Source organism: Bos indicus, chromosome 1, assembly GCF_029378745.1.
Source record: "Bos indicus isolate NIAB-ARS_2022 breed Sahiwal x Tharparkar chromosome 1, NIAB-ARS_B.indTharparkar_mat_pri_1.0, whole genome shotgun sequence".
Taxonomy (NCBI): Eukaryota; Metazoa; Chordata; class Mammalia; order Artiodactyla; family Bovidae; genus Bos; species Bos indicus.
The window spans coordinates 80,487,863-80,559,951 of record NC_091760.1 but is presented as its reverse complement, the minus strand read 5'-3'; the positions used below and the strand labels follow the sequence as shown (position 1 = coordinate 80,559,951).

The window sequence follows — 72,089 nt, the reverse complement described above, 5'->3', positions numbered from 1 at the left end:
AAAATGGCAGTAGGAAAAAATATCAGATTGGGGAAGATAAATATGTAAGAAAAATACTCATATTTGATGAATTCAGTAAATCTCATTTTTAAGTATAAATCAAGTTTCTTACAATAGAATACTGCAATAAATGTTTAAACAACTCAGAGTAAAAATTCCAATCGTCTTAACAGGCAGAAAGAGGATAGAATGAAAGAAAGCATTCTAAGGGTCTCTTCTTGAGGGACTATGAGCATATACAATGTACAAAAATCAAATGTATCCAGTTAAAACATGAAATTCTAAAAGTGTATCATTTATAAGGACATAACAATATGAAATATCTAGGATAAAATCTAACAAAGCTGTTCAAACCTCTCTGCAGGTAAGCATAAATTTGCTGAAACATTAAGGAAGACCAAACTAAATGGAGAGATACAATATACTCAAGGACTGAAGACCTACTGTAACATAACATTTCTTCCAAATTGATCTAAATATGTAATACAATCCCAATCAAAATCTTCAAGTGTTATGATCATGTCTGTGATAATCTCAAAGCTTATCTTTATAAGTTGATTATAAAATTTATATGGAAATATGAAGAGTCAAGCATAGCCAGGATACTTTTGAAAAAAAAAACCAAGGCAGGAAGACATGTTGTAAAAATATGAAGACTTACTGTAAGGTATTAAAACAATGTAATATTTAATAAGTAATATGTAATAAGTAATAATTAACAGTATAATATTTAAATTACACAATATTAGTAATTATGTAAACATTATAGACATTACACAGTGAAGTTTAGCACAGGATAAGAAGCCAATGGACTAGAATAGAGAGCCTAGAGGCAAACTCCAGTATGTATGGATGTCTGATATATAAGTGACAATTCAGACCAGTAGAGGAAGAACAGGGTTGTTGTTGTTTTTTTTCACTAAATGGTATTAGCTGGACCCCTACCTCACAACATATGCAAAAATTAATTCCAAGATAATTTGAGATCTAAATTTGAGATCAAACAAGAAAACATTTTATAAGACAAAACAGGCAAATCTTTTTATACAGCAAGGAAGGTAAATTTTCCTTTAGAAGGACATAAAAGGGGAATTCTCTGGCTGTCCAGTGGTTCAGACTCTCAGCTTCTATGGCATCAGACATAAATTCAATCCCAGGTTGGGGAACTAAGATCCTGCAAGCTGTGTGGCACAGTCAAAACCAACTGAATAAAATTAGCAAAAGGACGTGAAAGCAATAATCATATAATAAAAGAATGAAAAATTTGAGTACATTAAAATGAAGAAATTAAACTCATCAGAAGACACCATTGAGAGAGAAAATATAAGCCAAAGAGTGGGAGAATACCTTTCCAAGGGGTTCATATCCAAAGTGAAAGTGAAAGTCACTCAATCATGTCCTTCTCTTTGCGACCCCATGGACTATACAGTCTATGGAATTCTCCAGGCCAGAATACTGGAGTGGGTAGCCTTTCTCTTCTCCAGGGGATATTCCCAACCCAGGGATCGAACCCAGGTCTCCCACATTGCAGGCATCTGAGCTGCATCCCATATCTGAGCCACAAGGGAAGCTCAAGAATACTGGAGTGGGTAGCCTACCCCTTCTCTAGCAGATCTTCCTGACCCAGGAATGAAACTGGAGTCTCCTGCATTGCAGGTGGATTCTTTGCCAACTGAGCTATCAGGGAAGCCCTCATATCCAAAAATATAGTTATAAAACAAGTTAACAAGAAAATGGCTGATAATCCAAGAGTTAGCAAGAGTTTTGAATAGGCATTTCACAAAAGATGAAAATTTGTAAGAAAGTAATGTATGAAAAAGCACCGAATTTCGATAGTAATCCCAGAGATACAAAATTAAAACCACTGGAAAATATCAGTACACATTCACTAGAATGATTATAATTAAAAAGGATAGCCATATCTCGTATCAGTGAGAATGTAAAGTAGTAGGAACTCATACATGTGAGAGTTGTGAATAGGCTTAACCCCTTTGTATAAGTTAGGCAATCTCCAATAAATTTAGTCACCATGATCCGACAATTCTACTTATTGTTAAATAGCCAATGGAAATATGTGCATAAGAAACTTGTTTAAGAATGTTCATAGCAGCATTGTAAAATAACCCAAATGGGAAACAACCCAAATGTCAGATAAAGGTGGAAGAGAAAAGTAAACTGTTGTGTATTTGTATAATGGAATATTATACATCATCACCACCAATAACCAAAAGCTATGGCTACACATTCCTTAGAATTCCTTAGAAGAAATGTAGTAGCCATCGTAGTCAACAAAACATTCTGAAATGCAGGACTTGGATGCAATCTCAAAAACGACAGAATGATCTCTGTTTGTTTCCAAGGCAAACCATTCAATATCACGGTAATCTCAGTCTATGCCCTGACCAGTAATGCTGAAGAAGCTGAAGTTGAACGGTTCTATGAAGACCTACAAGACCTTTTAGAATTAACACCCCAAAAAAGATGTCCTTTTCATTATAGGGGACTGGAATGCAAAAGTAGGAAGTCAAGAAACACCTGGAGTAACAGGCAAATTTGGCCTTGGAGTACAGAATGAAGCAGGGCAAAGGCTAATAGAGTTTTGCCAAGAGAACGCACTGGTCACAGCAAACACCATTTCCAAAAACAGAAGAGAAGACTACACATGGACATCACCAGATGGCCAACACTGAAATCAGATTGATTATATTCTTTGCAGCCAAAGATGGAGAAGCTCTATACAGTCAGCAAAAACAAGACTGGGAGTGGACTGTGGCTAGATCATGAACTCCTTATTGCCAAATTCAGACTTAAATTGAAGACAGTGGGGAAAACCACTAGACCATTCAGGTATGACCTAAATCAGATCCCTTATGATTATACAGTGGAAGTGAGAAATAGATTTAAGGGACTAGATCTGATAGATAAAGTGCCTGATGAACTTTGGACAGAGGTTCATGACACTGTACAGGAGACAGGGATCAAGACCATCCCCAAGGAAAAGAAATACAAAAAAGCAAAATGGCTGTCTGAGGAGGCCTTACAAATAGCTGTGAAAAGAAGAGAAGCGAAAAGCAAAGGAGAAAAGGAAAGATATACCCATTTGAACGCACAGTTCCAAAAAATAACAAGGAGAGATAAGAAAGCCTTCCTCAGCGATCAATGCAAAGAAATAGAGGAAAACAACAGAAAAGGAAAGACTAGAGATCTCTTCAAGAAAATTAGAGATACAAAGGGAAGATTTCATGCAAAGATGGGCTCAATAAAGGACAGAAACAGTATGGACCTAACAGAAGCAGAAGATATTAAGAAGAGGTGGCAAGAATACACAGAAGAACTGTACAAAAAAGATCTTCATGACCCAGATAATCATAATGGTGTGATCACTCACCTAGAGCCAGATATCCTGGAATGTGAAGTCAAGTGGGCCTTAGGAAGCATCACCAGGAACAAAGCTAGTGGAGGTGAGGGAATTCCAATTGAGCTATTTCAACTGCTGAAAGATGATGCTGTAAAAGTGCTGCACTCAATATGCCAGCAAATTTGGAAAACTCAGCAGTGGCCACAGGACTGGAAGAGGTCCATTTTCATTTCAATCCCAAAGAAAGGCAATGCCAAAGAATGCTCAAACTACCGCACAATTGCACTCATCTCACATGCTAGTAAAATAATGCTCAAAATTCTCCAAGCCAGGCTTCAGCTTATGTGAACCGTGAACTTCCAGATGTTCAAGTTGGTTTTAGAAAAGGCAGAGGAACCAGAGATCAAATTGCCAACAACCGCTGGATCATCAAAAAAGCAAGAGAGTTCCGGAAAAACATCTATTTCTGCTTTATTGACTGTGCCAAAGCCTTTGACTGTGTGGATCACAATAAACTGTGGAAAATTCTGAACGAGATGGGAATACCAGACCACCTGACCTGCCTCTTGAGAAATCTGTATGCAGGTCAGGAAGCAACAGTTAGAACTGGACATGGAACAACAGACTGGTTCCAAATAGGGAAAGGAGTACATCAAGGCTATATATTGTCTCCCTGCTTATTTAACTTCTATGCAGAGTACATCATCAGAAATGCTGAGCTGGAAGAAGCACAAGCTGGAACCAAGATTGCCAGGAGAAATATCAATAATCTCAGACATGCAGATGACACCACCCTTATGGCAGAACATGAAGAAGAACTAAAGAGCCTCTTGATGAAAGTGAAAGAGGAGAGTGAAAAAGTTGGCTTAAAGCTCAACATTCAGAAAACTAAAATCATGGCATCTGATCCCATCACTTTATGGCAAATAGATGGGGAAACAGTGGAAACAGTGGCTGACTTTTTTGGGGGGCTCCAAAATCACTGCCGATGGTGATTGCAGCCATGAAATTAAAAGACACTTACTCCTTGGAAGGGAAGTTATGACCAACCTAGACAGCATATTAAAAAGCAGTAACATTACTTTGCCAATAAAGATCCATCTAGTCAGGGCTATGGTTTTTCCAGTAGTCATGTATGGATGTGAGAGTTGCACTATAAAGAAAGCTGAGTGCTGAAGAATTGATGCTTTTGAACTGTGGTGTTGGAGAAGACTCTTGAGAGTCCCTTGGACTGCAAGGAGATCCAACCAGTCCATTCTAAAGGAGATCAGTCCTGAGTGTTCATTGAAAGGATTGATGTTGAACCTGAAACTCCATTACTTTGGTCCCCTAATGAGAAGAGCTGACTCATTTGAAAAGACCCTGATGTTGGGAATAATTGAAGGCAGGAGGAGAAGGGGACAATAGAGGATGAGATGGTTCAATGGCATAACCGACTCAGTGGACATGAGTTTTGGTAAACTCTGGGAGCTGGTGATGGACAGGGAGGCCTGTCATGCTGTGGTTCATGGGGTCACAAAGAGTCAGACATGACCGAGCAACTGAACTGAACTAACTGATAGCCACACATAACAAGATGAATAAATCTTTAAAATCTAATATTGAGCACAAGAAGTAAGACATAAAAGATTTATACTGAATAATTTTCTTTATGTATATTTCCAGAAGCTGGCAAATCTAAATTTTAGAGTGCTGAATATACACTTACGTGGTTAAAATATGAAGAGAAAGGAGCCAATTCCTATACAAATCAGGATAATGGTAAGATCCAAAAGGAAGCTTGAGAAGAACAGTTGGCTTTTTGAGTTCTCCCAATGATCTACATTGTTACTCAATTGGGATAATGGTTAGATGAGCAATTCTTTAACCATACATTTATGTTTTAAATATCCTTTTCTATATATTTCACAATAAAAATGTAATGTATATCCTTAAAACATAAAAATAAGCATCCCTCCTAAAACTGGCAATGTTAATATCAGATAAGGTAAAATTTGAGGCCAAGAGTAAAAATAGAAAAAGAGAATATTTCCTATTTGATTAAAGGCACCAAGAGTATGAATTCCCTGATGGTCCTTTGGTGAGGACTTGGTGCTTTCAGTACAGTGGCCTGAGTTCAATACCTTATCGGGGAACTAAGATCCCACAAGGAGAAGGCAATGGCACCCCACTCCAGTACTCTTGCCTGGAAAATCCCATGGATGGAGAAGCCTGGTAGGCTGCAGTCCATGGGGTCGCTAAGAGACATGACTGAGCGACTTCACTTTCACTTTTCACTTTCATGCATTGGAGAAGGAAATGGCAACCCACTCCAGTGTTCTTGCCTGGAGAATCCCAGGGACGGGGGAGCCTGGTGGGCTGCTGTCTATGGGGTCGCACAGAGTCGGACACGACTGAAGTGACTTAGAAGCAGCAAGATCCCACAAACTGCACAGCATGGCCAAAAAACAAAAACAAATCCCCATAAAGAATACATATTTGTCATAAACTTTCATGTACTCTAAACAATACATAGCAAGATATACAAAGCACAATTCTTAAAGAAAAAGCAAAATTTGATAAAAACAAAATTGGTGTTTTTTTAAACAAGAATTAGATTAACCAGATAGACAAAAGAATAGAAAAAGGCTATAAATGAGTTTAATCACATAAATAGTAGGATAAATTTACTAGATAATCTAGTACTTGATACCTTATAGAGCATATATATATTCTCACTTACTGATAGAAGTAAAGTGTGATGTATTTAGTAATAAAGGAAATCCGGAATAACACATTTCAAAATTTAGGAATCTTATTGACCACATTCTGGGACTATCACACAATCATACCAGAGCCACATGAATTGTAGATCAAAACAAAATGAAAACCAAACAAATAAAATTCCACAGTTTTTTAAAGAAATTGTAAATGAAATCAAAAGTATACCCTGAGATCATCTAAATATCAACAAAAATAAGAACAGTGCATAGCAAAACTCTTGGTTGATGCTAACAAGAATTATGATAGATTTTAATGCTTTTATTATTTTACTCAAAGAAGGCAAAAAATAACAAGCAAGCTTTCAACTCAAGACAATAGAAAAGTTAACAAAATAAGCCAAATATATAACTTACATATAATAATTAATAAAACAAAAGAAATTAATGACTTAGAATACTAAAAATAAAACACAGAATTAATTAATAAATGAAGCAATTCTTCAAGAAGATAAAATAAGCAAGTCCCTAGGAATTTGAGCTTATTCAAAGGAAGGAAACAAAAATATAAAGCATTAGGAATGAGAAAAGTATAACCACATAAAGAGACTGAGTGAAAAGTATAATTCTTTAGGGAAGTTGAAAAAACCAAAACTGACTTTCAGCAGGGCTCCTGGCTCTCCCGCCTTGTTTCTGTGGGTACAGAAGTGTCAGTGGAAGAGGTCTTTGCTGTCCAGCACAGTCAGTAACAAGGAAGCTCAGTTCAGGGGGATGCTATTACACTTAGAGCTACAGAGCTCTCCGTGTTCATCAGTCCAACTTTGCCAGTAATAAAGGATATATGGTATTTTCATTCCCTCTTAGGTCCAGTATCTATTTTTTAATGCGTGCTGAAAATGAGTAGAAGGAGGTGAGAATAATTAGCTTTCCAACATATTCAGAGTGTAAACAAAATGAAAAATTTCCCAAATCTTTTTTATGAGATCAGCATAAACCTGATACCAAAACTTATGAAGAGAGCATAAAAAATTAAAATACAGATAATTCTAGTTTATGAATGTTATATTGTGTCAGCTAACTTAAGGGAAAAAGGATGCTTACATTGAAGTTACCAAAAAATATGGGAGTATGTCTTTTGCCATGCTAGAACAGGTCCTTAAAGCTTCTCCTTGGGCTGATTTCATTCACAAGTACACTTCTGCCTGGCTGTGGCAAGCTGTTTACCAGTGGTACAAGCTAGCATTGTATTAGCTTGGAACTCCAGGAGAACAAGAGCACATCTCTCCTGAAAATATCTGACAAGTTCTGAGAAGAAGTCTCATTGGTCTGGCTTGGCTCCAGTGCCCATCGCTGAACTGTTCATTGTGACCAAAAGACTGGTATTCCAGCTGGCCAAGAGTTGATTATAAATCCTCTCCTAGAGCAGAGATTGAGTAAGCCTGACCTGATCCTCATAGTCTGGAAGTGAGAAAGCAGTAATTCTCCAAGGGAAAATTGAACCTCTTTTTAAGAGAAGGGAGAATGGATTCAGGGTAGGCAGAAAAAAAAAGAAAAGGAAAAGAAACAAGAGACAAACAAAAAAATATAAAAGAACACCTAATGTAAAATTTCTTATAAAAATCTTATAAAATCAAATGTAGCTATATATTTAGGACTATTATATGGTCAATAAGAAGACTTTATTCCAGGGCTTCCCGAGTGGCTCAATGGTGAGGAAACTGCCTGCCAATGCAGGAGACACGTGTTTGATCCCTGGGCTGGAAGGATCCCGCATGCTGAAGAGCAGCTAAGCCCATGTGTCATAACTACCGAGCCTGTGCTCTAGAGCCTGCCTGGGAAGCACAGGTACTGAGCCCATGTGCCACAGCTACTAAAACCCCTTCACCTAGAGCCCATGCTCCGCAACCAGAGACGCCACTGCCACGGGAAGCCTGAGCACCGCAGCTGGAGATTAAGCCCCAGTTGCTGCAGCTAGAGAAAAGCCTAGGCAGCAACAGAAATCCAGCACTGCCAAAAATATATAAAATAAAAATTTTTTTAAAGAGTTTATTCCAGGATTGCAAAGATGGTTCAGTATTAGAAACTCCATGAGTGCAAATCATGACATTAATTATTAAAAAAGAAAAAACATATAGAGGAGAGGCATTGGACTTGATTCAGCATCTAATTCTGATTATTTGATCATTTCTCCAACAAGCATTTTTTCAATACCAACCATGTGCTAAAAACTTTTCTAGTCATTGGATACAAGAGTGAATAAAATGGGCAGAACTCCCTGCCTTGTAGAAGTTATATATTAGTGACTAAAACTCTATACAAAATAGTAAGAATACAAAATATCTTAAATATGGTAAAAAGTACATGTCACATGCTAACAGCAAAATTTACATTAAATATTGAAGTGTTAAACACATTCCCATCCTAGAATTTTTATTTTATTTATCTTTTAGGGCACAATTTTAATAAGATTTCTGGAAAGAGCTGATGTAAATACTGAGTTCTTACTTGTTATGAATATCTTTCCCTGCCCTTTCAAGTGAAAAGAACTTGCAAGATTTTTCAGCCTTGAATATTTTCCCTTTAAATTCTGCAAATGTTGCTACTTTTCCTTCTGACATTTAATATTAATGAGAAATTATCTGAAGCCAACCTAATCTTTGTTTCTTTGTAGGTAAGCCATAGCTTCCCACTCAATGAAGAATTCTACAGGACTCTTAATCAATTTTATTGCTCTTTATGAAATCTTTTCAAACTGAAACACTGTCTTTGACTCATGAAATGCTTATTCTTCTCTTCCTTTTATTGTTTCTACTCAGTTTGCACTTTTCTTCTCTGCTGCTGCTGCTGCAAGTCACTTCAGTCGCACTCTGTGCGACCCCATAGACGGCAGCCCACCATGCTCCCCCGTCTCTGGGATTCTCTAGGCAAGAACACTGGAGTGGGTTGCCATTTCCTTCTCCGCATGAAAGTGAAAAGTGAAAGTGAAGTCACTCAGTCGTGTCCGACTCTTAGCGACCCAATGGACTGCGCCCACCAGGCTCCTCCATCCATGGGATTTTCCAGGCAAGAGTACTGGAGGTTTTATTTAATACCTAAATAGAATCTTCTGAAGTTGTTCCTTATGTCTTGTCTTCATTTTTTTCTCAATTGTTCACCTCCTTCTCCCTTTCCTTGGACTTGTGGAGACATCTTTTGAATTTTCTCCAGCTTTGATGGTTCCCCACCACCACCCTTTGGTTTGTAGTCCCCTGTCGTTTGTGTTTTGGTGTTATTCTTCTGAGGCTAGTAAAGGAAGGCAGGCTTTCCTTTATCAAACTGCATGATGTTGTTAGAAAAAGATCTCCTTTTAGTTAACATTCTCAGAAAACAAATTAAATGTTCTCTCTTCTTTCCCTAGCAATCTTATTTAATATAAGGATGTGTTGTGATTCCAGAAGTCCATGCTTTCTCTGTATTAGATATTGAGCCTGGATCTGTCAACAATTATATGTTGACCTTTTAGACATTTAGGTCTAGACAAGGAGAGATTGGAAAAGGTTAGGTTTAAAGTAGTTTTCCTTTCCTGTTCTGCATTCTGGAAGCCTGAGAAGGGGAGGCAGAGGTTCAGGGGCAAAGATGGTTGGGATCTTTGCATTCTTTGCAAGGCTCCTTTGTTTTCTTGTATTTTATTTGATGTGGGGCAGTAGCCTCATCTGCCCACCCTCAGGGTACTGTGATGCCTGGCTCATAGGTCCTTGGACGTGCACCGGATACCAGCATACCTTTATATTACAAGGACCAGGAAGCCTCTTTCAAATAGTTTCAGGCAATAAAGGAGAATGACGTGCTCAGTTAGCTAAGATAAGGTGAACTCCACAAGGGTTGTTTGTTGTTCTAGGTTTTTTTTTTTTTTTTTGCCACAGCCCAGTGATGAAGGACTAACTTTCTTTTGATCTCCTTCCTCTGCCTCTGAAGTGTCAGCCCCACTCCTAGACTGAACTTCCTTAAGCAGATGAGATAGCCGTGGCAGATCTGGACTGCGTGGACCTGCAGGAGAGGAAGTCAGCTAACTCAGAATGATGCACCTGGACTTCATGTGACTTCTGAAGGAGAATGCAGTTTCACTAATGAGCTTAGACCAGTCTTGGCACTCCTGCTCCAGGGCTGGGATGGGGGCAAGTTATGTTTCCTTACTCCACCACACAGCTGCTACCCAGGGGCAAGGGTGAAATGGGTGGTGAGGAGTCAGCCATAACATATTCAGATTTCTGGTGTTTCTTTTAGTGTGTTCCCAGAGTTGGGGAAACAAGCTCCAGAACTGGTCCAAACAATGCAGGGATAGTTCACTTGGTTATGTAAGTCTCTTATATTAATTCCCCAATTTATTAAAATCATGTAATCCAATTTTAAGAGTGAGAATTTGGGAAAGATCCTTAGCTTTTGTATTTGTTTTATTTCACTTTGATACTCTGTCAATGAAAAATCAACTAGAGAGGAGAAAGAAAGATGGACTAGCAGAATCTCATAAAATAATACTTAATTTGGACATTAAATACGGACATTTAGATTCATTTATTTATGTAAGAAATACTTTTGAGCACCTACTTCTTGCCAGATATTTCATTCCTAAATGTGGGAAGTACAGTGGCCTACCAGATGGAAAATATTTCTGCTCTCAAAGAGTTTAGGTCATAGAAGAAATGGTAGTCAAGTCAGTAGATTTGTAAGTGTGAAATAAAAGGAGAAATACCAGCTGCTTTGAGAATACATGGAGTAGGAAATGGCAGTCCACTCCAGTATTCTTACCTGGAAAATCCCATGGGCGGCAGAGCCTCGTAGGCTACTGTCCATGGGGTCTCAAAGAGTCGGACATGACTGAACGACCTCACTTTCACTTTCTTTCACTTTGAAAATACAGAGCGTGCGTGTGTGCTCAGTTGTGTCCAACTCTGTGACCCCATGGACTGTAGCCCTCCAGGCTCCTCTGTCCGTGGAATTTTCCAGGCAAGAATACTGGAATGGGTTGCCATTTCCTATTCCAAGGGATCTTCCCAAGCCAGGGATTGAACCCATGTCTCTTGCATCTCCTGCATTGGGTGCCAGGAATCCAGGGAAATCTCCTGAATTGGGTGCCAAATCCAGGCTTGAGGAAGTAGTTCAAAGGAAATCATCTGAGCTAAAACTTAAGAGATGGGTGGGAGTTGGTCAGGTGAAGAGGAGATAAAGGGGCTTTCTGGCCAGAGGGTCAGCATGTAGAAAGGCATAGCAGAGAGAGAGGCATCATAGCGATTCTAGGGCTACAGAACCTGGTTTGATTCCTGGCTCTGCCACTCAGCAACTGTGTGATAGTGAACATTCAAGTCCTTTGTTTCTCCATCTGAGAGGCAGATAAGAATGTGAGCAACCTCACATTATGAGGTTATGTTAATATTTTAACATAAAAATTTTAACATCCTCACATTATGAGCAAGTTAATATTTGTAAAGCACTTAAAACAATGCTCTGTTTGTTACATAACAAACAGCATAAATCTTATGTAAACCATAGAACACATCTTTCCACACTGCTTCAGTCAGCAGGGAGTAAGAGAGAGGTTACTTTTTGGGGTCTTGTGTTCAAGAGAAACATGCTTTTCCTCTAACCTCCACAGTAGTGGGTCCAGCTGCCTGAACAAGACTGTCCACTCAGTACTTCCTTGGACTGAACTCCTGGTCCACTCAAGAGACAGGCTAGAACTTCTCTTGTGATTCAGTGGTTAGGACTTAGCCTTCCAGTGCAGGAGGTACAGGCCAAAAAACCAAAATGTAAAACAGAATCTATATTGTAACAAATTCAATAAAGACTAAAAATGGTCTACATTAAAAAAAATCTTGAAAAAAGAAAAAGAGACAAGCTAAAGCACGAGATCACAAGAGAACAGTGAGAGAGAGTGAGATGGCACTCACATCAGCAAGTCAATGTGAAGTCAGTCAACAAGGAGTCCAGGAGAGTTGGTTGTGTATTGGAAGGTGATCAGATCAGATCAGTCTCTCAGTCGTGTCCGACTCTTTGCAACCCCATGAATTGCAGCACGCCAGGCCTCCCTGTCCATCACCAACTCCCGGAGTTCACTCAGACTCACGTCCATCGAGTCGGTGATGCCATCCAGCCATCTCATCCTCTGCCGTCCCCTTCTCCTCCTGCCCCCAATCCCTCCCAGTATCAGAGTCTTTTCCAATGAGTCAACTCTTCGAATGAGGTGAAGGCAGGGGCAAAGCAGCAGTGAGCCACCTGGGAATGCTGTCAGACAGACTGACAGCAGGTCCTTGCCAATGCTTCCAGACCCCATGCAGAGGCAACACTCCATCTCTAGGAAGCCCGACCAGGACTAAGCCAGGTCCAGATCCAGGAAAACCACAATGCCAGGTAGGCTATCAAACCCGTGATCCTTTCTTTCTTTTGTTCTTTCCACACACACACACACACACAAAAAAAAAAAATTAAAAAGCTTAACATGTGCCAGACTACATGCCAGGTGCTGGCAGTAGTAATGATAAAACATTGTCTTTGCCTTCAAACGGTTTCTATTAGTGAGACTAATGACAGGATAGACAGCAAATAATGTGGTGCTTTGACCAAAAAATGCACGGGGCACCAGCATAACAGTCCCAAAGTTACGCCCTTACCAAGCCCAGCTGTAAGTTGAGGGGAGAGGGAAGGAAAGGGGTCAGGATAGAGAGTGTAGATTAAGAAAGTCTTCACTGAGAAGAAGCACAATTATTAATATAGGATCAGAACAAATGGCTTCCCAAATGGCCTGTTTAAGCCACATCACAACATAACTGTCTAGAACTTAGGAGTTGAAGTGTGCAAAGAGAGAATCATATAATGACGATAAGGACAGTGTCTGAATGAAAGAGAAAAAAATGCAGGGTATCCATTATATTGGGCTTCCCAGATGGTGCTAGTGGTAGAGAACTCACCTGCCAATGTAGAAGACATAAGAGATGTGGGTTCAGTCCCTGAACTGGGACACTCCTCTTGCCCACTCCAGTATTCTTGCCTGGAGAATCCCAATGGACAGAGAAGCCTGATGATCTACAGTCCACAAGGTGGCAAAGAGTCGTACATGACTGAAGTGACTGAACACACACCCATTCATTATATTAATGAGCAAGCCTCAAAAATACCGTCATATAGACTGTTATTCAGCAATAAAAAGGAATGAAGTACTGATACATGTTATAACATGGATGGATCTTGAAAACATTATGCTAATTTATAAAATACCACAGTATTGCATGACTCCATTTATATGAAATGTCCAGAAAAGACAGCTCTATAGTGACATAAAGTAGACTGGTGTCTGCCTAGAGTGTGGGTGGGGTGGGCGTGGGTTGGAGGAAAATGAGGAGTGGTTCCTTATGGATATGAAGCTTCGATTTGGCTGATAAAAATGTTCCGAAATTGATTGCAATGATGGTTTAACAGCTCTGTGAATATACTAAAAACCTATGAATTGGTGCACTTTGGGTAAGTCGCAAGCTATGCGAATTACATATTTAAAAAGCTGTCACAAATATAAAATAAAAAGTGGCTCAGTAGAAGAATAAGGAAAAGCTAGTGTGGCTATATAGGGCGACTATAAGTTCTATATAAGGTGTCAGGTGTAGTGATTGATTAGTCTCAAGAAGTGGTTCTCCACCCAGGCTGATTTTGCCCACTAGTGTACATTTGGCAATGTCTGGAGACTTTCCTGGGGAGATGGTGTGACTAGTATCTAGTGGGTAGAGACCAGGGATGCTGCTAAATATCCTAGAATGCACAGGAAAGTCTCCCACAATAAAGAATTATTTAGCCCAAATGTCAATAGTGCTGAGGTTGAGAACTCTGGTCTGAAAGAGTCAAGCAGAGTTCAGATCATTAAGGGTTATGGGGTCAAGTCACAGAGTTTGGCCTTCCTCTTAAGAGGAGTAAGGAACCACAGTATTTGGTGGGGGATTGGCATAGTGAGATCTGAATTTTAGATCACTTTTGGTGCAGTTTAGAAAATGGATTGACAAAGGAGGAGGGATAGAGATATTGATTACCCAACTAGGATGGCAGGAGAAGAAATGAAGGGATTTCAAAGATATTGACTTAGAAGGAACAACTGGCGGAGCATGATGATTCGTTTGAGAGTTCAGAAACAGATGGAGAAGAGGGGGAGGTCGGCATCTAGATTTCCTACTTGTGCTAACAGCTGGATGGCTGTAATGCCATTGACTGAAATAGGAAACCAAGGTAAAGGAGCTGGTTTGCGAAATAAAATAATAAATTATATTCTAGATGCATTGAAAGTCCTGTGGAAATAAAAGCAGAGATGTTCAGGTGATAATAGAAGATCAAGTTATAAATGTGGGAGAGACTGGAACTGTAGATGGTCATCAGGGCATATAAAGAATTCCCAGGATGACCAAATGAGATGAGATGAGAAGGCAGAACTCTGAGGTGCACTAACAGGCACAGAAAAAAAAAAAAATTGCAAAGAAACTCAGAAAGTAGCCAGAAAGTTGAGGGGAAAAACCAAACACCACAAAGCAGGAAGGTATGATATCATAGAAGTCAAAGGAAGATTGTTTCAAGGAGGCCAAGAGTATAAAATTTTGCATGGAGATCAAATAATATAAAGACTAAGAATTACCCAATGAATTTAGCAATAGTAGTTTGAGGGAGACAAGAGTTAGACTGGTTTCAATGGTGTGTGAGGAACAGAGAAGTCTGGTGTGGTAGGTTGAGGAGTAAGTGGGAGGTAAGGAAGTGGAGGCAGTGAGTATTAGTGACTTGGGTATGGTGAAGGGAGAGAGCTCACTGGTAACTGGAAGAGAATGTGGGGTTCAGACTGGGGGCTTTTTGAGGGGAAAAACAAGACTTCAACACTTTAAATGCTGAATGAAGGGGTTGGTAGACAAAAAGGTTAACATATAAAATAGGAAATTAAAATGTCATTGCTTAGTTTATGTTGAAGGACATCTTGCTATAAAAGCAGTAGAGAAGGATAAAAGATGGATGCAGATAAAATAGAGTTTATACTCTTGGTGGCAGAAAGTTGAGGATATTTTCATTTGAAGATTTCAACTTTCCCCATGGATGAGGTGAGGCGATCTCCTGAGGGTAAGCCAGTGTAACAGCAGGGTTAGAGTTTTGTGGAGAGTGGACACAGTTTGCAATAGTTATAGTAGAGTGGAAGAGAAGGAAGCAGATTGATAATCTAGAACATGACAAGGTCAAGTAACATGGCCATGGGATTGGGTGAATTAAATAAATAGAGGTGAATGTGATTGAAAATGAATGGGGTCAGGAATTTAAGATGGAATTTCCTCATTGAAGCTGATTCGTCTTGGCAGAATACAAGTATATCATTCTTCTCAGGATATGTTCAGATTCTAAGTAATGTCTTGTTTTGTTTTTGGTTCTCAATTGGATTTCATCCATAAATCCAGATTCAATAGTACTTGTTACACTTCAAATCTCTCTAGCACTTGCACTTAATGAAATTGTGTAGAGAAGAATGGAAATATTTCAGAAGGCTACAAATGAATATGGTCCATGATGTGCTCAGTGACTTGAAGGTTGCTTTCTTTTGCCCCTGTATAATTTTTGGTCACTCCAGGTACCATCTGTCTAGTGCATTTTCCCTTCCTCAAGGTAAATAGTCCCATTTACTTTGCCATTCTTACCTCTTCTCAGACACTGACTTAACCCTGTGCACTAGCTTTTTTCTCTTCCAGCACGTATATTCCAGATCTCCTCCTTAGCTAACTGGGAGTACCCCAGTTTTCTCTGAAGGAAAAGCCCACCAGGAGATGGCACTTCTGAAGGATGGCACTCAAGGCACTACTCTGCTGTATACTTGGGACAGCAGCACTAACTCGGGACACTGGAGTACTCTGTTATATCCCCTAATGCAGATACAGAGAATTGATCTGTCTACAGAATGCCAGATCTGGAACTGAACTTGGAGACCACCTAGTCCAATGTTCTACTACGAAGAAGGGGAAGCTGAGGCAGGGAGTTGAGGCAATATGTCCAGATTATGGCAATCAGCTAGTGGCACAGCCTGGATTCAAATCCAGATCCTCTAACTCCTAACTTGATCCAGGTCAGGAAGCAACAGTTAGAACTGGACATGGAACAACAGACTGGTTCCAAATAGAGAAAGGAGTACGTCAAGGCTGTATATTGTCACCCTGCTTATTTAGCTTATATACAGAGTGCATCATGAGAAACGCTGGGTGGGATGAAGCACAAGCTGGAATCAAGGTTACCAGGAGAAATATCAATATTTCAACTGAACTGAACTGATGTTTATCAAATTCCCTGCAATAATATCTCATTTTCTTCTCTCTAAATATCTATGCCAGAATAATTTTTCACCTCAGTTCAGTACTTTGAATATTCATTTCCCAAACCTCAGGAGCTTAACAAGAAGAAAAAAATAGATAAAAAAAGTCAATTCATTATTGGGTGACATGGATTATAACAAATACAAGGTGTGAGAAAACACACAAGAAAGTAAAACCTCAGAGTGTTTACAGCCTTATGACAATCATCAGGCCGTGACCAAAATTGGACATGACAGCGCATTATAAATCGTGGGACTATACGGGAAGGTCAGGGAGAGAAAATAGTGCAACAGAGCTGATGCCTCCAGCAGCATTCATCACCTAGAATCTCCCAGCCTCTCCATCTCTGCCGCGGGTCATGTACAGGGCGGGTTTTGTTTTGAAGTAGCTGCCCTCACTGATCTCTCTCTTCAGACCTGACACCTGCAACTGATACCTTGTAATTAAAAGTGATCACAGGGCCAGACAGACTCCTCCTCATTGATTCAGGGTTATAATGTATGTGGATTTTAAAAAATGAAATGGAAAAAAAAAAACTCTGAAGAGTTGGCAAGGAGAGCTATAGCTTTGACCTCTTTTTCCGCAACAGCAATGGAAAACCTGATCTTCAATCTTGTAGCTGAGAATGAAGAGTACCCCAAGGACAGATACACAAAACAGCCTGTCACAATGAACTCCAGTGAAATCAATAACTTCAGTGGAAGACCCTAGGTTATATTGTAAAATTACTCCAGCATGAATCTCATGAACTATCCTGTAGGGTGGCAATGCTGAATCTTTGCAAAATACCCACACTGAGGTCATGATCAGGAGTCCTTTCATGAACTCACAAAACCACCCCTGGGTGAGTCTGTGGCTTTGAGTCTGCTTGTTTCCTGCTCCTGGCCTGGGGTCCTGGCTGCTCTTTGCACATGTTGAAAATTCTCACTGACGTCAGGAGAGGCCCTGGGGCGCTCACTGAGGCCCGGGCTATACTTTCATGGCAGACCGAAGCTGCAGAGGTGGAAAGCCAGTTCGGCTTATTAGCGCGAACAGTAGCAGACTGCGTGGCGCCTCCTGCTTCTTGTTGCCGTGGTCCTGGATGGTCTGCCTTCATGTTTGTGGCTACTCTCCCTGGATTCCAGTGTGTGCTGCCGTTAATTAAATTCGTACGTTAGGACTGTGGCTGTCTCTTGGCCTCCATCCATCAGAGAGCAAGCAGCTTTCTGGTGCCGGGTCAGCTCGGCCATAATAACTAATGAAGGCTGACCTTGCTTTCCAGACCAGCACAGTGGGGAAAAAGTACACAAATGGGATTTAAAGTACCTAGATTTACTTCCTATTTCTGCCACTTGTGTGTTAGGTCTTGGCTCAGCAGTAAAGAATCCACCTGCAATATGGGAGATGCGGGTTCGGTGGGGAAGATCCCCTGGAGGAGAAAATGGCAACACACTAGAGCATTCTTGCCTGGGAAATTCCATGGACAGAGGAGCCTGACAGGCTATAGTTCATGGGGGTCACAAAGGAGTCAGACACGAGTTAGCGACTAAACAACAGCAGCATGTTAGATCTTAGGATTTGCTCAAGCTTCCTGAGTCTCAGACTTCTAATTTATAGTGATTTTTATGCAGAAGTGTATTTTGGTATCATTCTTGGAAATTTTAAAAAATACATGACTTCCCCAGACATGCAGAATCAGAATTTCCAGAGGTCGGCTTGGACTTTCAGATTTTACAAAGTTCCATTATACACATCTGTTCTGAAACATTTCTTATTAAGAGTCATATGCCATTGGGCTATTGCAAGAATAACAACAATATGTTGATAAACATATCTAAGATAAAGTGCTCTAAAATTTAGTTGTTCATTTTATCTTCTGCTTTTCTTCTCCACAACATACAGATATTTTCTAGGTTCTTGGTCTTATATATCTCTCTCCGTTACATATAAAGGTCCTTATCTCTTTTTTACCCTTTATATATCCAGTTCAAAGCTTCTATTCCATCCAAGAGCTAGAGGCTTGAAAGAGTTTCTTGTTTTTTAAAATACTATCTGATATTCTGTAGTTATGGTTCACATCTAAAACATATTAGTACTGAAGAAGGAATTCATAGGGCCTGGACTCCATCTTAGGCCTGTTCATGCTGATTGTGCTTGGCCACCTTTCCAATGACTCTGAATTCTGTGTTTAGTGCCTATGAAAACAACAACAGAAGGATAAGACCCCCTCCAGACAGGGGAACCTTGAAGATCATATCTAGGTTACTCATCGCCTAAGAGAAAACATACACTAATCACCCCTTCCTCCAGACAGGCCATACATTTTTCTGTATCTATTGGAGTGTAACCTCAGGTTTATTGATTGTTGGCTAATTGTTTGACTATTTGAGCACATGAGCACACAGCATGTGAATGATGGGGTTATTGGGATTGTATTTTCCTTGGTTTATGTGAATCTCAAGGAATTTGGAGTGGTGGGTTCAGTACACACGGGGTATAAAAGATTTTCACAAATGCTGGTCAGGGTCCTTGGCTAAGAGGAGACTCTGCCTTGGGCCCACCGGTGTAATAAACTGCATTCCACTATCTGCATTGTCCTTCTGAGTTAGTTTGTTTCCTGAAATGCGTGGCTACAACATTTGGTGCATTGGCTGGGAACCTCCTCACTTTGAGGAGACAGGTCTCATTTGAGGCCACCCCGCAGCTTTGTGGCTTGAATCTCCTAGAGGGGGGAAGGCGCCTCTCCCCTCTGGAAGAATTCAGCCTTTCAACGCCTGGTTTATTCGCTTTGGCAGGTAGTGAACGGCAGCAAGGGGACTGAGCGCTCAGGTGAGGAGGAACCCACCTGGCAGGGTGGAAGAGGGGCCCTGACCACTCCCCTGGGAGGGACTAGAAGGGGCATGGACCCACAGGGTCCTGGAATAGGCAGGCAGCAGTAATTGCTTGGTACACAGGTCGACAAGCGTGTTATGGTTTAGGAAGGAAATGTGTGAAGGTCATTTAGGAGGTGTGTCCACGCCGTCTCAGGGAAAATTATTACCAGCGATCGCCAGGGGATTTTTAGGATAAGAAACTGGTCCTTGTATGTTCGTATTCTGCCCTCCCCCAGGAGGTGTCCTGCCTGCTGTGAAATTCTTGACCCCCTCGGAATTGTTAGGCTAGAAGGAAGGGGATACATAAGTGAGTGTGAATTGGCTTTCCCAGAGATGGCCTGGGACATGGGATATTTAACCCATCTGTGTTTTCATCCACACCTGATCAAGCCCACCAAGGCAGAACGGACTTTAAGGGAGAAACAGTCTTGGACCACGTGGTATTCTGGTTCGGCTGTGCTGACCGGCAGGTGAAGGCACGCAGATCCCCCTTCTCCCTCTGGGATCTGGCAGGTAAGGCTCTTCTCACCCCAGTTAGGAAGGAGGCAGAATGGCAATTTAAGTGTCATTGAGTGGAAATATCAGAAGTATATAGGGTACTGAGAACTTCATAGACAGAACGAAAAGGAAAAGAAGAAGAAGATCCGAGAAGGTAAGCAAGATGGGAGGAAGTTCATCTAAGGCAACTGTATTGGAGTGCATGATTAAAATTTTAAGAAGGGATTAGGAGGAGACTATGGGGTGAAGATGAAGCCTAACCGCCTCCACATACTGTGTGAGGTCGAATGGCCCCCTGTGGGAGTAGGATGGCCACCAGAGAACACCATGAACTTAATAATAGTGGAAGCAGTCTATACAGTAGTCACAGGAGAGCCAGGACACCCGGATCAATATCCATATATTGACTCATGGCTAGGGTTAGCTTAAGACCCTCCTGCTTGGACAAGGTTCTGTATCCAGAAGGGAAAGTTAATGGCACAAAAATTCACTGATGATAAAAAAGAAAATTCTACAGGATTTGGATGGGGACGACCTGACCCTTCCCCCATACTGGATAATGACACTCCTGCCTCAGTGCTCCACCAGGACCGGAGGCCAGCTTAATGCCCGAATCAGGGCCAGGTGAAGTCCTGCAGCAGCCGCTGCTCCTCCGCCAGCTCTCCCGCGGGATCGTAGAGCCACCACCTCAGCAGGTCTGATCCTGATGACAGAAGCCTCTGGCCAACACTTCCAGGATCCGTCTCCAGCCGAACTGCCCAAGCTATACCTGTCTCTCCCAGTGAGTACTGACAAGAAGGGGAGGGAGATGTTGGAATTAAGCAGAGATTGCGCTTGGCCAGAGAGCCAGAGGGAACGAAAGAGAACAGACAAGAGATTTGCAATGCTAGCTGCTGGTCTGGGCAAGTCTATCCCAAGCCCTCCAGAAAACCTTATCTGCCCCAGGGACAGGACAGTCCTTCAACTGGTCCCAGTGGAGGCCCTGGGTCCCGTTACAGCCAAACCAGTGTGCCTGGTGCCAAGCTTTTGGCCACTGGAAGAATGAATGCCCTCAGGCAAGGAAGGAAGAGGAAGCTCCCGCAGTTGTGGGGCTTGCTGACTTGGAAAGTAAATAGGGTTGCTGGGGCTCAGAGATATCAGGTCCCCGAGAGCCCATGGTAACCTTAAAAGTGGGGGACCAAAACAGTGACTTCATGGTGGATACAGGAGCAGAACTGTCGGTAGTAACAAAACCTGTGGCACTGCTGTCCAAAAAGACTACCGCTGTAACTGGGGTATCGGGAGAAGACATGATTAAATCGTTTTGCCAGCCCAGAAAATGTCAGATGTGGGGGAGCACCAAGTGATTCATGAATTCCTCTACATTCCTGAGTGCCCAGTACCCCTGTTGGGAAGAGACTTGCTCTCCAAACTAGGAGCACAAGTGACTTTCTCCCCTGAGGAGAGGCCTACCTTCCAGATGGACACTATGAGTTATTTGCTCTCTTTCTCAAGGCCCCCCCACCCCACTCTCCACCCCCTCCCACCCCCCGACCCGCCCAAGATGAGTGGAGGTTGCATGAGCAACCGGGTCAGAACCGGGTGGGCCGGAAAGAGCATGAGAGCTAATTCAACTATTCCCTGAGGTCTGGGTGGAAGACAAACCCCCTCCCCCCAGATTTGCTAAACATCAAGCCCCAGTGATAATAGAACTCAAACCAGGCACCATCCCAGTTAGAAAGCTCCAGTACCTACTACTGATAGAGGCCTGGGCCAGCATACTGCCCCACATCAATAGATTGAAACAAGCGGGCATTCTAGTAGAGTGCCAGTCGGCTTGGAATACGCTGATCCTATCAGTCAAAAAGGAAAGAGGACAGGACTATAGGCCTGTACAGGATCTCAGGCTAGTCAACCAGGCTACTGTGACTTTACACCCCACTGTTCCAAACCCCTATACCTTACTTAGCTTCCTCCCGCCAAGGACTAAAGCTTATACTCGCCTAGATCTCAAGGATGCCTTCTTCTGCATATGCCTCGCCCCAGCGTCACAGCCCATCTTTGCCTTTGAATGGGAAGATCAGGTTGGGGGCACCAAGCAACAGCTCATCTGGACTCCCCCACAAGGGTTTAAGAACTCCCCAGCCACCTTTGGGGAAGCCTTGGCTTCTGACCTGAACTCATTCCATCCAGAAGAGTATGGATGTTGGCTTCTACAATATGGGGATGACCTGCTGCTGGCCACCAAGACCAAGGAAAAATGCTGGAAAGGGACAAAAGTACTGCTCCAGCTGCTGATGGAAGCAGGTTACCGGGTGTTGAAGAAGAAGGCCCAGATCTGCAAGGAGGAGGTAAGGTATCTGGGGTTTGTTTTAAAGAAGGACACAAGGGTCCAGACCCTAGCTGTGTCCTATATACTGATGGCACTAGCCTGATAAAACAAGGACAATGGCTGTCAGGTTAGCGAAAGCAGAAGGGGGCCATCAAGACTGAAAAGGGATGGTGGGAATTGCCAAGTGGAAAATTATTGGTACCAGAGGAGCTGGCAAACCAATCTGGTAAGCCAAACATACCAAGCGACCCACCTAGGCCATGCTGCCTGCTCACAGGTTAATGCTGCCTCTCGGGTATCAGACAAAAACCTCTGGGTATTTAGCTGAAAGGCATGCTGCCCTTTGAACACCTGGGAGTGGACTTCACTGAAATGAAACCTCACCGACACTACTGTTACCTGCTGGTCACGGTATGTACGTTTTCGGGATGGGTAAAAGCTTTTCCTACCTGGACTGAAAGAGCATCAGAAGTAGCCCAGTGCCTGCTTAGGGAAATAGTTCCCAGATTTGGACTTTCTACCAGCATTGGTTCAGACAATGACCCAGCTTTTGTAGCTGATTTAGTACAACAAGTAAGCAAAACTTTAAACATCAAATGGAAACTGCACACTGCATATAGGCCCAGAGTTCTGAGATGGTGGAATGAACCAACCGGACATTAAAGAGACTCTCCAAGTGGATCATAGAGACCGACTGCTCCTGGGTGGACTTGCTTCTGACGGCTCTGCTCAGACTCAGGATGACCCCACAGTCCCAAGGCTATTCTCCATATGAAATTGTGTATGGGAGGCCCCCTCTCATAATAAAACAGGTGTCAACAAATTTGCCTCAGATAACGTGGAATAGGATTTCACAGCACATGGAACTGAGTAAGGTAATAAATCAGGTAACTAAGTTTGTACAAGAAAGGGTGCCACTCCCCCTTGGGGAACAGATTCATGAGTTTACGCTTGGTGACCAAGTATGGGTCAAAGATTGGAAACATGATTTGATAGCCCCTTGGTGAAAGGGCCCTTATGTTATTCTAACTACCCCTACTGCAGTTAAAGTTGCAGGTATTGTCCCTTGGATCCATCATACGAGGGTGAAGAGAACCTACCACGAAGACCCAAAAAGCACTCAGTGGACTGTACAGAGGGACCCCGATGACCCTCGAGAGACTAAGACCATCCTTAAGAAGAAAAAGAAGATGCTGGATGAGCCCCTTCAGGATGAAGCTGCACAATCAACTCCTGCTGCTTGGCCTCATCAATGTGATTTTGAATTTAACTTCCGTTTCAACTCAGGACAATGTTTTCATCTCATGGGCACATTCCTAAGCAGACTTCCACAACACTTCCAACTGCTGGGTATGTAGGGCTATGCCTCTGTCAGTGATGGATGGACTTCCTTGGTGGGTGTCACCACTCTGCCAAGGAGATTTTAAACCACTCTGCTCTTTTCTGGGATGACAAAAAGAGACTTTCCTCTCTCTTGCCAATCATAACCTCTCCTTGCTCTCTTTGTGTAAGACCTACAGTCAATAGACTCAGGTCATGGGGTTACATTTGATATAAATGCCAGTGTAACAACAGTCTAACCTACTTGTTGTAAATCTACCCTGGTAGCCCCGGTAAATCTACCTTATTTACATGCTAGGTGGACAAGATCCGTGTTTCAATGATATGAGTATATTGCTGCCTTATTCGTATCCTCTATAGGGACAACAGATATCATGATTAAAGTATAGACCTTGACTAATTTCACAAAACAGGCCCTCCTAGATAGAACAAAAGCCATCCAAGCCTTAAATGAAGAGCAAATCCAAATAGAAAAGCGGTAATTCATAATACAAAGGCAATGGCACCCCACTCCAGTGTTCTTGCCTGGAAAATCCCATGGACGGAGGAGCCTGGTAGGCTGCAGTCCATGGGGTCACTAGGAGTCGGACACAACTGAGCGACTTCACTTTCACTTTTCACTTTCATGCATTGGAGAAGAAAATGGCAACCCACTCCAGTGTTCTTGCCTGGAGAATCCCAGGGACCGGGGAGCCTGGTGGGCTGCTGTCTCTGGGGTTGCACAGAATCAGACACGACTGAAGTGACTTAGCAGCAGCAGCAGCAATTCATAATAGAATGCCTTTGGATATACTCACAGCTGCTCGAGGAGGGACCTGTGCTATAATTAAGGTTGAATGTTGTGTATACATTTCTGACTTATCTGGCAATGTATCGACTGCTTTAGATGATATGAAAAACCAGGTAAAAGCAATGTCAAATGAAAGCATTCCTTTCTGGAGTTCGGTCCTATCTTGGGTGAAGGGCAATTAGTGGAAAACTATATTTACCACTGTTACAGTTGCCTTGATAGTTCTGCTTTGTGGACCCTGAATTTTACAATGTATTATGAACTTTGTAACCTGAAGGTTGATGTCATTCTCCCAAACTGGCGATCGAGAGCAAGGGTGCAATATATCCCTATGAATGATGCTCATAATATGAGTTAAGAGCATCAAGAGGGGGGAATGAAGAAGGAATTCATAGGGCCTGGACTCCATCTTAGGCCTGTTCATGCTGATTGTGCTCGGCCACCTTTCCAATGACTCTGAACTCTGTGTTTAGTGCCTATGAAAACAACAGAAGGATAAGATCCCCTCCAGACAGGGGAACCTTGAAGATCATATCTAGGTTACTCATCGCCTAAGAGAAAACATACACTAATCACCCCTTCCTCCAGACAGGCCATACATTTTTCTGTATCTATCGGAGTGTAACCTCGAGTTTATTGATTATTGGCTAATTGTTTGACTGTTTGAGCACATGAGCACATAGCACGTGAATGATGGGTTTTTGTGATTGTATTTTCCTTGGTTTATGTAAGTCTCAAGGAATTTGGAGTGGTGGGTTCAGACACGTACACACGGGGTATAAAAGATTTTCACAAATGCTGGTCAGGGTCCTTGGCTAAGAGGAGACTCTGCCTTGGGCCCGCCGGTGTAATAAACTGCATTCCACTATCTGCATTGTCCTTCTGAGTGAGTTTGTTTCCTGTAACGCGTGGCTACAACAGTATCTATACCATTAAACCTAATGAGATGGGTATTATTATTTCCATTTGGTAGATGAAACATTAAAGTTCAACGATCTTAAGTAACTCATTAAGTATTAGAGGTGGAATCTATACCCTTGTTTTCTAATTTTAAGTCCAATGCCTTTCTCCCTGAGTTGGTCTAGAAATAGTATCTGAATTTTTACTTGTAATTCAAATGTTAACCATTACAAGGCAAGAAACTAAAGAATAGGCCTGAAAGGCCCTTTAAAATCTCTTCTGTGGCTTGGTGGTTTAATGATTCTAGTTGTATGTTTAGAAATCTTGATAGCTGAATTCGTTATTCCTCCCCCAGGTATTATGAGATGAGTAGAGAATTAGTTTGACCTGTGTGGGACCTGGCTCCTCTCCTGGAAAGCAGCATAGAGGTAGCCTCACCCTAAGTGTATGCCAGACTCAGCATCCTCAGCGCTGAAGGTTTGGTGGGCTTTGTACTCATTACTGAGCAGAAAAGGAGAGGAATCATATCCCCCACAGTGAAGGATGGAAGGACTGGCATTTGGATAGTTCTTGATCCCCCCAGGTCAGCTAGGCTTTTGTAAAATCCAAATATGTCATGCTCCAGTGAAACAGTTTTCCTTAAAGGCAGACTTAAAGAACAGAGAGTTCTAGGCGTTTTGAAAAATGCCTTTTTTTTTTTTCCTCCTTCCCTGGCTGAAGCACAGGAAGACTGTTCCATCTTCCTAGTGAGTTTTTCCTGGAGGGAAAACTCACAAAAGGCTGGGAACACTCCCACACATTAAGCCTGGGCCCCCTGGATTTTTTAAATTCCCATTCTTGGCTACTAAGGCTCCAGTTCCTGCTGCTACTATTTCCTGTGGTGGTTTCTGCTTCTGAGCATTTGACAGCAAAAAGCTGTGATCCTCTGTATCCCCCAACTTGTTCCTCCAGTTTTCAGGGTAGCGGTTTGCTCTCATGAATCTAAGAAGAGTTGTTGATGTTGTTTGTTCAGCTTTTTTCTTGTCCTAGGGATGGGAGTGGTGACTTCTAAGCTCCTTCCATGTCAGACTGGAAACTGCCTTTTCACACGTGGGCAGGAAGTGAAGGGAAATTAAGTTGCTCTTTGTCTCCGTTGGGGTTCTTCTGGAAGCACAGCCTGAGGTGAGAACTTGGTGCTGGTGGTTAATGCCTGGGGCAGGAGTGAGGAGCTGTGTAAAGTGAGTCAGTTATGAAAGAAAAGCCCACAAGTGGGTGCAGCTCCCGCTGGCTTCCTGGTTTGGCCTGTGGTGGCCACGAAGTGGAACCTAGAGACCTGGCTCTATCACAGCTTCACCACAGCTTTGGAACAGGGCCCAGATAGTTCTGATTCTGGTTCTACAACCACCTGTGCTGAAGAAGAGATGGGGGTTGTCAAGAAGGGGAGTCCAGGGCTCTGTTTGTAGGTTAAGCGCCCTGGAGTTGGTCACCCTCCTGTCCAGGGTCAGCTCTCTTCAAGCTCATAGGTCTTTCTCCCCTAAAATACCCAAATGCTTTTTTATCAAGGCAAGCCCCAGCTTCCTAGATGGACTGTGCAAGGCCTGACACCAAACAATTTTTCACAGAAAATGTGAAACAAACTGCCTCTGAAAATTTGTTTTTGTTTCAGTTCTTTTGATTTTATAAATCACTTCTGGTTCTATCTAAAAACTTTTCTCTATTATCTTTTGATAATAGTGTGTGTGATTTTTGCTGTCTGGAATGGTGTTCTCAGGAGGCTTAGCCCTGGGCCTGAGCAGCAGCAGGCTCTGGGCTTCCTGCTCCTTTCACAACTCATATTTCACCTTTTACAAAAGAGTTGACAATCCAGACAGGGGCTGGACATGAATCCTGAGGTAGCTCTGGCCTCATCCAGGGAGGTCCACAGTACAGAGCGGGTTTGAGAGTAGATAAGAAGATGTGATAGGACTATGTATCTCTGCCCAGACTGGGTTCCTAAGTGACTACTGTGCTCTCAGAGTCCTTATATACACACTTTTTGTAGATTTTTTCACCCTGTACCACTACAGATAGATAGATAGACCAAAGACTTTATGGTAACTTACAAAGAAACATGCAACATAGCGACAGTAGAAAACTAGAAGAGACTTCTATTTGTTTACTAAGTATCAATAACTATTTTAAAAAATTTATTGGAGTATAGTTGCTTTACAATGTTGTATTAATTTCTGCTGTACAGTAAAGTGAACTAGCTACACATATACATCTATCCCCTCTTTTTGGATTCTCTTCTGATTTAGGTCCCCATAGAGCGCTGAGCAGAGCTCCCTGTGCTGTGCAGTAACTTCTCATCAGTTGTCAATGTTATACATTGTAGTGTATATGTGTCAGTTTCCTAATGGGTGTCAATACTATTTTTTAAACCTCATTCAATCTTCACAACAGCCTTGTTAGGTAGGTAGTGTTACTGTCCCTACTTTTTTGATGAAGAAACTGAGTCACAGAGAAGTTAAAGGGACTGGGCTTCCCAGGGTAAAGAACACACCTGCCAATGCAGGAGATGCAGGAGACATGGGTCAATCCCCGAGTGGGGAATATCCCCTGGGAAACGGCACGGCAATCCACTCTGGGCTGGCTCCAGATCTATGCTGTTAACTAAAATGATAAACTGAGAGAAGTGAGACAGGGCAAAGTAAAGCTAGATGCTCTTTTACATACCTGTCTTTCCTGCTGGGCTATGCCCTGCCTGGGGTTAAGAACCAGTAGGTGACAGATATTTGATAAATGTATGATTTGATCTCTTCAAGACAACTGTCTAATTCTGCTTTCTCTTAACTTCGCTGGTTCCCTGTTGCATTTGTCACTATCCATATGTGCAGTGCAGGGGCCATGATGAAGAGTAAAACCATCCCATCCCATTACATTCAAGGTAATGGGGTCACAAAGAGTCAGACATAACTGAAATGACTTAGCACGCATGCACATCCTAACCAGAGCAGCAGTCTTTCCTAGGACATTCCCAGGAGCCCCAGCTCAGAGACAGCCAGCCTCAGAGGAGCGGCAGGAAGATCCCCACTCAGATTCCCCCAGGTGGTTCCATATACCTTCTGCCTGTCCTACCACGAGCCACTCATTTTTTCTTCAGACAAGCCCCTTCTTTCATGAGACTTTGTGCAGCATCAGAGAAGTTTGAGTCCTGACTCTGCCACTTTATGAACAAGTCATCCTAGGGTCCAAGAGATACACATCAGGGACTCCTAGTCCAGAATTCACCTTTCTGTGCTCTGAAACACTGAGGCAGGAGAAACAGACTTAGGTTAGGAATCATTCAGCCTCACTATTCCACAGATTGATCACCTTAAATGTCTTTTCTGTATTTATGTTCCATATACCTATAGTGTTTATGCTAACTAATCAAAGAGACTTTTTTAAGTTATTACAAAATATTGAATATAGTTCCCTATGTGATACAGTAGGTCCTTGTTTATTTTATAGTAGTGTGTATATGTTAATCCCAAACTCCTAATTTATCCCTTCCCTCCCTTTTCCCTTTGGTAACCATAAGTTTGTTATCTATACCTGTGAGTCTGTTTCTGATTTATAAATAAGTTCACTTGTATCTTTTTTTTAGATTCCACAAAAAAGTGAAATTATACAATATTTGTCTTTTTCTTTCAGACTTACTTCACTTAATCTCATAATCTCTAGGTCCATCGATGTTGCTACAAATGGCATTATTTCATTCTTTTATGGCTAGTATTCCATTGTGTGTGTGTATATATATATATATATATCACATCTCCTTTATCCATTCATCTGTCAATGGATATTTAAGTTGCTTCCATGTAAAAAAGTGCTGCTATAAACATTGGGGTGTGTATATATTTTTGAACTAGAGTTTTCTCTGAAAAGAGATATTTAAAATGTAAAATTATCTCTACATTAAGGACTACATTTCTTGTTTCTTGCTTCTCTCCTTTAACCAAGCCAATCCTTCCATCTCCATCTATTCCCAAGCTAGAGTAATTATTGAAATAAAGTATCTACCTCTGTTTCATTGACTACACTAAAGCCTTTGGCTGTGTGGATCATAAGAAACTGTGGAAAGCTCTTAAAGAGATGGGAATACCAGACCATCTTACCTGCTTCCTGAGAAATCTGTATGCAAGTCAAGAAGCAACAGTTTGAACCCTGTATGGAACAATTGATTGGTTCAGGGTTGAGAAAGGAGTATGACAGTGTAGTCTGTTGTCACCCTGCTTATTTAACTAATATGCTGAGCACATCATGAGAAATTCTGGGCTGGATGGGTTGCAAGCTGGAATCAAGATAGGCGGGAGAAACATCAACAAGCTCAGATATGTGGATGATCCAACTCTAATGGCAGAAAGCTAAGAGGAAATAAAGAACCTTTTGATGAGGGTGAAGGAAGAGAGTGAAAAAACCGACTTAAAACTAAATTCTAAAAAAAAATAAGATCAAGGCACCTGGTCCCATTAATTCATGGCAAATAGAAGGGGAAAATGTGGAAGCAGTGACAATTTTCCTCTTCTAGGGCTCTAAAATCATTATAGATGGTGACTGCAGCCATGAAATCAGAAGATGATTGCTTCTTCTGGCAGGAAAGTGGCAGGAAAGTGATGACAAACCTAGACAGTGTGTTGAAAAGCAGAGACATCACTCTGCCGACAAAGGTCCATGTAGTCAAGGCTACGATCTTCCCAGTGGTCATATACAGTTGTGAAAGCTGAACCATAAAGAAGGCAGAACACCAAAGAATTGATGCCTTTAAACTATTGTGCTGGAGAAGACTCCTGAGAGTCCCTTGGACAGCAAGGAGATAAAACCAGTTGATTAAAGGAATCAAACCAGTTGATTAAAGGAAATCAACCCTGAATATTCATTGGAAGGACTGATACTGAAGCTGAAGCTCCATTAATTTGGTCACCTGATGCAAACAGCTGACTCATTGAAAAAGTCAGTGAGGTTGGGAAAAATTGAGGGCAGAAAGGAGAAGAAGGCATCAGAGAATCAGATGGCTGGATAGCATTATTGATGCAGTAGACATAAACTTGGGCCAGCTTTGGGAGGTGGTAAGGGATAGGGAGGCCTAGCATACTGCAGCCCATGGGATCATAAAGAGTTGGACACAACTGGATGACTGAACAACAACAACATCAAATAGATTACTGCCATAGATAGGGCCTCCTTCTCTTCTTTCAGCCCCACCCCCTCAATCCCTATCAATAATGTTCTTTTTTGCTCCACTTAAAATGTCCCAAAAAAGAACACATCTCTTTGTGTCAAACTTTGTGATAGACTTTGTGATAGGTCATGTGATATTCTGAAAATGGGTACATGCCTAAGATTATGAAAACTACTTTCAGTTCAGTTCAGTCGCTCAGTCGTGTCCAACTCTTTGCGACCCCATGAATCGCAGCATGCAGGCCTCCCTGTCCATCACCAACTCTCAGAGTTCACTCAGGCTCATGTTCATCGAGTCGGTGATGCCATCCAGCCATCTCATCCTCTGTCGTCCCCTTCTCCTCCTGCCCCCAACCCCTCCCAGCATCTGAGTCTTTTCCAATGAGTCAACTCTTCGCATGAGGTGGCCAAAGTATTGGAGTTTCAGTTTTAGCATCAGTCCTTCCAATGAACACCCATGACTGATCTCCTTTAGGATGGACTGTACTTTAGTCCTAGTTTAATCAAATCTATCTTGGCCTTGGCTTCTGCAACTTGTAAAATGAGGAAGCTAGACTATTGCAGAAATGGCAAAAAAAAAAGTCATCTATATTCAGTTGGCAATGACTGCTTAAATCACTGATGAAAGAGTTTTTAAAGTTATGCCCAGACACAAGAGAGGAGTGTAGTCATTGATTAGCAATGTCTGTCTTGAATAAGAATAGGACAGTGACATCATGAGCCATCCAAGGATTAGATGACCCTGAAGATTCATTTCAGCTCCAAACTGCTGAGTATCTAAATTTTCCTTTTTCAAAACTGACCTGTGCTTTGTGTTCTTTGGGGATCCTCCCTCTTTTCTAACTGTATCTCAGAAACTTTTTAGCCAATCTATGATAAGGCACCAACAGTTGATGAAAACATTCAACTCAACACTATCACCCTGTGTGAGATGGGTAAGTTGTTTCAATATCTTGTCTCTCAATGACATGGGTGGGAAGATGATATCTGAGGTTTCTTCCAACTATCAGTTCAGTTCAGTTCAGTCACTCAGTCGTGTCCGACTCTTTGAGACTTCATGGACTGCAGCATGCTAGGCCTCTCTGTCCATCACAAACTCCTGGAGTTTACTCAAACTCATGTCCACTGAGTCAGTGATGCTATCCAACCATCTCATCCTCTGTCATCTCCTTCTCCTCCCGCCCTCAATCTTTCCCAGCATCAGGGTCTTTTCAAATGAATCAGTTCTTTGCATCAGGTGGACAAAGTATCAGAGTTTCAGCTTCAACATCAATCCTTCCAAAGAATATTCAGGACTGATTTCCTTCAGGACGGACTGGTTGGATCTCCTTGCAGTCCAAGGGACTCTCAAGAGTCTTCTCCAACACCACAGTGCAAAAGCATCAATTCTTCAGTGAGCAGCTTTCTTTATAGTCCAACTCTCACATCCATACATGATTATTGGAAAAACCATAGCTTTGACTAGATGGACCTTTGTTGGCAAAGTAATGGCTCTGCTTCTGAATATGCTGTCTAGGTTAGTCATAACTTTTCTTCCACGGAGCAAGTGACTTAATTTCATGACTGCAATCACCATCTGTAGTGACTTTGTAGCCCCCCTCCCCACCCCAAAATAAAATCTGTCACTGTTTTCATTGTTTCTCCATCTATTTGCCATGAAGTGATGGGGCCAGATGCCATCATCTTAGTTTTCTGAATGTTGTGTTTTAAGCTGACTATAAGTTCCATGATTTGATTATCCTGAAGTCACGATGTCTTGGCACAAAGAAACAGTGGTTTACAGTGGATCCATGGGGTTTTAAAAAGTCTGTGATTTCTTTCTCTTTCTTCTTTATTTTCTCTTCATGGTGGTGAGGAAGATAATGGGCTTCCTCCAGTTCTCAAGTCTCAGTTCATACCCCATGGCCTCCCGATGCTCCTCCTGTTCTTGGACCAGGCTGGCCTGGAGCAGTTGCATATATCAAAAGAAACACATCAAGCAGAGGCCAAGGAAATGGTAGGGTGCCGGGAGCCAGCGTGAGGAACTCCTCCCGTGGCAAAGGTCATGAGGAAGGAGGCTCGGCATACGCAAAGGCAGGATCGAGCCTCAGGAGTCCCCCTGGAAATTCTCGAGCACCTACCCCCAAAACCAGAGTCTGCCTACTTTACTGCTTTGTGCTCTCACCTACACCTCTGACTTTACGGGGCGCTGTCCCCCACCACCTCTTTCTGAAAAAGAGTTAACTTACAGCTCCAGTTAATAAAGTTCCTGGGCGTGACAAGAGTGTTTCAACCTACAAACTCCTTTGGAAGTCCTCTAGCCTGCCTGAAGAGGTTCTTCCAGCCACATGTGATTGTTCACAGCCTCCCAACCATGAGAAGCATGAGATGTTCTAAACTGTCTAAATACAGATTCCTTTGAGCAGTTAAGATTGATTAGAAATTGTATTGGTGAAGGGTTTTTCACTTATTGGGCCAATGTTTCCTGCTAAGTTTCCATATCCCTTACCTACTGTGTCCCTGGCAGTGTATTGATTAATATAATTGGTGTATAGGAATGTAAGTAGTAGCTTTAATGTTTGTAACCTTGGACCCTTGAGTTCTTTTTCTTGTCATAGCCCACCACACCTTTGCCCTATAGGAATGCAACTTTATCTAATGCTTTCGGAGGGTGGTGCCTGACTTTAGAATAATCACCTTTAGAGAAAAATAAGTTTTCTGAAGAAAGGGTCATAAAATGTTAACAGGCCTCTTGGCCAGAAGATGATGTAAATCACCTAAACTTTTGCATATGGTAAGTTTGCAGGAAGAAAGCCTGGCTTACTGCTGACTCTACCCCTTCCCCCATTATACTCTATGCACAACTTTTAAGGTATAAAAACTACTTTGGAAAACAAAGTGCGGGCCTCGTTCACCGAAACTTGGTCTCCCCATGTCGTTCTTTCTCTCACCTTCTGGCTGAATTCCCATCTGGAGCGTGGAGGCTCGTCAAGCCTACTAATTATGCCTGGGCTTCTAAGATCTGACCGGGGAGGCCTTAGTGTCTCCTCTCCTTTGGGAGAACGGGAGGACGCCTGCGGCCTACATAGGTGACGTAAATTCCTTGCCTTGGAATTTTATTAGCTTTCCACGTAAACCAAGTTACTCAGCCTCTTTTCTCTGCTGAATTTTCCTACTGAGCTATCCTTTTTCTATTACTCTTTATGTCTCTAATTAATATTTAATTAAAGGTATTGTATCCAGTTCGCAGATGCCGTCCCCGCTTCGAATTCCCTGGATCCACTGGGGCTGGACCCCGGCAGCAGGGAGTGCAATGGATCAGTCAAGGCAACATCTGGGGGGAAAGGACCATTTGAGGAGTCAGGAGACAGGGATGCTCTGAAGATACAGGACAAAAAGAGTGGGCTTGGCTCAGAAAGGAGAAGAGGAAGGGTGGGGAAAGGGCCTAGGCATGGTTGGGCAAATGAGCAGAGTTCAGAGCTAGAAAATGGGATGTCTGTGTTCTGGCCCTCTATTGACAATAATTTTCTGCATAACCTTGGGAAGGAGGATTCTTTCCTTTGTGTCTCTGTTTTTGGTTTTTATTTATCTACTTATTCATTTATTTTTGGCTGTGCTGGGTCTTTTTTTGCTGCATGCAGGCTTTCTCTAGTTGTGGTGAGCAGAAGCTTCTCTATAGTCATGTTGCACAGGCTTCTCATGTTGCAGAGCGTCAGCTCTAGGGTGCATGGTCTCCGTAGCTGCAGCCCGTGGGCTCAGTAGTTGTCACTGACAGGCTCTAGAGTGTGGGCTTAGTTGTTCTGTAGCATGTAGAATCTTTCTGGACCAGTGGTTGAACTCAAGTCCCTTGCATTGGAAGGTGGATTCCTAACCACTGACCACTAGGGAAGTCCTATGTCTCTGGTCTCTGTTTTTTTTGTGTATAATAATCAGAAGGAAAAGAGGACAAGTTGATTCCTAAGAGATTTCCAATTCTCATACTCCATGGGTTTAACCTGAAGTTCCTACAACTATCTGTGCAGACAAGAGTATCCTATATTGTTTCTGCAGACATAAGCACCCTCAATGTATAAAGTTATGAAAGTGGGAGAGTTTGTATAGAACAGACTATCCTGGGAAGGTAGGATAGGGGAAGAGGTTTCTGCCTCCCAAACAGAGCACGTTAACATCTAGAAAGCCTGAGAAGACTTAGGGTGATCCTGTCTGGGATTTCCAAGGGTTGTAGTGGGATTTCCAAGGACACAAGCATCCTGCTTATCTTATCTCCCTCATTTGAATTGCAACATCAGAGGGACAGAGCTTACTTTCTGGGATCTCAGACTGTTTTGAGTTAGAAGTGACTTTGTTGTTTTTGTTTAGTTGCTGACTCGTGTCTGACTCTTTGCGGCTGCATAGACTGTAGACTGCCAGGCTCCTTTGTCCAAGGGATTTCCCAGGCAAGAATACTGAAGTGGGTTGCCATTTCCTTCTCCAGGGGATCTTCCCAACCCAGAGATCAAACCCATGTCTCCTGCATTAGCAGGCAGATTCTTTACCACAGAGCCACCAGGGAAACCCAGAAGTGACTTTGACTTTACAGGTCATCTATTCCCAATACTTCACCCCAGAAATGGGAACTCTATCATGACATCCAAAGATGGCTCCCACTCCTGCTTGTATATTGCTTTGCATGATAATTTACACAATGAAAAGAGGAGTTAAGAAATCCTTTCATTTGTCCTACAGTCAGGCTTCACGACCCAGGAAATCTCACTAGAGCAAATCACTAGGTCAGGGTCTCAAGATGGTTCTTCCCACTGGTTCCAAGTTGCCAACCTGGAATCCAAAACACCATCCTGAGCTCTCCTTGGGGAAGGAGGTGGCTGGAGACATTGCAGGTTAAGAGTCACACAAGAATGAATTCAAGTCTCACTTATACTGCTTTCTAGCTGGTGGCTTTGAACAAAGTAACCCCCCAAACCCGGCTCTCTGTGCCATTCACCTGAAAGATACCAGGAATAATCCATCCCCCCCTTAAGGGACTATGGTGAGGACTCGTCAGGTACGTGAGAGACACCTTGGACACGTGCTCCCCTACATCGACCCCTACTCTCCAGTGTCTGCACGAGGGTGTGAGCACCTGTGGGGGTAGGAACTGCTTCTTAGTTGATGTTGCTTGTCCCAGTGCTGAGCATATTGCTTTGTGTGTGCGTTTGTGTGTGTGTGTGCTTAGTCACTCAGTTGTGTCTGTTTGTGACACCATGGACTGTAGCACGCCAGGTTCCTTTGGCCATGGGGATTCTCCAGGCAAGAATACTGGATTGCCATGGGATCTTCCTGACCCAGGAATCAAGCTAGGGTCTCCTGCACTGCAGGTGAATTATTTACCAGCTGAGCTACCAGAGAAGCCCAAGCATAGTGCTTTGCCTAGTGTAAAAACAAGGGGGAAAAAAAAACTAACTGATAGGTACCTCCAGAATCCAGACCAGAGTTTTGTACTCAGACATCCCTTAGCAAGACCTGTTCACAAACTAGCTAATCCCTGCTGCCCCCTGTCCTCAGAACAAAAACTGGCTCTGTGTACTCAGACAGCCTGAAACGAAAGTCAGAAAAAAACAGCTGACGTGTGTTCAGAGAAACTGAAACTGTTTTTCCTTCTTGCTGAAAACTGAAAGTTACTGTCAACATGGACGCCAAGCCTCAGAGCAAGAGAATAGCTTTGGATATCAGGGAATGGGAGCAGACATTTCAAGAACTGATCTGTCAGGAGAAGCCCCGGGCCAGATGGACCCTGAAGATGGATGGAAACCTTCAGCCAGACTGTGTGGCCCAGGGGTGGAGGCAATACCAGCAGAAAGGATTTGGCAGGTATGTGAGTCTGTCTAGCTGTGGGCCTTTCTGGGCCAAGAGGCTCAGCTTGGCACTGATGAATTCTTTTAAGAGCTTGTTAAAAAGAATATGTGTCACCAGGCTGTTCATCCTTTTGCAGTTACAGTGTTCTTTAGTATGGAAATGACATGGTTCTAAGCCTCTATTTTGCCTTAATGGTAGGAAATTTCCTCTTTTACTAGGTTTCTTCCCTAAATATTTTTGGAAATCCCCAGGGGATGAAACAAATCTGCCCCCCATCCTCTCACCACCATTTATTCCAGACTGCATCTATATAGAGACTTCTGCTATCTTACTTCCCGCCTCAGTCCAGACTGGCTTCCACAGGCTGCAGCAGCCCTACAAGCCTAGTCCTGGTCAGTACCAGCCTAGGACTGGGGCTTCCCTTTACAGCCCCAAGAATTGACTAAGGCCAGACAATGGCTTTGAATATTACTTTACTGAAGACCTGAAGAGGGATTGGTGCTGCAAGAAATTAAAACCTGTTTCTTAATGTCCCTAAACACTGCCCCTCCCTTATTGATTGTCTCCCTCTTTAACTTCCAGTGAGACTTCAAGTTGCAGGAATCAGCTTCCTTGCCCATGCAGGAGGGTGAGAAATGCTGACTTGGACAGTCAAGTCTAATTTTTTATATGGCATGCAGGGACCTTCATTTCAACTGTTCTTTTTCTTCCTGGCCTGTTCCTATCTCACCTCAGATATCCTCTCTTCCCTTCCTTATGGGTTATTAGCTATGACATACATTTCAAGACTTCTATACCCTTGTCCATGATGTTCAGCAGGCCCTTTCCTTCCTGCCTCCCTATTTATTCCTCAAGGAATAACTCAAGTGCCTGTAATTCCTCAGCAGAGTAAGTGTTCCTTCTTCTCCATTCTCATAAGACAATGAATAGTTCTCTCTCTACATATATAATGTGTGTGTGTGTGTGTGTGTGTGTGTATATATATATATATATATATTGGACTTCCCTGGTGGCTCAGATGGTAAAGTGTCTGTCTACAATGTGAGAGACCTGGGTTCGATCCCTGGGTTGGGAAGATTCCCTGGAGAAGGAAATGGCAACCCACTCCAGTACTCTTGCCTTGAAAATCCCATGGACAGAGGAGCTTGGTGCAGCCTACTATCCATGGGGTCGCAAAGAGTCGGGCACGACTGAGTGACTTCACTTTTCACATACACACACACACACAATATAAAGTATTGACTTGAGTCTATATATATATGTTGGTAACATATTTATAAATAACTTGTTCATATATTACATATTACAGAACACATATATACTTATATATAAATTATTTTTAGCTGCAGAGTCTATTGTTATGTAAAGCCTCCTGGGGCTCTACTGAACCCAGTTTTCAAGCCATTGGCTAGAGCCCATGTGGCACTTATTCTGCTCTGCTTGGAACCCAGTGTACCAGGTAAGAGTCTCTCTTTGCACCAGCCAGAGCTCTTTGAGGGACTCATGATGTCTTTAATCAGTTTGGCACTCTCCCAAATGAACAGGTGCTTCTCTTGTTCAGATGAATTGACCTGATGCTCATTCCAAGATGGAAAAAGCAACCTACCAACATAGTTTTAGAAAAATATTAACCAGTTTTTGAAAAATACTTTGTAGTTTACAAAATGCTTTCACATATTCTCATTTAATCTCATGACAATCTAACTCTTGAATATTTTTCCCTTTATGAATGTAAAAAAATGAGGCTTAGAGAAGTGCTTTTTTAAAAAGTTCCCCTAATATAAACTATGGGCTTCCCAGATGGCTCAGTGGTAAAGAAGCTCCTGCTAAGCAGGAGGTGCAGATTTGACCCTTGGGTTGTGAAGATTCCCCTGGAGAAGGAAATGGCAACCCACTCCAGTATTCTTGCCTGGGAAATCCCATGGACAGAGGAGCCTGGTGGGTTACAGTCCCTGGGCTTGCAAAAGTAAGACACGGCTTAGCAATTAAATAACAACAATGTAAATTACTGACTTGAGTCTCCAACTCAAGTATTGTGGTTCCAGGTCCTAAGTGAGGTATAAAACAAACCCCATTGCTCAATAGAGGCGATGTGGTATAGTAGATAGATAATGGCTTGGGATTGGAAACATGGCTCTACCATTTAACTTTGCGAGTTCCTTAGGCAAGTTGTATATCATTTTTATGATTCAGTTTCCTTATCTGGATATTGGGATCAATAATGCCTACCTAAGAGGGATGCTTTAAAGATGAAATGGGATAATACTGTAAACATTGCTTCAGAATCGGTACTCTATGAGTTCTCTGTGACCTTGTGAAGACCAAATTTCACTGGCAAATGGCAGAAGTGTTTTTCCCTCTGAGACATTCAGAAATGTTTTGCTGGCAAAGAGGCAGACTTGGGACCACATCTGGGTGGGAGTTCAGTGGGCCACAGGAAGAAGCTTCATTAGAAACACAGTCCCTCTCATTCTTGTCAAATTGTCAATATCACACGCACTTTTTCAAGTTGAAAGGGTTCTCAGAGACCAGGCCAGGCCCATTTCCCTCAGGTTAGCAACAGCTGAGGGTACAATGATCTTCTGTCTGTCTGCAGGTTCCAGTGTTCCTCATGCCGTCGAAGCTGGGCTTCCGCCCAAGTGCAGATACTATGTCACATGTACCTGGAGAACCAGAAATCCCCGGGCAAGGTGCTCATGAGGATCTTTGGACAGAGGTGCAAGAAGTGCTCTCGGTCTCAGTTTGAGAAGCCTGATTTCTCCCCAGAAAGCAGCAAGAGGATTCTGAAAAACCTGGTGCAGCGTATTCTGGAGAAATTCTACAGAAATGGTATCAGGAAGGTTTCAGAGCTACCTGTGATCCCGGAAGTACGTTTGGATGGGTCCCATGACAAGGCCAACTGTGAAGCATGTGTTCTGGGCTACTGTGGACCGAACTTAGAAAACGGCATGACAGGGCCAGAAAAATCCTCTCTCTCCTACATGAAGACTGGGAGTTCCTCTCCTCACAACGGTGATGAGGGTGGCCAAAACCAATCTAGGAGCCACTCAGCAGCGGGGAGTGGGTACTCTGGTGCCCATATAGGCTCAGGGCCCAGCCAGGTCACTGCTGGGATCCAAGTGCCTAGGAGAGGCCCTCAGTCTAAACGGGAGATGGCCCAGCTGTTCACAGCAGGGGCAGATCGACAGGCTGCACGGGCAACAGGCCCCCAGCCCATCCAAGTAGCAAGATCACTTCCCCCAGGGTGGACTGATCCACGGCCCGTTCAAGCAGTAGGCCCACTACCTGCAGGGTGTGCATATTCACAGTCTACACTGGGGAGAGGACCACAGGCCCCCCGGATGACATACTCTCAGGCTATAAGGATGTCAGGCCAGCAGTCCACACAGGAGGCACAAGCCACACAAGGGACACAGCTTCAGACCACAAAGATGGCAGAACCACAGCCCACCGGAGGGACAATCCCAAGGGCCATATCAAGGTCAGACAGTCAGGCTAAAGGGAGGGCAGGCCCCCCACCACAGGGGTCAAGCTCACAGCCTATACGGAAGGCAATCCCAAAGGCCACATCAGGGTCAGACACCGAGGCTACAGGGAAGGCAGGCCCCCCACCACAGGGGTCAAGCTCACAGCCTACATGGAAGGCAATCCCAAAGGCCACATCAGGGTCAGACACTGAGGCTACAAGGAAGGCAGGCCCCCCACCACAGGGGTCAAGCTCACAGCCTACACAGAAGGCAATCCCAAAGGCCACATCAGGGTCAGACACTGAGGCTACAGGGAAGGCAGGCCCCCCACCACAGGGGTCAAGCTCACAGCCTACATGGAAGGCAATCCCAAAGGCCACAGTAGGGTCAGACACTGAGGCTACAAGGAGGGCAGGTCCCCTACTGGGGTCAAGTGCACAGCCCACATGGCCACATGTAGGACCTTCGTGTGGAAGTCAAGCTGCCTGGGGCAGGGAGGAGAGGTGCTCACCTAGAGGGTCTGCTTCAGACAGCTTTTTCAGATTACCTCCCCCAAACGATTTCCATAACCAGGAGCAGCTGTTCAGGTGGGGCTATGTCTGTATTTTTGCTCTGTTTACCTTTCTGGTGTCTAAATACTTATGAGTAGAATGATGAAAAAAAAAAAAAGAGCTGTCTTCTCTTGTCTTAATTCCATGGTAGTCAATGAACTGGCTGCCATTTTAATATGACAAAATTTGCTCGGGGACCAATGCAGGGTCAAGTTTAGAGAATAACCAATGGTTCCTGGACCTCCTCTGCAGGTAGTTTAAAACATGATGCAGGGAATGCAAATTGATTCAGCTACTATAAAGAACACTATGGAGATTCCTTTTAGAAAACTAAGAATAAAGCTATCATATGATCCAGTAATCCCACTACTGGGCATATACCCTTAGGAAACCATAACTGAAAAACACTTGTATCCCAATGTTCCTTGCAGCATTATTTACAATAGCTGGGACATGGAAGCAACCTAGATGTCCATTGACAGATGAATGGATAAAGAAATTGTGGTACATATACACAATGGACTATTAGCTACAGAAAGGAATGCATTTGAATCAGTTCTAATGAGGTGGATGAATATAGAGCCTACTATACAGAGTGAAGTAAGTCAGAAAGACGAATACTGTATATTAACACATATATACAATATATATGGAATCTAGAAAGATGGTACTGGTGATCCTATGTGCAGGGCAGGGCAGCAAAAGAGACGCAGACATAAAGGACAGACTTAGGGTCACAGTGGGGGAGGGAGAGTGTGGGATGACTTAGGAGAGCAGTGCTGAAACACATACATTACCATATGCAAAACAGACAGGCAGTGGGAATTTGCTGGATGAGGCCGGGAACCCAAACCAGGTGCTCTGTGACAACCTAGAGGGGTGGGATGTGGAGGGAGGTGGGAGGGAGTTTTAAGAGGGAGGGGACATATGTCTACTTATGGCTGATTCATGTTTATGTATGGCAGAAATTATCACACTATTATAATCATCCTTCAAATAAAAAAAAATGACCTCGCAGATAATGGAACCAATAATATGTGTTAAGTCATTAAAAGATTTTTGCTGGTGCATTCACTCATTCATTGATATCAATATATATGACCATATCTTGACTAGAACTGAGGGTCCTGAGTTTCATCAGAAAATTATTGTAGTATGTTGAATAATGGTTCCCCCAAATGTTGATGTCCTAATCTCCAGAACCTGTAATATGTTACTTTACATGGCTAAAGGGACTTTTCACATGTGATTAATTTTAAGGACCTTGAGAGGAGGAGATTATTCTACATTACCTAGATGGGCCAAATGTAATCACATGGGTCCTAATAGGAGGGAAGCAGGAGGGTCAAGGGGCTTCCCAAGTGGCGGTAGTGGTAAAGAACCCACCTGCCAATGCAGGAGACATAAGACATGCATCAGGGACTTGGATTATTGAGTTACTGAGGGGATTTGGATTTTACCTCATAGGCAGTGGGAGTCATTGCAAACATTTGAGAATATGGGCAATTTGAGTAGAATAACATTTTTAAAATATTCTATATTTCTGGAAAAGAATGGAGTATAGGATAGAAACAGTGAGGAGTCTGGCTTGAAATAAGAGAGTGGTAACCCAGGACGGGCGGGTCATGGTGGAAAGGTCTGACAGAATGTGGTCCACTGGAGAAGGGAATGGCAAACCATTTCAGTATTCTTGCCTTGAGAACCCCATGAGGAGTATGAAAAGGCAAAATGATAGGATACTGAAAGAGGAACTCCCTGGGTCGGTAGGTGCCCAATATGCTACTGGAGATCAGTGCAGAACTAACTCCAGAAAGAATGAAGGGATGGAGCCAAAGCAAAAAAAATACCCAGCTGTGGATGTGACTGGTGACAGAAGCAAGGTCTGATGCTGTAAAGAGCAATATTGCATAGGAACCTGGAATGTCAGATCCATGAATCAAGGCAAATTGGAAGTGATCATACAGGAGATGGCAAGAGTGAACATCGACATTCTAGGAATCAGCAAACTAAAATATACTGGAATGGATGAATTTAATTCAGATGACCATTATATCTACTACTGTGGGCAGGAATCCCTTAGAAGAAATGGAGTAGCCATCATGGTCAACAAAAGTCCGATATGCAGTACTTGGATGCAATCTCAAAAATGACAGATTGATCTCTGTTCATTTCCAAGGCAAACCATTCAATATCACGGTAATCCAAGCCTATGCCCCAACCAATAATGCTGAAGAAGCGGAAGTTGAATGGTTCTATGAAGACCAAAAAGACCTTCTAGAACTAACACCCCAAAAAAGATGTCCTTTTCATTATAGGGGACTGGAATGCAAAAGTAGGAAGTCAAGAAACACCTGGAGTAACAGGCAAATTTGGCCTTGGAATACGGAATGAAGCAGGGCAAAGGCTAATAGAGTTTTGCCAAGAGAACACACTGGTCATAGCAAAACCCTCTTCCAACAACACAAGAGAAGACTACATGGACATCACCAGATGGTCAACACCGAAATCAGATTGATTATATTCTTTGCAGCCAAAGATGGAAAAGCTCTATACAGTCAGCAAAAACAAGACTGGGAGCTGACTGTGGCTCAGATCATGAACTCCTTATTGCCAAATTCAGACTTAAATTGAAGAAAGTAGGGAAAACCACTAGACCATTCAGGTATGACCTAAATCAAATCCCTTATGATTATACAGTGGAAGTGAGAAATAAATTTAAGGGACTAGATCTGATAGACAGAGTGCCTGATGAACTATGGATGGAGGTTCGTGACATTGTATAGGAGACAGGGATCAAGACCATCCCCATGGAAAAGAAATGCAAAAAAGCAAAATGGCTGTCTGGGGAGGCCTTACAAATAGCTGTGAAAAGAAGAGAAGTGAAAACCAAAGGAGAAAAGGAAAGATATAAGCATCTGAATACAGAGTTCCAAAGAATAGTAAGAAGAGATAAGAAAGCCTTCCTCAGCGATCAATGCAAAGAAATGGAGGAAAACAACAGAATGGGAAAGACTAGAGATCTCTTCAAGAAAATTAGAGATAGCAAGGGAACATTTCATGCAAAGATGGGCTCGAAAAAGGACAGAAATGGTATGGACCTAGACGCAGAAGATATTAAGAAGAGGTGTCAAGAATACACAGGAGAACTGTAGAAAAAAGATCTTCACAACCCAGATAATCATGATGGTATGATCATTCATCTAGAGCTAGACATCCTGGAATGTGAAGTCAAGTGGGCCTTAGGAAGCATCACTATGAACAAAGCTAGTGGAGGTGATGGAATTCCAGTTGAGCTATTTCAAATCCTGAAAGATCATGCTGTGAAAGTGCTGCACTCAATATACCAGCAAATTTGGAAAATTCAGCAATGGCCACAGGACTGGAAAAAGTCAGTTTTCATTCCAATCCCAAAGAAAGGCAATGCCAAAGAATGCTCAAACTACCACACAATTGCACTCATCTCACATGCTAGTAAAGTAATTCTCAAAATTCTGCAAGCTAGGCTTCAGCAGCACGTGAACCATGAACTTCCTGATGTTCAAGCTGGTTTTGGAAAAGGCAGAGGAACCAGAGATCAAATTGCCAACATCTGATGGATCATGGAAAAAGCAAGAGAGTTCCAGAAAAACATCTCTTTCTGCTTTATTGACTATGCCAAAGCCTTTGACTGTGTGGATCACAATAAACTGTGGAAAATTCTGAAAGAGATGGGAATACCAGACCACCTGACCTGCCTCTTGAGAAACCTATATGCAGGTCAGGAAGCAACAGTTAGAACTGGATATGGAACAACAGAATGGTTCCAAATAGGAAAAGGAGTACGTCGAGGCTGTATATTGTCACCCTGCTCATTTAACTTCTATGCAGAGTACATCATAAGAAACGCTGGGCTGGAAGAAGCACAGGCTGAAACCAAGATTGTCGGGAGAAAAATCAATAACCTCAGATATGCAGATGACACCACCCTTATGCCAGAAAGTGAAGAAGACCTAAAGAGCCTCTTGATGAAAGTGAAAGAGGAGAGTGAAAAAATTGGCTTAAATCTCAACGTTCAGAAAACGAAGATCCTGGCATCTGGCCCCATCACTTCATGGGAAATGGATGGGGAAACAGTGGAAACAGTGTCAGACTTTATTTTTGGGGGCTCCAAAATCACTGCAGGTGGTGATTGCAGCCATGAAATTAAAAAATGCTTACTCCTTGGAAGAAAAGTTATGACCAACCTGATAGCATATTCAAAAGCAGAGATGTTACTTTACCAACAAAGATCTGTCTAGTCGGGGCTATGGTTTTTCCAATGGTCATGTATGGGTGTGAGAGTTGGACTGTGAAGAAGGCTGAGCGCTGAAGAATTGATGCTTTTGAACTGTGGTGCTGGAGAAGACTCTTGAGAGTCCCTTGGACTACAAAGAGATCCAACCAGTCCAACCTAAAGGAGATCAGTTCTGGGTGTCATTGGAAGGACTGATGCTAAAGCTGAAACTCCAATACTTTGGCCACCTCATGCGAAGAGTTGACTCATTGGAAAAGACCCTTATGCTGGGAGGGATTGGGGGCAGGAGGAGAAGGGGACGACAGAGGATGAGATGGCTGGATGGCATCACCGACTCGAGTGATGATTTTGAGTGAACTCCGGGAGTTGGTGATAGGGAGGCCTGGTGTGCTGCAATTCATGGGGTCACAAAGAGTAGGACACGACTGAGCGACTGAACTCACTGACTGACTAAAACACAGTAGGGCTTCCCTGTTGGCTCAGTGGTAAAGAATCCGCCTGCCAATGCGGGAGTCACAGGAGATGTGAGTTCCATCTCTGGGTCAGGAAGATCCGCTGGAGGAGGAAATGGCAACCCATTCCAGTATTCTGGCCTGGGAAATCCCATAGACAGAGGAGCCTGGTAGGCTACAGTCCATGGGGATCACAAAAGAGTTGGATAAGACTTGTTGACTCAACAACAAAATAACACAAGGTATGAGATACGGATATACATTTTTGTTAATGGAAAAGAAAGTAAATTTTTCTTAAAGTAGAACTGATTATTTCAGGATGGAAAGAAAGGAAAACAGAGAAATGGAGGACAAATTATGGCCATATCTGTATCTACAGAGAGATAGGGAGACTGAGCATGAGCACAGGAAATTTTACCCCATCTCTCATCAAAGTAAAATTAAATGGTTTTTAAAAATAACCTTAATATTAACAGTATATTTATATAAAACTAACACTTGATTTTTTTTTTTTTTCATCTATTTAAAGGGCAAAGTTTTACTGGTCTGTTTCACTTATCTCTGAAGAGGTTGTGAAAGATTTTTCTTTATCTATTAAATAATCTGCCTATAAAACGGAAGTTCTATGCTTTGTCAAAATAATTTCCTGTGCTTTGTCATCTTAATCAAGACTTTGGTAACTTAAGAAAACTGAATCTTCTCAATATTTAAAGAGTGAAGTTTTGTTAACAACTATGTAACCACCTGTATTAGCCTTTGAAACACTTTATTGTCACTTTATCAAATAGAAAATTAAGTATTGTTTATGAACAATTTGTGGTCTTATTCAGTCAAGTGTCTGAACCTTTTGATATTTTTGACAAACTTCCCAAATTAAATTCTAAATCAAGTCTTTTTGACCTTGAATTAATTTTAGGACTTCTCAGAGGGCCTCTGGAACATCTCAAAAGATTTGTTCTCTCTCCTATTTTTTTTTTATTTTTGTTAAATTGAAGTATTATTGTTTTACAATGTTATGTTATTTTCTGGTGTATATCAAGGTGATTTAGTTATATATACTTTTTCATATTCTTTTCCATTATAGTTTATTATAAGCCATTGAATATAGTTCCCTGTGCTAAACAGTAGGACCTTATTCTTTATTTTGGATACAGTACTTTGTATCTGCTAATCCCAAATTTCTAATTTATCCCTCGCCTACCCCATTTCCCCTTTAGTAACCATAAATTTTCTTTCTACATCTGTGAGTCTGTTTCTGTTTTGTATACAAGTTCATTTATATTATTTTTTAGATTCCACATACAAGTGCTATCATATGATATTTGTTCTCTCTCTTTACAGAGAGATGCTGAATTAATTAAATTACATTTGTTTGATATGTTGGATTATATGAGAAGCATTGGCAATTAAATGATACTAAATCTTCTTAGATTATATAGATGTGACCACACATTATTTATGTTTGTTCCAGAAATTATATAAAATCTGATACATCTTGGTATGTTATCATCTTTATTTCTAATTATTATCTTGAAGTGTTGTGTGTCACAGAAATAAGCAAATTTCCTTATCAATTGCATTATAATGAACTCTGATGAGATCTTCAAACATGGCCATTTTAAAGTGTTTGTCATTTACAGATAGTTATTTTTTTACTTTCATGCTTTTGCAAATATGTTTCATCTTCAGAGCCATTCATGGAAAGGACACAAATAAGCACTCTAGAATACAGGTTTCCAATAACTTTGATATCATAAAACTGAACTGAGTAGGAGTTTCCAGAATTAATAGAAAAGCTAGATTTAAGCAGAACAAGAATTAAAATGTGGGACTGAATGAACTGATGGGGATGATTATAATTTTTATGACTTTTTATTTGAAACATTGTTGATTTTTAAAACTTTTACTTTTCCAGATTTGAGGAAAACCCTCCCTATTTTCTCTTAAGCTATCAGCAAAGATGACATATTTATCTTTTTCTCCTTTCTTGATACCTCCCAAATTCAGAAATTCTCATTTTTTATTTTTATGCCAATATATTCATTTGCATAAATTCAATAAGAATTTGTTCTTCTAACAGGACAAAATTGGAAACCCTGGTTATATTATCAAGGCTTTGACCAGGATTTGAGAATTTGCATAGAATCAGATATAACCAGACAGCTTAAAGGGACTAAGGTTGATGTTATGAAGCCAATAAAACCCCTTGGAAATATTGGCCTACACTTGCTTACAACATTCCCAGCAACCGAATCAGGTGACTAAGGAAGGTCACTTTCTGAGAGGTGTGCTTAGGAATTCTATTTCAGTAACACACCTTTGTGGATTTTAGATTCTAGTGCTGTTAATTGTCTTTGAGGTTTCTTATTTGCCTGTAAACTGGACTGAATCCTGAATTCTTCTAGTTTCCTCTAATATCGGGCTATAAATCTCCAAGCTAATGTTTCCAATCTCTTACCATCTTGACTTGGAATCACTAAAATCAGACGCTGCCCCATTCCCGGAAACCCTGCAAACTGAATGTGAATGACTTTGTACAAACTTTAGAGAGATCACCACAACAGTTTGTGTGTAAGAGATCTTTGTGTCTGTTGCTGTGTTGGCTGCTCAGAAAGTTGACCTAAACATGTGATGACATCATTGTGAGACATTCAAGCTACAAAAGATGCTTTGACCCCAACATCTGGAAGCATTCTCTAGAAACCTTCTGGACTGACTGCTCTCAGAACTCAGACTGGGTTTTCAGTCTGCTGCAATCTTTAAACTTTGTTTTTCCTCTGTTTTTATAGAAATGCTGTATTAAATACCTGATTTCTCACACAACAAAGGCCTAATTTGGAGATCCCAAATACAAGACAGCCTCCTGAAGTACGACACAACCGTTTAACTGAATTGAACTATTCTCAAGACTGAGATTGGTTTAATGAGATACGAAGCAATGTATCAGTTTGGCTTCTGGCTTGTGAAATTTCTTAATTGAAGTTTAAAAGGCTGGACTGAAGCAGAGCAGAATTTGTCATCCTAAAACATGCCTCTTTAACATAAAGATTATTTTAAGCTTATTGTTGTTCAGTCGCTACGTGATGTCCAACTCTTTGTAACCCCATGAACTGCAGTATGCCAGGCTCCTCTGTCCTCCACTATCTCCTAGAGTTTGCTCAAATTCACATTCATTGAGTCTGTGATTCTATTTAACCATCTCCTCCTCTGCTGCCCTCTTCACCTTTTGCCTTCAATCTTTCCCAGCATCAGGGTCTTTTCCAATGCATCAGTTCTTCGCACCAGGTGGCCAAAGTATTGGAGCTTCAGCTTTCACATCAGTCCTTCCAATGAATATTCAGGGTTGATTTCCTTTAGGATTGACTGGTTTGATCTCTTTGGTGTCCAAGGAACTCTCAAGAGTCTTCACCAACACCACAATTCAAAAGCATCTATTCTTCATGGTTCAGCCTTCATTATTTTAGGCTGATTATTTAAAAAAAAAAAAAAAAAAACAACAGCAGACAGAGGTAAAGCTCTGAGAACTGAGTAGAAGTATCCATTTTTGTAAGGGATATTTATATTTTTAAGGAAAATATCTCCATGTGTGAGAGTGTTTCCCTCTCTGTACCAGGAAGAGACAATGATTCTAAATCTCTGGAAATACTTTGCAATGAAGAAGGAAAGAATATAAATCTGCTGAACAACCTTACTCTTGTTTACTGTGCTTTTCCCAGTCACCTGCTATAGCTGACTCCCCGCTCGCAACATCTTTAGTCTTTAGCTGAAGATAATATTTAACATGATTATTCTGACCATCTTAGGGAGTTCCTCAGTTTCCCTGGGTCTTTCTCATGAATACATGGAGATACACATGGGTTATACATTTATTTGACATCTTCCTGCTAATCTGTCTTATATCAGTTTAATTATTAGGCCAACCAAAGAAACTAGGAGGAAAGAAGGGGAAATCTTTTCACTCACATATAGCCCAGAAAGCATTAGTCCATCTCCATACTGGGTAATTAACTTGAATTATGAAATAATGGGTTGAGATGTTATTGGAGGGATGAAGAAATGGAGAGAAATTGAGCAGCACCTAACCAAGCCATGAGGAAGTATTAATCAGTCAGGCCTGGCAGCCAAGCAGGGAACAGAAATAGCAAAGTATTATATGAACACTGTAAGCACTGAGGTAATTCTCAGACAAACAGAGATTGGATTTGAGAAGGCTCAGCAAAAGGGAAAGAAAAAAAAAAAAAAAGCTCCTGTTAACAAAATCAGTCATTCTCTCAAAAGGGAAAGTTTTTCTATGTATTGGTCATTAATGGTAGTCCAGGGCCAAAAGCTATGGATTTCAAGGAATGATAAATGCATCCATTGACCTTTCTTGACCTGCCTTTTTTGTTCTATGCTCTCATCTATCTTTTACTTCTCTGCCCCAGGTTAATTCAAGGCAATTTCAGCATTTGTATAATGTCTAAACATCTTCAGGCCAAGAAGTCAGAGGAAGAGAAGTCTCTGGAGATTTGTAAGGACAGACTCATCAAATGTCAGAGCCAGAAGCAGGTTTAGAGAGAAATCCTGACCCATCCGTTTGCTGCCCTGGGAGGGAAGAGTATAGCTGTTTGACCCCTGGTGTCTCAGCAGAGGCCAAATGTCATCCATTTCCACTTAGGGATGTCAAAGAGGTGAACACTCTGGGGTGATGCCTTATCCTCAGGATTAAACTTAAAAGCCTGGGGTGTGGAATTAGGAAGTCCTGAGGTTTACAGTGGGAAATAGGGAATGGTTGGAGGAGATAAAGGCAGGGGAATGAGAGTAAGTTGGGCGAAACAATACAGTCTGGCTCCTGGGAACTTCGAAATAATCTTAGAGTCGCTGCAGGCAAGTGTTCTGTGTGATCTGACCACCTCTCTGGGGACTGGATGACTGGGAACAGTGCTGGCAGGTGCTGATTCTCAGTTCTAGAGTTAGTGTGGCCCTTTCTCCAGAGAACCTGGAAAGCTGGGAAAGAGGGGGCAGGGATCCCAGGTGGCTTAGTGGCTCAGAAACCTTAAAGTGGGCTCTTAGAGAACTTCTAGTCCTAATGTATTTTTTAACAGATATGAAAACCTAAGCTTTAGAGGCAGAAGTTTGCCTGTTAAAGTATAATTTTAAAAAAGCTAAAATCATGTTTCTCACACATACATACAGATTTTTTAAAATATAAATTTATTTATTTTAATTGGAGGCTAACATACAGATGTTAAAAGAACAGGTTTCAAAGATTTTATTGAGCTCAAGATCGGTCCTGGGTGTTCTGTGGAAGGAATGATGCTAAAGCTGAAATTCTAGTACTTTGGCCACCTCATGTGAAGAGTTGACTCATTGGAAAAGACTCCGATGCTTGGAGGGATTGGGGGCAGGAGGAGAAGGGGACGACAGAGGATGAGATGGCTGGATGGCATCACCGACTCGATGGACATGAGTCTGAGTGAACTCCGGGAGTTGGTGATGGACAGGGAGGCCTGGGGTGCTGCAATTCATGGGGTCGCAAAGAGTTGGACACGATTGAGTGACTGAACTGAACTGAACTGAACTGATTAATTAATGAGGGAAGCAGTAAGATTTAAAACTGGCCTCAAAAACATCTGAGAAGCTAGGTATGTATATGCAATTTAATGGCTTGCTGAGTTACAAGCTATCCAAAAACTGGCTTATGTTTAACAGGATCATAAACTGTAAACATTCAGCCTATTAGTTCCACTGGGAAGAAATTATTTGCATCTTTACTGAACAAAATTTTCCAAATGAGATTTTGCCTTATAGTGATATAAAGTCATCCAGTAAATTGAAAGTTAAGTCTGCACTGAAAGAATACCCAACAATTTCTTTTACCTATTTCCAAGTTTCAGATAATTTTAAAAACTTGTCCAAGATAACACTAGTATGCTGTAAGATAATATCTGATGTCAGATAATATTTGAAGTCTCATTATACTCAACCCAGTATTTTGTCCTTGCCACAGGTGGACTATAGTCCATGGGGTCCCAAAAAGTTCCCATGACTGAACGACTAAGCACACCCAATCCAGAAAGACCCAAATGCACAAGAGCCAAATTGTGAAAGGAAGAAAGGACTGCTTCAGTTCAGTTCAGTTCAGTCGCTCAGTCATGTCCGACTCTTTGCGACCTCGTGAATCACAGCACGCCAGGCCTCCCTGTCCATCACCAACTCCTGGAGTTCACTCAGACTCACATCCATCCAGTCAGTGATGCCATCCAGCCATCTCATCCTCTGTCATCCCCTTCTCCTCCTTCCCCCAATCCCTTTCAGTATCAGTGTCTTTTCCAATGAGTCAACTCTTCGCATGAGGTGGCCAAAGTACTGGATTTTCAGCTTTAGCATCATTCCTTCCAAAGAAATCCCAGGGCTGATCTCCTTCAGAATGGACTGGTTGGATCTCCTTGCAGTCCAAGGGACGCTCAAGAGTCTTCTCCAACACCACAGTTCAAAAGCATCAATTCTTTGGTGCTCAGCTTTCTTCACAGTCCAACTCTCACATCCATACATGACCACTGGAAAAACCATAGCCTTGACTAGCCGGACCTTTGTTGGCAAAGTAATGTCTCTGCTTTTGAATATGTTATCTAGATTGGTCATAACTTTCCTTCCAAGGAGTAAGTGTCTTTTAATTTCATGGCTGCAGTCACCATCTTCAGTGATTTCGGAGCCCCAAAAAATAAAGTCTGACACTGTTTCCCCATCTATTTCCCATGAAGTGATGGGACCAGATGCCATGATCTTCATTTTCTGAATGTTGAGCTTTAAGCCAACTTTTTCACTCTCCACTTTCACTTTCATCAAGAGGCTTTTTAGTTCCTCTTCACTTTCTGCCATAAGGGTGGTATCATCTGCATATCTGAGGTTATTGATATTTCTCCCGGCAATCTTGATTCCAGCTTGTGCTTCTTCCAGCCCAGCGTTTCCCGTGATGTAAAATGGTATATTCCCTACTCTGGTCTGCCTGGCCCATCCACTCACTTAGAGTGCTGTTTATGAAACACTGACCTGTGAGGACTTCCCAGATGGTGCTAGTGGTAAAGAATCTGTCTGCCAATGCAGGAGATGTAAGAGACTTGGGTTAGATCCCTGGGTCTGGAAGATCCCCAGAGAAGGAAATGACAACTCACTCCAGTATTCTTGCCTGGAGAACCCCATGGAAAGAGGAGCCCAGTGGGCTACCGTCCGTGGAGTCACGGGGAGTCGGACACGACTGAATTGACTTACCACTGACCTATGAAGAAGCCCAGACTGATTCTTTGTCCCTGTATTTCCCAAACTCAAGGTGTGATCTCAATCCTCTCTTTCCCTCCAGAGCCCTATAGGAGTCCTTAATCACCGTGCCTCAACCACCACACACACTCAGTCCTCAAGGACAGTCAAGACAGTCCTTGACTATGTCTAGGCTCCTTTTTTGCATATTCTTTATTGGAGCCTTCATTATGTGTTTCAGTGAGGTTCAATGACATCTTAGTGGAGATATCAACCAAAGAGATTTAAGACTGAAGGTACTCGCTTGCCATAGGTGTCCGTTAATGTCCTTCCACTTCTTAAATTCAAGTATTCTGTAGTAGTTTATTTCCCAAAATGGGAGTGAGAACTTGCGTATAGAACCAGAAGGCCTCAGGCGGATTTGCAAATCTTGCATTGATTTTTTGGCTTTAAGAAAACTCTAATTTCTTGTCTCTTCATTAGAGTGAATGCTCATGTCCTTCATTTTGGGAAGGCTCTGGGGATAAGTGAGTTGCTATTTACCAAAAGATTTGGGAGCCTGAGACAAGTAACACCAAGCTGCTTACCAACAATGACAAGGCATCTGCGTAAATATCCATCCTTTTGTTCCTGCAAGATCTTTGTGGGTGGCAGAGCTTGGAATAATTTCATTACCAGAGTTCATCAGACTTCTCAGTGTCTAAGATTGTCTTTTTCAAAATTACTTTGTTTCTCTAAAATGGAATTCAGGTAGATAAGGAGACAATGGCACCCCACTCCAGTACTTTTGCCTGGAAAATCCCATGGATGGAGAAGCCTGGTGGGCTGAAGTCCATGGGGTCGCTAAGAGACATGACTGAGCGACTTCACTTTCACTTTTCACTTCCATGCATTGAAGAAGGAACTGGCAACCCACTCCAGTGTTCTTGCCTGGAGAATCCCAGGGACGGGGGAGCCTGGTGGGCTGCTGTCTCAGGGGTTGCACAGAGTCGGACACGACTGAAGCGACTTAGCAGCAGCAGCAGCAGCAGCTATTAACCATTCAAAGGATAACATGATGGAAATGAATCATCTACCCACAGGCCCTGATTTTGAGGCTTGCTTTTGCATTCTTTTTATCTTCTATATAAAAAGAAGAGAAAATTTCTAAGAAGGATGAATTTCTTATGGTTAGAGTTTTTTGTTTTTGTTTTTTTAAAAAGACAGACCACAAACCCAGTATGGAGTCACTTGTGCTAAGCTCCAGATCATGAAACCTAAACCAAACACCTAGTTTGAGTACAGCTTCAGCCTTTCCGAGGAAAAGAACCTCAAAACCAGTCAATCTGGAATCACCTGGTCAGTACCAGTGAAGTAATCTGTTTGATAGACCCCTGCTGGCCCCTAAAGGAAGGTAATCTTTCCACAACTAATCCATTCTTTGCTGGTATAACTTCCATGTCTTGCTCCCTCTGTCTTTAAATCTTTGATTTTGTACAGGTCTTCAGAGTTTCTTTCTGTCTGCTAGATGGGTTCTGTTCAATTCACAAATCACTGAATAACGTAATAAGATCTTTAAAATTTACTGAGTTCAATTTTATTTTTAAAAATTTTTTTATAATTTCAAATATTTATTTCTTTTTTTTTTATTTTTTATTTTTAAACTTTACAATATTGTATTGGTTTTGCCAAACATCAAAATGAATCCACCACAGGTATACATGTGTTCCCCATCCTGAACCCTCCTCCCTCCTCCCTCCCCATACCATCCCTCTGGGTCGTCCCAGTGCACCAGCCCCAAGCATCCAGTATCGTGCATCGAACCTGGACTGGCAACTCGTTCCATACACGATATTACACGTATTTCAATGCCATTCTCCCAAATCATCCCACTTTCTCCCTCTCCCACAGAGTCCAAAAGACTGTTCTATACATCAGTGTCTCCTTTGCTGTCTTGTATACAGGGTTATTGTTATCATCTTTCTAAATTCCATATATATGTGTTAGTATACTGTATTGGTGTTTTTCTTTCTGGCTTACTTCACTCTGTATAATAGGCTCCAGTTTCATCCACCTGATTAGAACTGATTCAAATGTATTCTTTTTAATGGCTGAGTAATACTCCATTGTGTATATGTACCACTGCTTTCTTATCCATTCATCTGCTGATGGACATCTAGGTTGCTTCCATGTCCTGGCTATTATAAACAGTGCTGCGATGAACATTGGGGTACACATGTCTCTTTCAATTCTGGTTTCCTCAGTGTTCTATTTCCAGTTTTTTAAGGAATCTCCACACTGTTCTCCATAGTGGCTGTACTAGTTTGCATTCCCATCAACAGTGTAAGAGGGTTGCCTTTTCTCCACACCCTCTCCAGCATTTATTGCTTGTAGACTTTTGGATCACAGCCATTCTGACTGGCGTGAAATGGTACCTCATAGTGGTTTTGATTTGCTTTTCTCTGATAATGAGTGATGTTGAGCATCTTTTCATGTGTTTGTTAGCCATCTGTATGTCTTCTTTGGAGAAATGTCTATTTAGTTCCTTGGCCCATTTTTTGATTGGGTCATTTATTTTTCTGGAATTGAGGTGTAGGAGTTGCTTGCATATTTTTGAGATTAGTTGTTTGTCAGTTGCTTCATTTCCTATTATTTTCTCCCATTCTGAAGGCTGTCTTTTCACTCTGCTTATAGTTTCCTTTGTTGTGCAGAAGCTTTTAAGTTTAACTAGGTCCCATTTGTTTATTTTTGTTTTTATTTCCAATATTCTGGGAGGTGGGTCATAGAGGATCCTGCTGTGATTTATGTTGGAGAGTGTTTTGCCTATGTTCTCCTCTAGGAGTTTTATAGTTTCTGGTCTTATGTTTAGATCTTTAATCCATTTTGAGTTTATTTTTGTGTATGGTGTTAGAAAGTGGTCTAGTTTCATTCTTTTACAAGTGGTTGACCAGTTTTCCCAGCACCACTTGTTAAAGAGATTGTCTTTAATCCATTGTATATTCTTGCCTCCTTTGTCAGAGATAAGGTGTCCATATGTGGTGGATTTATCTCTGGGCTTTATTTTGTTCCATTGATCTATATTTCTGTCTTGGTGCCAGTACCATACTGTCTTGATGACTGTGGCTTTGTAGTAGAGCCTGAGGTCAGGTAGGTTGATTCCTCCAGTTCCATTCTTCTTTCTCAAGATAGCTTTGGCTATTTGAGGTTTTTTGTATTTCCATACAAATTGTGAAATTATTTGTTCTAGCTCTGTGAAGAATACCGTTGGTAGCTTGGTAGGGATTGCATTGAATCTATAAATTGCTTTGGGTAGTATACTCATTTTCACTATATTGATTCTTCCAATCCATGAACATGGTATATTTCTCCATCTATTAGTGTCCTCTTTGATTTCTTTCACCAGTGTTTTATAGTTTTCTATATATAGGTCTTTAGTTTCTTTAAGTAGATATATTCCTAAGTATTTATTCTTTCCGTTGCAATGGTGAATGGAATTGTTTCCTTAATTTCTCTTTCTGTTTTCTCATTATTAGTGTATAGGAATGCAAGGGATTTCTGTGTGTTGATTTTATATCCTGCAACTTTACTATAATCATTGATTAGTTCTAGTAATTTTCTGGTAGAGTCTTTAAGGTTTTCTATGTAGAGGATCATGTCATCTGCAAATAGTGAGAGTTTGACTTCTTCTTTTCCAATTTGGATTCCTTTTATTTCTTTTTCTGCTCTGATTGCTGTGGCCAAAACTTCTAAAACTATGTTGAATAGTAATGGTGAAAGTGGGCACCCTTGTCTTGTTCCTGACTTTAGAGGAAATGCTTCAATTTTTCACCATTGAGGATAATGTTTGCTGTGGGTTTGTCATATATAGCTTTTAATATGTTGAGGTATGTTCCTTCTATTCCTGCTTTCTGGAGAGTTTTTATCATAAATGGATGTTGAATTTTGTCAAAGGCTTTCTCTGCATCTATTGAGATAATCATATGGTTTTTATTTTTCAATTTGTTAATGTGGTGTATTACATTGATTGATTTGCGGATATTGAAGAATCCTTGCATCCCTGGGATAAAGCCCACTTGGTCATGGTGTATGATCTTTTTAATGTGTTATTGGATTCTGATTGCTAAAATTTTGTTAAGGATTTTTGCATCTATGTTCATCAGTGATATTGGCCTGTAGTTTTCTTTTTTTGTGGGATCTTTGTCAGGTTTTGGTATTAGGGTGATGGTGGCCTCATAGAATGAGTTTGGAAGTTTACCTTCCTCTGCAATTTTCTGGAAGAGTTTGAGTAGGATAGGTGTTAGCTCTTCTCTAAATTTTTGGTAGAATTCAGCTGTGAAGCCGTCTGGACCTGGGCTTTTGTTTGCTGGAAGACTTCTGATTACAGTTTCAATTTCTGTGCTTGTGATGGGTCTGTTAAGATTTTCTATTTCTTCCTGGTCCAGTTTTGGAAAGTTGTACTTTTCTAAGAATTTGTCCATTTCTTCCACGTTGTCCATTTTATTGGCATATAATTGTTGATAGTAGTCTCTTATGATCCTTTGTATTTCTGTGTTGTCTGTTGTGATCTCTCCATTTTCATTTCTAATTGTATTGATTTGATTTTTCTCCCTTTGTTTCTTGATGAGTCTGGCTAATGGTTTGTCAATTTTATTTATCCTTTCAAAGAATCAGCTTTTGGCTTTGTTGATTTTTGCTATGGTCTCTTTTGTTTCTTTTGCATTTATTTCTGCCCTGATTTTTAAGATTTCTTTCCTTCTACTAACCCTGGGGTTCTTCATTTCTTCCAGCATCATAATATACTGTTGACACCACAAGTCTGAAATGGAGATAGAAGCCTTTCGAAAGTGCTGTGCCAAAATTCTACTTTTGTTTGTTTTACTTGCAGCATGTTATGGTCTTGGGAATATGAGAAATCATTGTTTTGTAGGTTGAGAGATGAAGACCCAGAGAAGGAACACAATTTACCCAAGTTCACACAGCTATGTTGAGGTGCATGTTTTGTGATTTATAGGGGATGAGGTAGAATGAACCAAATTCTAAGATATGGGAGCTAGTACCCTGTCTACTAAATTATCCCACTGGAGAGACTTATTTCTCTTAGGCTTGAGCTACAAAACAGAATGGAGACAAGAAGGGGTAATTTCAGCCCATTTACCCTCTTCTCAGTGTAAAACTTTCCTTCTTCACTCCCAAGATTTTGCCTTTAAGCCCGGATGTCCTGCCAGCCTCTCCAACCAACCATGCTCCCCAGCATTTTCCCTGTGGACTGTCTTCTCACTTCTCTCCAGAAATATTAATAAAAAGGCCATTTTTTTGAACGCCCATTAGAAATGCCAAACTTAGAAATGCCAAACTAATATCTCAATTAATCTTCACAACAACACCAAGTCCAGTGCTGTTATTCTCATTAAATAAGTGGGGGAAATTGAGGCTCTTTGGATACTGAGATCATATACCCATTATCCCACAGCTGATAACAACAGATCAGAAAGTCCGACTCCTGGACTCTGCTCTTCAGTACTCTGCTTTGTAATCTCTCATGATTAATTCATCTTCTCAAAATCATGCCTCTCTTATTCTGCTTCCCTCTCTGGTGACAACTTTCACTTCTATACAAGTAGGATCTTTATTGGATCCAAGCTGGGATCAGAAAATAGAAGACAGGCAAGTGAAAGAAACCATTCAGTTCAGAGCCAAGAGAGATCTAAATATCTGATTTCCTGGACATTGGGTGGCCTGTCCAGCACTCATCTTTCATGGTCTCCTTAAAAAGCATGATTTTTTTTTTTTTTTGAGGTATTTACCTTTCTCTTGCAAAGCTCACATGCTTCACCCACAACCCCAAGGAAAGTTCTGATTTAACCAGAGAAAATCACATACCCTGGACAGTGCTTGATTTATAAATGAACATCAGTAAAAAGGATGAAAGGAGAAGTTTGCAGAGAGTCTCTGGGAAATCCTTCCTTACTTTTCAAATAGAATTTCCAAAAAGTGACCTGCATATATTCTCTGGACAACCCACACCCACATTTGAAGTCTGGAATGTCCACAGCTGTGGCTGAGGATGAAACCTCAGAGGAAGAGAGAGCCAGGGCTACAGGCTTACATGCACCCTGAGGTTTGCCTTACTGCTGGACTTTGTTATAGAAGCCAATAAATTACGCATTTGTTTAAACTACACAAAGTCCAGGGATGAAAATTGAATTATGAGTTAGGCAGATAATCCAATGGAAACATTCTCTGAGAGAGCTGGGTAGGGTAGCAAAATATACTATGGAGCAACAGGAGAAGGAACAAAGATATCAGTACAAAGGAGGATGCTGGGAATCAAGAGTCTGAGGCAAAACTTAAAGAGATTCCTGAGAATCTGGGGCATTATTTCTGGGGCTATGTGCAGGGCAACTGATCTGTTGGTTATTGGCTTATCTTGACTCCTAGAATTTGCTTGTCTCAGTCCAAATGCCACCCATCCTCAAGCCCTGGCTCAAATCTTACCTCCCGTGGAGGCTCTTTCCATTTGCATTGGGTCTTGTTTACTGGTCCCCTGCTGAGACTTTCTTGTGTTTTCTCTTCTCTACAGAAAGTCTCTCCTAAGAACCACTATGCATCCTTGGCTGGAGTCTTATCCCTTAAGGCCAAAGGAACTAGTATGTCTTTGTTTCTTCTCCCACAGAGCTGACTCCAGTTATTCCCAGAAATTACAAAAGAGTAAATCCACCCCTACTCCCACCCACAGCTGAGTTCAGGGGATGGGACGGACTTCTCTTCTACTTTCAGGCTGTGCTGAGAAATACCACAGCCCTGTCTCTCAGAGAAGTTCCCAGTAATAGTGGGAGAGGTGAAGGAACCACTTTGATTTGTTTAATACTTGGAACTGTGGAATACATGAGCTGAACTGAAGCTTTAGGGTCATGGAGGCACATTAAAAAAAAAAAAAAGCAGGAAAAACTGAGGCAGAAAGTAGAAGGAACCTGCATAAGTTTCTACTATTAAAATGATCTTTAAACAATCAGCATGCAATAGATGGGGAAGCCTGAGCAGTCCATCATTTTCTTAGAGACAACTCCTTGTTTAATTTTTAGGTCTCCTTTTCACTAAATAGCTGTGCCATTTGGTAATAACTAAGAAATGTATCTAAAGAAATGGCTATTTTAGAAGCAATAATTACTCACATTGCTATATAGCTCTATAGTTTAAAAAATTCTGTAGCTTGGTCTTTCTTACAGTTGTTTTCTGGAGGTAGAGATTTTTTTACTTTAGAAAGGTGGAAACCAGTCTCACCTTACCCAGGCCCTACTCCTGTGCATATTCTTTTCTGTTCACATGGGATTGAGAAACACCAATTTTGAAAATCAGTTTGATGCCTCCAGTGTTTCCACACCCCATTTTCCATTTAGAGTGGCAGAGCCCTGGATTTTTATCAGCCCAGCCCTAATGCCAGAATTTGTGTCTAGACCCCCACTTCCTTCTTTGGTTGACAGTGGAGCCTTTTGAATGAAGTGGCCTAGAAAATACTGCCCTGTGTCCTCAAATATTAATAAATTCATTTGTTTCCAAAACTTAGGGAAGGTGTCATAAAAATTAATGAATGTGCTGGTGAAAATCAATTGTCTTCTGCAAATAGTTCTCTGGGTGGTGTAGTAAATTATGTGAATTTTTTTTTAAACTTCTGGGATAGTATATTTCTAGCTAAAGGATATATTTTGATTATATTTATTATCCAGAAAATGGAGACTTTATAAAGATCTTCTGGTCTTTGGCTTTGAAGAAAGATGAAGTTTGGAGAAAAATAATACCAAAGAATGAAAACCCAAGGGAACCACTTCAACCAAATATTTCTCATAATTTTGGCTTGGGTATTTGTATTCCTCTTCAATTCTTATATTTTTACACTCAGAATTGGGCTAAGGTAAATTCTTACTGAGTTGGAGACACAGAGCCAGGCTCAGAGAGGAAGAAATTTAGAGTGTCATAGTCCAGTTGGTAGAAGAGATCACTGATACCCAGGCCATGATTTTTGCTGTATTACATTACCTGTCTTTCCTCTCTTAAAAAAGAAAGAAAAAACAAAGAAAAAAACCTGGGCATTGGTATAGAAATTTGCAATGTATTCATTTGTTCTTAATTTTCCAAATTAAAAGCTTTTTAATTACATTAAGATCACAATCTTTTTCCGCTCTGAATCTGGCTTTATCTCAGTTTTACTAATGTCAGATGGCATCAGATAGGCTGTAGGCTTTTTGGAGGTCCAGCTACGTGGGAGTTGAATTGGAGATACATTTAGCCTGGGTTGAATGGACCACACTGATGTATTTCACATCTCTGAACATGGATAAAATGCACAATTTTATGTAGAGAGTTGGTAACATTTAAATACATCATATTAGTTACAATCTGAAAAACATTGAAACATTTCAGTAAATCAAGTGAGAGTTTACTGACTATTGATTTGGACATACACAAAGGGTACTTTGTTTTCCTTTGAAAATTATTTATTGAAGAACTGAAGGAAAATTCAGGTAAAATTTGGTGAATATTTACTGTACCATCTTTTCAACTGTTTTTGATTGAGAATTTTCATAATAAAACTTCAAAGACTTTAAAAAAAATTAAGGGAACACAGGACAATAGTGATAAGACAAAGAAATTGATAGAAATTTTCTGATATTGAGAGGCAAATTCTAACAAAAACAAAAATTACCAAAGAAAGTAACTCATTAAGAAGAGAGAAACTTCCCATCACATTAGTGAATAAGTTCCAGCATTGTTTGCTAATGCAATTAACAAAGTGAAGTGAATGGTATAAACACACTGGAAAATTTTAAAATATTCTGTAGACTTGACCTGGAATGATAATATCAGTGAAAGATAATATAAAACTGGTAATATACACCACAGCAAGGACAGCAACAACAAACTCATTAATGAGTGACTTGACTCAGAACATTAAAGATGAGTCACTGTATAGAGAAACCTGAAATGCCCTGAAAACTTCCTGCTCGCATATGAAAGGAACTTGATAAAAGTTTTCCCTTATTTGCCAACAAGTCTAAAATTTTGCATGGCATTATTAATCAAGAATTGTAAAGCAGAAAGGAACTTTCCTAAACTATCATAATTTTCCAAGAAATTGATTAACCATGTTAGGAGAAAACTATATTATCTTTTTATTCTCCCTATAATAAATGATGTCACAAAATCAAATAAAAACCTGATCCAATTTTAGGGAAAAGTATTCTAGAGACATGAGGCTATGTCATTTTTCTGAATTTTGTGGTATCTGTTTATATTTTACAATTTGTTGTGATTTCTTTTTTCATTCTAAAGAAATATTTACTTTTGCTCCTAATTTCGTAATCTTTTTCTTAAAGAGGGCCTGAGCGTATTTTATGGACTTCAAGCCCTACCAAACCTGTGGTCCTCTGGCTGTGAGAGTGGGAGAGGCTGATGGATGTTTCTTACTGAGGCATAGGTGCAAGTCAAGGAGGAAAGTGAGAAGAGGGAGCATCTAGGTAGGCAGTGATACAGTGGCAAAGAATCTGTCTGCCAGTGCAGGAGACACTAGAAATGCAAATTCGATCCCTGGGTCTAGCAGATCCCTTAGAATAGGAAATGGCAACCTGCTCCAATATTCTTGCCTGGAAAATTTCATGGACAGAGGAACTGGGTGGGTTATGGTGTATGGGGTCTCAAAGAGTCAGATAGCCAGCAGAAGCAAACAGTGAATGTTGGCTAAGTCAGTTTATATTTATAAATAGGAGAGGTGAGGAGAAAACTGGGTGATTTCCAAAGCTTCTTAATAACAATGACAATAGTAGTTTCTCTTATTACCAAGCACTTTATTGAATATCATGCATTATATTGGAGGTCACAAATGATAACACAGAGACCAATCAGACCTGCCTCCTGGTTTATAAATAAAGTTTTATTGAAAAACAGCTACAACTATTCACTTAAGTGCTGTCTATGACTACCTTTATACACATGGTTGTACAGCAGAGTTGAGTAATCATGACAGAGACCACATGGTTTGCAAAGTCTATGCCCAAGAGCAAGGGAAGATATATGTGTATGTATATATATATATATATACACATATATATGTATGACTGATTCGAGCTGTTGTATTGCAGAAACCAACATAACACTGTAAAGCAGTTATCCTCCAATTGAAATAAAATAAAATATTTGCTATCTGGCCCTTAGAGTAAAAGTTTGCTGACTTTTGTACAATGTTGTCATTGGCTCTGTGGTACACTATATATTCCAAATATTAATAGGTCCACAAATATGTGGGTATCTCCCAACCCACATGCTCTGGTAAAAATGTGGTCTTCTTACCTTACCTCCACCAAGAGATGGGGCCTACTTGTATCCAGGTGAGTGGGCCAAGCGGCTGCTTTGACCAATAACACAGAGTGGAATTGATGAGGTGCTGTTCCAGATAGTAACCACGTAAGAAGGGCAACTATCTAAAACCGCTGTGTTGTGAGAAGCTCTCATCTCATAGAGAAGCCCTCATACATGACATGCCATATGGAGAGAGACAACAAGATCTGGAGGTAATAGGCATGAGAGTAATAAAACCGTCTTCACAGTATATCTTCCAGCTCTAGTTGCTGTGCTGACACCATGTGGATTTGACGCAGACCACCTGAACAAGCCCTTCCAGAATTTCTGACCCACGGAATCAATCAGTTCAATTCAGTTGCTCAGTGGTATCCGATTCTTTGCAACCCCATGGACTGTAGCACACTAGGCCTCCCTGTCTATCACCAACTCCTGGAGTTGACTCAAACTCATGTCCATTGAGTCAGTGATGCCATCCAACCATCTCATCCTCTGTCATCCCCTTCTCTTCCCACCTTGAATTTTTCCCAGTATCAGGGTCTTTTCATATGAATCAGTTCTTCGCATCAGGTGGCCAAAGTATTGAGGTTTCAGCTTCAACATCAGTCCTTCAAATGAATCGGATCAGATCAGATCAGATCATTCGCTCAGTTGTGTCTGACTCTTTGCAATCCTATGAATCGCAGCACGCCAGGCCTCCCTGTCCATCACCAACTCCTGGAGTTCACTGAGACTCACGTCCATCCAGTCAGTGATGCCATCCAGCCATCTCATCCTCTGTTGTCCCCTTCTCCTCCTGCCCCCAATCCCTCCCAGCATCAGAGTCTTTTCCAATGAGTCAACTCTTTGCCTGAGGTGGCCAAAGTACTGGAGTTTCAGCTTTAGCATCACTCCTTCCAAAGAAATCCCAGGGCTGATCTCCTTCAGAATGGACTGGTTGGATCTGTTCGCAGTCCAATTCAGGACTGATTCCCTTTAGGGTACACTGGTTGGATCTCGCAGTCCAAGGGACTCTCAAGAGTTTTCTCCAACACCACAGTTTAAAAGCATCAATTCTTCGGTGCTCAGCCTTCTTCACAGTCCAACTCTCACATCCATACATGACCACAGGAAAAACCATAGCCTTGACTAGATGGACCTTTGTTGGCAAAGTAATGTCTCTGCTTTTGAATATGCTGTCTAGGTTGGTCATAACTTTCCTTCCAAGGAGTAAGCGTCTTTTAATTTCATGGCTACAGTCACCATCTGCAGTGATTTTGGAGCTCCAAAAAATAAAGTTTGACACTGTTTCCACTGTTCTCCCATCCTTTTGCCATGAAGTGATGGGACCAGATGCCATGATGTTAGTTTTCTGAATGTCAAGCTTTTAAACCAACTTTTCATTCTCCTCTTTCACTTTCATCAAGAGGCTTTTAGTTCTTCTTTGCTTTCAGCCATAAGGGTGGTGCCATCTGCATATCTGAGTTTATTGATATTTCTCCTGGCAATCTTGATTCCAGCTTGTGCTTCCTCCAGCCCAATGTTTCTCATGATGTACTCTGCATAGAAGTTAAATAAGCAGGGAGACAACATACAGCCTTGACGTACTCCTTTTCCTATTTGGAACCAGTCTATTGTTCTATGTCCAGTTCTAACTGTTGCTTCCTGACCTGCATACAGATTTCTCAAGAGGCAGGTCAGGTGGTCTGGTATTCCCATCTCTTTTAGAATTTTCCATAGTTTGTGGTGATCCACACAGTTAAAGGCTTTGGCACAGTCAATAAAGCAGAAATAGATGTTTTTCTGGAACTCTCTTGCTTTTCTATGAGCCAATGGATGTTGGCAATTTGATCTCTGGCTTCTCTGCCTTTTCTGAAACCAGCTTGAACATCTGGAAGTTCACGGTTCATGTATTGCTGAAGCCTGGCTTGGAGAATTTTGAGCATCACTTTACTAGCGTGTGAGATGAGTGCAATTGTGCAGTAGTTTGAGCATTCTTTGGCATTGCCTTTCTTTGGGATTGGAATGAAAACTGACTTTTACCAGTCCCGTGGCCACTGCTGATTTTTCCAAATTTGCTGGCCTATTAAGTGCAGCACTTTCACAGCATCATCTTTTAGGATTTGAAATAGCTCAACTGGAATTCCATCACCTCCACTAACTTTGTGCATAGTGATGTTTCCTAAGGCCCACTTGACTTCACATTCCAGAATTTCTGGCTCTAGGTGAGTGATCACACCATCATGATTATCTGGGTCATGAAGATCTTTTTTGTACAGTTCTTCTGTGTATTCTTGTCACCTTTTCTTAATATCTTCTGCTTCTGTTAGGTCCATACCATTTCTGTCCTTTATTGAGCCCATCTTGACATGAATTGTTCCCTTGATATCTCTAATTTTCTTGAAGAGACCTCTAGTCATTCCCATTCTATTGTTTTTCCTCTATTTCTTTGCACTGATCACTGAGGAAGGCTTTCTTATCTCTCCTTGCTATTCTTTGGAACTCTGCATTCAGATGGGTATATCCTTCCTTTTCTCCTTTGCTTTTTGTTTTTCTTCTTTTCCACAGAATCATTAGATATAATAAAATTTAGTTGTTTTCATCCATTAAGTTTGGGGTAGTTTGTTATACAGCCATAGATAATTGGAACAGTCTCATATCATCCTCATCACTGCCCGGTAAGATAAGAATTATTAATCCTAGTTTATGTGTAGAGAACCAAAGTTTGAAGAAGCCAAATTACATGCCCATGTTATATGGCTGATGAATGGCAGAGCCGCAGTTCAGACTTGGGTCTAACGGACTGTAAAGCCCATGTACCTAACATGCCTATTGCACTGACACTCTACATGATGAAAGCTGGCAAAGCTAGGAGACAATTTGTCAAGCAGGAGGCCCTGAGAAAGTCATTCTCCCAGCCTGAGTGGAGGTATTTTCAGTACCCAGCTTCCACAACACAGAGCAACTAATGTTGTGCCAAACATTGGTTCCTGGGCAATTTGCCTGACAGCATTTCTTTTTCATCCATGATATGTTTTTATTCTCTCCCAAGACATTTTACTTTCTCTTTAAACAGCTTTATTGAAGTGTACAACACATACCATAAAATTCACCCATTATAAGTGCAGTTAAGTGATTCCTAGTAAATTCACACAGTTGAACAACCATCATTACAATCCATTTTAGAACATTTCCAAATGTTCTAAATGTTCCAAATGAACATTTCCCAAAAAGGTCCCTTGTACCAGACTGTGGTCAGTCCCCACTCCAACAGCTAGCCCCCAGCAACCACTGATCAGCTTCTGCCTAGAAGTTTGCCTTTTCTAAAAATGTCATATAAATTGAAGCATGTGTTATGTGGCGGGTGGCATCTGGCTTCTTTTTACTTAGCATTCATCAGTAAGTAGTTTGTTCCTTTTAATTGCCAAAAAGTATGCCTTCATATGTATAGCTAGTTTCAGTCACAGAGCTGAGCTGTGCTCAGTCCTGTCTGACTCTTTGTGACCCCGTGGACTGTAGCCCACCAGGCCTCTCTGTCCATGGGATTTTCCTGGAATACTGGGGTGGGGTTGCCGTTTCCTCTGCCAGGGGATCTTCCTGACCCAGGGATTGAACCTGCATCTCCTTCAACTCCTGCATTGCAGGAGTCTTTCTGATCTTAAGTTGTGTATATGTCCATCTCATCCAGTATCCTCTATTCCCCTGAAGATTAGGAATTGTCTCTTCTCTATCTGTATCTGCTCTATGGCTAGTACAGTGCCTGGCACACAATGAGAACTCAGAAAATATGTGTGCTGTCCTGGAGTGTTTCTTATTTCCAGCGTCTTTTACTTAGGCAATTAATTTACCCCTTGGAATAGTTTTGCAAAACATTACCACCTTAGTTTCCACAGAGGAAAGAACTAAGCCTAAGAGACAGTAAGTGAGTCATTCAAGATGGTACCATTAGTAAACAGTAAGACCAGGACACAAATCGTGATCTGCTTTCTGTGGAGTCCCTCTTTTGACACAGAGATACGGGACATCAGAATGATCAAACACAAGGCTTTCATTGCTATCCTGCTGTTGTGGATTTCACTTTTTTCTTTCCTTTTCACTCCATTGACATCATATAATGCTCTTCAATTACAGCTGTCAACTCCATCCCACAATTGCTCTGTATTCTGGGCTGTAATTGCTGCTCACAGAACCTTAGCCCACATGCCTACAATTTCTCTATCAGTTAAGCAGCCCCCAGCTGCCTCCAAGGGACCATGGCTAATGCAGCCCACAGAAGTACGTGCACCTGTGATGACTGCCATTTTCCACTTTAGTTATCCTAGGAGAAGCGCTGTGCTAGAGTGCCTTTTAAGTAATGTGCAGTGACAACATTCTGATGTGAGTAGGTGGCCAAGAATCATTATCCCCCACAATAGTATTTGAGAAATGGAACCTTCAAGGCAGGAACTGACACATTTACGTGGACGGTTGAGGGTGGATGCAAAGGTGAGTCCCTCTGGTATTGAGATCCATTTCCTTCCTTTAATGCTAAGGGCATGAGGCTCTTTCCCAGATAATAGACTAAGCCTCCACTTAAGGCAAAAACTTCAGCTAATCAACTCTCAACTTTTATTGTAAAAGAAAAAAGTAGTTCAGAAATAAAGAATTTCTCCAATTTCTTCTGTATAGGAATTCCTGAAATTCATTTCAAAAGAACTCAAGCAGGTCACAGAACCTGAGAACTAAAATGGCCTTGTATAAATGGGAGAATGGGATGTAAGGAGGGAATAGGACCTGGTGAAGTCACCCAGCAAGTGGATGGCAAGAACCAGATTTTAAGACTTCTAGACAAGGACCTTCTTCATCTTGGTTAAACTGAGGGTTGAAGGAAAGAAGTGATGCCATTTCTACCCTCTGTCTCTTGGTAGCCTCTGACAGGGACAGTTAGAAAAACGCCGGGTCCATGGGATTGCTAACATCTTATTTCTAGGAGACCCTAGTCCAGAGTGCAGTTCAGAAACTCTGGCCAAGAAAGCCAAATGTTGCTGAAGAGATAAACAAACATAATAAAACTCTAATAGGGCTACTGAATGCCTGAAACGAGTCTCCTTTCTCCACCTCAGCACTGAAAGAAGCTGGTCAAGCTCAGGAAGCCGATTCTAGGAATCTGAGAAGATTTTGGGAGAGCCGAATGGATCAAATGTAAAGAATTTCCCAATCAATCCAAAGCCCAGAGTGCCTAATCACCATCACAAAGCAAGTGACTCTCTTCCTGGAGGTTAAGTGTCAATCTATGAGACTTCTCTGGTGAATTCTTTCAAACATCTAAGGGAGAAAAAATAACAATTCTATATATTTCAGAGAATAGAGAAGGCAATAATACATTGCTCTGCCGCTAGACAAAGACATTAAAAGAAAACACTGGCAGCATCATTTAAATCCTGTCTGCCTAACAGAGGCTTATGGTATCTGGAATTCCAAGAACAATGAAAACATATACACATGACACGCTCAAACATATTCTGTAAAATGTATACAAATCTTTAAAGAATAGTTATTTACATTAAATAAAAGCTGGTAACAATCTAGATAAACATTAGCAAGAAAAGGGAATAAACAAATTGCAGTACATACACATGGTGGGAAAATATTTAGACATTAAAAAAAATAAGGCTTCCCTGGTGGATCAGTAGTAAGAATTTACCTGCCAATTCAGGAGACACAGGTTCAATCCCTGGTCTGGGAAGATCCCACATGCCACAGAGCAAATAAGCCCATGGGCCACAAATACTGAGCCTGTGCTCTAGAGCCCGGGGACCGCAGCTACTGAGCCCACACACTGCAGCTGCTGGAGCCCACGTGCTCCAGAACCTGTGCTCCGCAACAAGAGAAGCCACCTCAGTGAGAAGCCCACGTACCACAGTTAGAGAGTAGCCCCTGATCACTGAAACTAGAGAAAAGCCTATGCAGCAACAAAGACCCAGCACAGCTAAAAGTAAATAAATAAATATATAAAATTAAAAATAAATAAATTGTAGATAGATGCAACAGCATGGATTAATCTAAAAGAATTACACATATCAAAAGCAGCCATATACAAAACAGTGTATTTGCATATTCTATTTTTATACAAATTTAGAATATGTAAAACTAATCTGTAATTGTAGAAAGCAGATCAATGGTTACCTGAGGCCAGTTGTGAAAGTGGATGAAAATACTTACTTTTTTTGGTGGTGAAATACTCTACTTCTTAAAAGGGGTAGGGTTTAGTGTTTCAAATATATATATCACTATCAAAAACTCATCACACGAAATGATTTAAATGGTTACATTTTATCACATGAAAATTATATCTTAACAGAATAGAATTGAAAGAATTAATTAGAGAAATAAGTAGAAATGAAGAAGTTAGGGAGAATGTTATCAAGGTTGTCTCTAATGTTTCAATCAGGGCAACTTGATGGATGGTGATTCCCCTCAGTATTGTGGAAATGCTGGAACAGAACCAGGTTTGAGGGAAGGGATGTTAATATAACAGTACTAAAATGTTGAGTTAAAGATGCCTGTGGGAGTAGTGCTCCGTGAGACGTATCTCAAAGGGAGAAAGAATAGATGGGGAGCCCTGACTTGTAGCATTTTCTGATTTTCATAGTGTAGATACTTCCATCACACCTGATTTCAAGCTGCTGCTGCTGCTAAGTCACTTCAGTCGTGCCTGTCTCTGTGCGACCCCATAGACAGCAGCCCACCAGTCTCCCCAGTCCCTGGGATTAATAACCAGCTTAAAAAATCTTCAAAATGTAACAATAGGTTCTCATGACCCAGAAGGAGGCACTGCCATTGAATCATCAAAACAAACACAGTATGTAAAGCAAGAAACTGTATAAATATAGGAGTTCTCTGAAGAAATATAGGGGGAAAATATAGTCATTCGTGAATAGGTGTTAATACAATACAGGTATGTGGATGCAATTAAGGAAAAATGTATAGAGGGGAAAGAAGAGATGCTTAGTATTTTACCTTGGGCATGGTTTTAAAGGTCACCTAGAAGAGAATGGGCAAGTAGAAAAAGATGAGAAGTAAGAAACCAGAGAGGTAGGAGGAAAAACAGGATGGTATGGTGTCAAAGGGTCAAGGCAATGAGCTGAGAAGCGGTGCGGTGTTAAATTCAGCTAAGTAAAATGAAGACTAACATTTGGGTGTATGGGGCTTATGGTAATATTTGAGGATGCAGTTTCAGTGAAGTTTTGGAAGCTGAACAGGTTGCAGGCAGCTGCTTCCATCCAGAAGTGCAGAGTGGGGAGTAGGTCATAAAGAAGTCTATTCAGAGGAGCATATCCTGGCTGCAGCAGCCTGTAACTGCAGACTGCCACTTCGGTGTGTCACCACCCTGATTGTCTTCTGTGACCCACATTAAATACTCTAATCAGGGGCAGAGGTGTCTTGACGCCTGAGTTGACATTCCCAGGCCTAAACTTGTACCACACATACCCCTAGGGGTATGTATCAGATCAGATGAGTCGCTCAGTCATGTCCGACTCTTTGCAACCCCATGAATCGCAGTACGCCAGGCCTCCCTGTCCATCACCAACTCCTGGAGTTCACTCAGACTCACGTCCATCGAGTCAGCGATGCCATCCAGCCATCTCATCCTCTGTCGTCCCCTTCTCCTCCTGCCCCCAATCCCTCCCAGCATCAGAGTCTTTTCCAATGAGTCAACTCTTTGCATGAGGTGGCCAAAGTACTGGAGTTTCAGCTTTAGCATCATTCCTTCTAAAGAAATCCCAGGGCTGATCTCCTTCAGAATAGACTAGTTTGATCTCCTTGCAGTCTAAGGGACTCTCAAGAGTCTTCTCCAACACCACAGTTCAAAAGCATCAGTTCTTCGGTGCTCAGCCTTCTTCACAGTCCAACTCTCACATCCATACATGACCACAGGAAAAACCATAGCCTTGACTAGACGAACCTTTGTTGGCAAAGTAATGTCTCTGCTTTTGAATATGCTATCTAGGTTAGTCATAACTTTCCTTCCAAGGAGTAACTGTCTTTTAATTTCATGGCTGCAGACCATCTGTAGTGATTTTGGAGCCCAGAAAAATAAAGTCTGACACTGTTTCCACTGTTTCCCCATCTATTTCCGAAGAAGTGGTGGGACCGGATGCCATGATCTTCGTTTTCTGAATGTTGAGCTTTAAGCCAACTTTTTCACTCTCCACTTTCACTTTCATCAAGAGGCTTTTGAGTTCCTCTTCACTTTCTGCCATAAGGGTGGTGTCATCTGCATATCTGAGGTTATTGATATTTCTCCCGGCATTCTTGATGCCAGCTTGTGCTTCTTCCAGTCCAGCGTTTCTCATGATGTACTCTGCATATAAGTTAAATAAGCAGGGTGACAATATACAGCCTCGACGTACTCCTTTTCCTATTTGGAACCAGTCTGTTGTTCCATGTCCAGTTCTAACTGTTGCTTCCTGACCTGCATACAAATTTCTCAAGAGGCAGATCAGGTGGTCTAGTATTCCCATCTCTTTCAGAATTTTCCACAGTTTATTGTGATCCACACAGTCAAAGGCTTTGGCATAGTCAATAAAGTAGAAATAGATGTTTTTCTGGAACTCTCTTGCTTTTTCCATGATCCAGTGGATGTTGGCAATTGGATCTCTGGTTCCTCTGCCGTTTCTAAAACCAGCTTGAACATCAGGAAGTTCACGGTTCACATATTGCTGAAGCCTGGCTTGGAGAACTTTGAGCATTACTTTACTAGCGTGTGAGATGAGTGCAATTGTGCAGTAGTTTGAGCATTCTTTGGCATTGCCTTTCTTTGGGATTGGAATGAAAACTGACCTTTTCCAGTCCTGTGGCCACTGCTGAGTTTTCCAAATTTGCTGGCATATTGAGTGCAGCACTTTCACAGCACCATCTTTCAGGATTTGAAATAGCTCAACTGGAATTCCATCACCTCCACTAGCTTTGTTCGTAGTGATGCTTTCTAAGGCCCACTTGACTTCACATTCCAGGATGTCTGGCTCTAGGTCAGTGATCATACCATCATGATTATCTGTGTCGTGAAGATCTTTTTTCCTAATATGTATAAAAAACAAACACTACGGTGTGCTGTGGTGTATAAAGGTAATATATTTTAAAATGTAAAGTATGAGATTTCAAAGAAATTTTATGTTTGCAGCATGTTGATGAAAGTGAAGTCACTCAGTCGTGTCCAACTCTTTGGGACCCCGTGGACTGTAGCCTGCCAGGCTCCTCCATCCATGGGATTCTCCAGGCAAGAATACTGGAGTGGGTTGCCATTTCCTTCTCCAGGGGATCTGCCCGACCCAGGGATCAATCTAAATGTCTATATTTCCTTCAGATCCTGCCCCCCTCTCCACACCTATTCCCATTTCCATGTGGGGTGTCCATATTCATTCTCTTCAGCCATTAGGGACATTTGGATGAATAAGTCTGACAGGCTGAGAGAAGGCCTGTGCTGACAGGTGCTGAGAATAAGGAGGTGATTCCCAGTGTCAGAAGCTCTTTGACTTCTGGGCACCAACTATCCCTGAGGAACCTGGAGGACTGTTGTTTCTTAGGGCCCTTCCAGGAAGAAGTTGTCAACCTTGTGGTTTAACACTTTCATTTAGCATCCTTCACATGATCCTATCTACCACCACTTCAGTTCACACCAGGCCCACAGGCAGCCCACAGTCCACTGTATACCCTAGAACTCAGACCGAGGGATCAC

General features: G+C 41.6%; 1 protein-coding gene across 1 annotated transcript; it reads left to right on the top strand.

Moving 5' to 3' along the window:
• Positions 1 to 35,819: 35,819 nt before the first annotated feature.
• Positions 35,820 to 46,067, top strand: RTP4 (receptor transporter protein 4). Its single transcript, XM_019958270.2, has 2 exons — positions 35,820 to 36,099; positions 38,681 to 46,067. Exons 1-2 carry the CDS (start codon positions 35,918 to 35,920, stop codon positions 40,194 to 40,196), a joined length of 1,698 nt encoding a protein of 565 aa, XP_019813829.2. The 5' UTR covers positions 35,820 to 35,917; the 3' UTR covers positions 40,197 to 46,067.
• The last annotated feature ends 26,022 nt before the right edge of the window (positions 46,068 to 72,089 follow it).

What these genes read in the sequence shown, in the direction of transcription:
- RTP4 (XM_019958270.2), top strand. Translation starts at nt 35,918, where the DNA reads ATGGACGCCAAGCCTCAGAGCAAGAGAATAGCTTTGGATATCAGGGAA. An exon ending in CAGCAGAAAGGATTTGGCAG is followed by an intron (nt 36,100 to 38,680) that starts GTATGTGAGTCT and finishes GTCTGTCTGCAG; the next exon opens with GTTCCAGTGTTCCTCATGCC.